At 43.7% G+C, this 70930-nt stretch overlaps 5 protein-coding genes across 7 annotated transcripts in view; 2 read left to right on the top strand and 3 right to left on the bottom strand.

Moving 5' to 3' along the window:
- The window catches only part of LOC115173415 (FERM and PDZ domain-containing protein 1), a gene marked incomplete in the record, with an annotated part of 37757 nt that extends 29098 nt beyond the window's left edge, over positions 1 to 8659 (bottom strand). The window contains 2 exon segments of the mRNA XM_029731466.1: positions 871 to 1015; positions 8318 to 8659.
- Positions 8660 to 8960: 301 nt separating this feature from the next.
- On the top strand, positions 8961 to 10310 carry LOC115173408 (mitochondrial import receptor subunit TOM5 homolog). The gene is made up of 2 exons (XM_029731453.1): positions 8961 to 9229; positions 9882 to 10310. The coding sequence occupies exons 1-2, from the start codon at positions 9109 to 9111 to the stop codon at positions 9914 to 9916; spliced, it is 156 nt and encodes a 51-aa protein (XP_029587313.1). The 5' UTR covers positions 8961 to 9108; the 3' UTR covers positions 9917 to 10310.
- An 11104-nt stretch (positions 10311 to 21414) lies between these two features.
- LOC115173400 (glyoxylate reductase/hydroxypyruvate reductase-like) lies at positions 21415 to 25565 on the bottom strand. Its single transcript, XM_029731440.1, has 9 exons — positions 25326 to 25565; positions 23908 to 24038; positions 23670 to 23742; positions 23472 to 23588; positions 23185 to 23273; positions 22918 to 23019; positions 22677 to 22812; positions 22435 to 22565; positions 21415 to 22202 (listed from the first exon to the last, which is right to left on the bottom strand). Exons 1-9 carry the CDS (start codon positions 25409 to 25411, stop codon positions 22081 to 22083), a joined length of 987 nt encoding a protein of 328 aa, XP_029587300.1. The 5' UTR covers positions 25412 to 25565; the 3' UTR covers positions 21415 to 22080.
- A 5190-nt stretch (positions 25566 to 30755) lies between these two features.
- On the top strand, positions 30756 to 56332 carry si:ch211-203d1.3 (protein phosphatase Slingshot homolog 3). Of its 2 annotated transcripts, none has more exons than XM_029731412.1 (17): positions 30756 to 30936; positions 31534 to 31619; positions 37438 to 37475; positions 38858 to 39047; positions 40632 to 40747; positions 42051 to 42119; positions 50084 to 50149; positions 50441 to 50623; positions 50705 to 50798; positions 51167 to 51295; positions 51933 to 51979; positions 52106 to 52252; positions 52445 to 52645; positions 52724 to 52910; positions 53016 to 53126; positions 53253 to 53351; positions 53441 to 56332. In XM_029731412.1, exons 2-17 carry the CDS (start codon positions 31572 to 31574, stop codon positions 53633 to 53635), a joined length of 1920 nt encoding a protein of 639 aa, XP_029587272.1. In that variant the 5' UTR covers positions 30756 to 30936; positions 31534 to 31571; the 3' UTR covers positions 53636 to 56332. The 2 variants fall into 2 exon arrangements, with proteins under 2 accessions (XP_029587272.1, XP_029587263.1); XM_029731403.1 differs by having other exon boundaries at positions 30757 to 30936; positions 31451 to 31619.
- A 7-nt stretch (positions 56333 to 56339) lies between these two features.
- Positions 56340 to 61897, bottom strand: mrpl18 (mitochondrial ribosomal protein L18). Of its 2 annotated transcripts, none has more exons than XM_029731430.1 (4): positions 61627 to 61897; positions 61313 to 61481; positions 58592 to 58878; positions 56340 to 56536 (listed from the first exon to the last, which is right to left on the bottom strand). In XM_029731430.1, exons 1-3 carry the CDS (start codon positions 61727 to 61729, stop codon positions 58620 to 58622), a joined length of 531 nt encoding a protein of 176 aa, XP_029587290.1. In that variant the 5' UTR covers positions 61730 to 61897; the 3' UTR covers positions 56340 to 56536; positions 58592 to 58619. The 2 variants fall into 2 exon arrangements, with proteins under 2 accessions (XP_029587290.1, XP_029587283.1); XM_029731423.1 differs by having other exon boundaries at positions 58644 to 58878.
- Positions 61898 to 70930: the final 9033 nt, after the last annotated feature.

Genomic DNA, 70930 nt, shown 5'->3' with positions numbered 1-70930 from the left:
CCGATTTAAACTGGTTACTACTCTTGCCCAGAAACGAGAATATGCATATAATTAGTAGATTTGGATAGAAAACACTCTAAAGTTTCTAAAACTGTTTGAATGGTGTCTGTGAGTATAACAGAACTCATATGGCAGGCCAAAACCTGAGAAGATTCCATACAGGAAGTGCCCTGTCTGACAATTTGTTGTCCTTCAGTTGCATCTCTATCGAAAATACAGCATCTCTGCTGTAACGTGACCTTTTTTAAGGCTTCCATTGGCTCTCAGAAGGCGCCAGAAAGTGTAATGGGGTGTCTGCTGTCTCTGGGCGAAGAACAGCATTAGAATTTGTGAGTGGTCAGCCTGGGAACAGTGACAGTGGAGATGCGCGTTCATGAGAATTCTCCATTTTTTTCTTTCAGCCTTTGAATGAATACAACGTTGCCCGGTTGGAATATTATCGCTATTTTACGAGAAAAATAGCATAAAAATTGATTTTAAACAGCGTTTGACATGCTTCGATGTACGGTAATGGAATATTTTGAATTTTTTTGTCACGAAATGCGCTCGCGCGTCACCCTTTGGATAGTGACCTGAACGCACGAACAAAACAGAGCTATTTGGTATTTGTATTTCGCGCCACGCGATTCCACTGGCTGTTGACTAGGTGGGACGCTTGCCCAGGGAAGTTAAAGGAGAGAGATGAAGAAGCCATCTCAAAGTATTGAAACATTTAGTGAAGATGCTATGACCAGATACCCAGCATTCTGACTAAAGGCTCTGTCTGTCTGTCTGTCTGTCTGTCTGTCTGTCTGTCTGTCTGTCTGTCTGTCTGTCTGTCTGTCTGTCTGTCTGTCTGTCTGTCTGTCTGTCTGTCTGTCTGTCACTCACCGTGGTATGGATTGTCTCTTCTGGATTCCCGAACAGGAAAACCCTTGCCTTCTGTGACATCAGCTCCGGAGCCCCATCGGGATTAGCCGAGAAGAGGTGGAGGAGGGCCCTTGTGATCATCAGAACCAATCAGAATTTTTAATACCTGTGCAGAATGGAACAACAAATCAATCAGTTACACTGTCACTGCCTTTCGATTCCTTTCGCAAAACAATGACCTTTTCTGGGAAAAGTGATATGATGCAAAAGTGCTTTGTCATCGTAACGTCTTTGTCATAATAAGATCACTGAACAAGCAAACATTTAGTCTTTATCCTCCTGTTAGAACCAGTATAAGCAGAATTGTGTTTTTTATTAGAGGCCATTACTGTTTTTCCCACCCCCAGGCCTCCGTGCTGCAATCAAAGCAGTGTAGCCTGAAAAGCACATCATGGTGTGATGGAGAAAAGGCACTCTAGCTTTGTCTGGTTGTGTGAATTAAAATTTCATATCAACCCAGTTCAGAGACGGACCAACTAGCCCCTTTTAGAAACTGCTAGAGGAAAGAGTGTGAATTCCACTGCGGTTGAAAGAAGCTGTGCCCAAGGATCTCGGACAAACAAAGCTCCAGCAATAATAAAAGGAGGACAACTCTTTTATACAAACGTCAACTGTGAATAGCTGAAGTGAGCAAAATATGCTCAAACCCTGCTTTGTGCACTTCTACAAAGGCAAATGTAATATAGTGGCGCTCTGAGTCTGAATAAATGTTCGCCTTATCGAATAAAGACACATGATTAAACACTCCTTTAGTGCCTCTCTATTCGCTAATTTCAGGGGCTCCTGTTCCCGGAATGGCCCTGACACGCAGCTCCATCACCAGGCCCTGTGTCCCAAACACAGTGCTCTTTCACCAGGCCTGGTCCCCAGTGCGCAGCTCGGAAAAGACCCAGACCCACATAGAATGCAGAGCAGATTAATAATGCATAGAGCTAATGCAGCTAGCTAGGACTCCTACCTCCTCCAGCCTCCTCTGCCAACACATGCACCAAAAGAGGAGCGACGGGAGGAGGAGAGGAAATGGAGAGAGAGAGAGGGGTGCAGGGGGTGAAGAGGTGAAGAAGGGGTGGACTGTGGAGAGTGAAAGGAGAGCAGAGGGAGCAGGGGCCCAAGAGAAGGGGAAGGCGGTAGAGAAAGAGTGAAAGCGAATTGGCCAAGGGGGAGAAAGAGAAATGGACAGGATATTGGAGGGGGTTGTAGTGAGGGGGGAAGAGGGAGGAATTTTAAAGAGGGTTTTATTGGAGGGCGCAGCAGCACAGGAGACGAGATGTCGATGTGGAGTTAAGAGAAAATAACAGCTAGCTGTTTTATTGAGAGGGAAAGGCTGATCGCTGTAGCATTTCTCCACAATACAGTACAAACAAAGGCCAGCAGCGGACATTGATGTACGGTCAATCGTTAAATCATTTTTTAATAAAAATTACATTCAGCATTGTTAACATTTTCCTGCATTGTGATAGATAAAGCATGTTTGTTTTTTAAAAGTTGTTTGTGAGGTTTTATAGTGTAAAAAAAGTGTACATTCAAAACAGGATACTAAAATGTATTTGCAAAAAAAAAATCTTACCTTTATTTAACCAGGTAGGCAGTTGAGAACAAGTTCTCATTTACAACTGCGACCTGGCCAAGATAAAGCAAAGCAGTGCGACAAAAACAACAACACAGAGTTACACATGGGATAAACAAACGTACAGTCAATAACACAATAGAAAAATCTATATACAGTGTGTGCAAATGTCGTAAGATTAGGGCGGTATGGCAATAAATAGGCCATAGTCGCAAAATAATTACAATTTAGCATTAACACTGGAATAATAGATGTGCAGATGATGATGTGCAAGTAGAGATACTGGGGTGCAAAAGAGCAAAAATAAATAACAATATGGGGATGAGGTAGTTGGGTGGGCTATTTACAGATGGGCTGTGAACAGGTGCAGTGATCGGTAAACTGCTCAGATAGCTGAAGCTTAAAGTTAGTGAGGGAGATTATAAGTCTCCAGCCTCAGTGATTCAAATGCACACTAACCTATAAAAACAAACAAAGACATCATGTGGAAATCCAGGGGTTGCTTTTTAAGTGAAGTAAATGCATCGTAATAACGTGAGATCATTACTTAAAATCATGGTTGGGATTTCCCTGCCTGTCTGTCTGTCTGTGGATCGTAATAAGACTGCTCCTAATCTGGCTCTGAATCAATAGTAATCATGACTGCTGTGTTTACAGCAAATGTCCCGCAAGCTGTCCACAGACTTCATCAGTACCGCTTGTGTCCTGTCTTGGCTTTCTTTCTCTCTTTCTCTCTCGTTCTCTGCCACTTTCTCCATCTCGACCGTTATTAGCATAGCTTGCAGCCTGTCTTAGCTTTCTTTCCTTCTCTCTCCCTTCCACTTTCTCTCGTTCTCTCTCTGGCACTTTCACCATCTTGGACTCTCGCTCTTTCTCTCACTCAATATCACTCTCCTCTCACTCTCAACCGTGGAAGAATCACTTTTGATAAGGTTTTCTGTTTGGAAACCCACACAGCATCTCTAGCTCAACCCTTTCAACTTTTAACGAACAAACACGCATACATAGAGACACTAAGTCTCTGTTCATCTTCCCTGAATTCTCTCTCTCTCTCTCTCTCTCTCTCTCTCTCTTTCTTTCTTTCTCTGAGAGGTATATTGAATGGGAGGCGCTGCCAGCTGGACAGGAAACAGCATCTAGTTGAAATCCAATTAGGCATGCTAAGACAAGGCAGGACAAGATTGGACCGGGGCGGGGCCACACTGGGTCAAAACCACAACAGACAGTACAGGAGAAATCGATCTACAGAAAGGCCTGACATGGAGCTCATCCACAGGCCCTGCCACCTTCCTCTGGGGGTCCCCCTCGTGGAGGTCTCCTACCTGGCCCTGTCACCTTCCTCTGAGGGTCCCACACAAGCCCTGTCTCATTGACTGATATGGTGGAAACTGACAGGAAGGCCTAAACACCTGCTTGATGTTCTCAGCAGTAAAGGATTTAGCAATGAACTTGACACAGACCCCTGTTATTCATCTTGTACACATGAAGAGGTAAGCCCAGAGACAACCCTTTTGTGTTTTGTGGACTGCAATTATTATTTATTTTTAATCTTGCAACAATCCAGGCTTTGTTTACACAGGCAGCACAATTATGATATTTTTGGTCTTTTGACCAATCACATCAGATCTTTTCCCCAAAAAATCTGAGCTGATCTGATTGGTCAAAAAAACAATTAGTAAATAAAAAAAAAAGATCAGAATTGGGCAGCCTAAGTGTCCTTTTTTTTTTACATGTATGTAACTAGGCAAGTCAGTTACGAACAAATTCTTATTTTACAAAGACGGCCTACCCCGGCCAAACCCTCCCCTAACCCGGATGACCTCTTTGAGGAGGTCACCAAACTTCAGTCAAAGGCGATACACACACACACGCACGCACCCACACACCCACCCTAAATGCAGTATTTAATCACTAAAAGTGGAGAAGTCCCAATCCTTAAAAACCTTGATTAACATATCTATCCTTGTCCCTATCCTTAACCTTTAATGAGCTTTTATACGTGGGAGAGTAGCGATATATGTTCCAATACAAACCCTTTCATTGTGTGGCTGCATGTGGCCTTGGCCTATGACTAAAAACACAGGTCTTTTTTGGGATCGACCAGTTGTCTGCTATTGACGTCTGAGGCCTAATTCTGCCTGAGTGGACGACCCTTCCCTCCGCCCATGAGGAGGAGCACAGTGGGAGACAGATCTGTTCAGGACCTCAGTCTGTCACTGAGTTGCACCAGACCAAACCAGACCAAACCAGACCAAACTAGCCCAGAACAGGCGACAGAGCCAGAACAGAATTGGAGACGGGCTGTGCAGAGTACAAACTGATACATCAAAGAAAGCCAGACACTATATGGTTGTGTTATATAATGTAATATAAACTGGGTGGTTCGAGCCCGGAATGCTGATTGGCTGACAGCTGTGGTATATCAGGCCATATACCACGGGTATGACAAAATATTTATTTTTACTACTCTAATTATGTTGGTAACCAGTTTATAATAGCAATAAGGCACCTCAAGAGTTTTTGGTATATGGCCAATATACCACAGCTAAGGGCTGTATCCAGGCACGACGCAAACCCAGACACTATACGGTTGTGTTATATAATATGCCTTTAAAAAGACATATAACTGTGCAAACAACCAAATAAACCAAATGACTGTACATAAAAACATAAATAAAGAGACGATTAATCATTAGGAAACTTCATTAAGGACCGACCACTCCTGTTGTTTATTCACCAGGAGCTCTCTGTTAGATTGTTGTTTGTTCGGTTTGACGATGTTCCGTTTTCTCTGTTCCCTTCCAGACCTAATCAAATCTACCGCCTCGTTCTGCGTTCCACCTGTCAGCTCATTCCATTAGCGTCATTAAGATGGAACCGGCCGTGCACCACTCATTTCATCTCCACTTGCAACGGTGACCAGGGGGAGCTTGAGTTCCCCAATGCACTATTAAATACTAGGCCATTGGAAGATTAATAGTCTGCTGTGTTATTCCAGTTATTTGTCTGGGGGTTTTCATTGGGTCAGAGAGAGGACTCCCTGGATAGGTCACTATCTGTCTGGGAAGAAGAGCTTGGGAAGTAAGTAGGTGAATAGAAATCATACTCCAAATCAACCCCTTGTCCCTAGCCCGGCCTATAGGCATTTCATGTATACAGGTCTGATCTCAAATAATGGTTGTAAACAATATGATACCAGCTCCACCTTGCCCTCTGACTGGCGAGATGGAATTTTCTCTATATTGCTGCCACCTATAGAGCGGTAGGTAGCCTAGCGGTTAGAGAGGTGGCAGGTATTCAGCGGGTTAGAGAGGTGAGCCAGCAACCGGATGGTTGCCAGTTCACATCATGTGTCTGATGGGAAAGATCCAGCAGGAAGTGAGCTGGCAACCGGAGGTTTGCTGGTATCAAATCCTATATGTGATTGCCTGCCGTTGTGCCACTGAGCAAGGTAATTACCCCCCCCACAACAACTGCTCCAGCGTGGAAGCCCCTGCTCAACCTGTATATATGGTTCGGAGGGGTTGGAACAAAGTGGAAGTCAAATTTTGGTTGAACCTTGTGTACAATTGACAAATAAAGTTATCTTAATCTTAAATGATCCAATCATGTAAAAGGGGCTTGGGGTTGATTTGGGATTGGGCATAAATCTGGGATGAGCTTCTCTTATGTCTAAGCCAAACCTTTTTTACATGTTCATAGATCATGGTGCTGTTATGTCTGGAAGGGACTCTAGAGTATACAGTGGATTTATTGTGTACAGTATGTCTCAGTGCTGGTCCATTGGCCAAACCAACCCATTATAACACTTTGAGAAGACAAACAGAAAGACAGCCCAACCATTAAATGGATTTGTGTTCAAATAAAGAATTATTGACAACCCGACAGTCTCTGGCTGCCAAAATGTGACTTGGGCAATAACATGCATCTAATTACTTAATGACCACCATTATTAATTGGTCTGGTGATCGATTGGCTGACTGATCGGTTGGAACAGACACCAGCACACAACTCAAACTGCCCTAGAGACAACAAGGACTAAATATTAAATGACGCCACTGTGGCTTGAGTCAAAAGTAGTGCACTATGTAGGGAATAGGCTGCCATTTGAGATGTGGAGGCTCCAGGGTAAGAGGGAGCCAGCCGTAAGTAGGGCAGAAGAGCACTCAGTGGGGTAGATCCCAGCACAGGCAGGCAGACAGTTAGGCAGTCAGACAAGCAGGCAGACAGACAGACAGACAGACAGACAGGGAGAGAGGCAGATAGGCAGTTAGGTAGACAGGCAGACCGACAGGCAGACCGACAGACCGACAGGCAGACCGACAGGCAGTGAGTCTTTCCTGATGTGAGTGTCATCCCAGTCGCATTTCTCTGCTGGCTGAGTGACCTCAGAGCAACAGTTCCATCACATGTTATATATACCATGCATCCCTGAGTCATCATGCATCCCTGAGTCATCATGCATCCCTGAGTCATCATGCACAAGGCCTGCAGCACTGGCATAGCAGCACTGGCAACACACAGACACACACACATTTGCACGTATACACACGTGTTCACACACTCACAATCACACACACCTACACAGACACACACTCAAGCACCCTCACTGAGCAGTCACGCCCATAGGGCAGCACAAGACCAGGACAACAACCACCCATGTGTGAGATGATGCAGGCTATGTGTGTCAGCATGTGTGAGTGTGTAGGAATGTCGGTACATATGTGAACATGAACTAGTCAGTGATAGCCTAATATTCTGTGATATTAAATACAGCATCTCCTGGGCCGCATGTACATTTTGTGTACAGTAGAGCACATGTCTGGCCTATTTATAATCGGAATCAGTGGTCATATTAAATCATGTCACGCATTAAATAAAAGGACACAGAACGCATTGTTCCGGTCTAGTTGTGATGCGCTCTTCTTGCTTCGCACGGAATGGAAAAGTGCACTGAATGAACGTCGCATTTTCACAAACCTATGGATACGCGGATGAGGAAAAAGGCTTATTCTGTTTCTCTCCGCACCTCGCCAACGGCCCGACGCGCATTGATAACAAGACACATTGGCCATTTCATTGAAAGGCGTTTTACTACACCACTAGAGACACCGGTCACCATCTCTGGATCTACTCTGATTCCATTTGTACTCTCTGACCATTTGCATTAAGTTACACCAATTTCATGCTGCACAGAATTCCACTGGTTGCGTATTGGCCATGCATAATGCATGTGCGAGTATCCTAGATGGATATGAGGAAGATGGTTATGAATCAACGACAAAATAACCACGTCAACACGAAATGCATGGGAGTGCGCTGCTCAGCATGCAATAATAAAACGAAATAGAATTGAATATCAATAGCCCATCGCACAATAGTTTCACCCCCAATTCATTAGCATTTTTGGATAGGTCGAAATAAAATATTGAAAGGTTTTATAACCCAGATATAAACGTGTATTATGTTGCGTTCGTATTGTTCACCCGCAAGGACCAAACTGACCCGAGATATAATCGGTGACAGCAGTCATGCCAGATTAGCCCGGAAACAAAGAGAAAAAAAAGTCAATTTTTAATTGTTTCCTAAAATAATCTTAATCCGATTTAGATCTCTCTATTCCTGCTCTTCGAAACAGGGGCACTGGAAACCGGGACCAGCACGAGGTCCAAATCATTCAGATAGGATTTGATGTATTTTCTCTATGAAAAATATCGCAAGAGATTCTTCCAATCAATGCAAGGTGCAAGCAGAAGCAGACACCCACAGGCTTCTCTACCATTCGTCCACAGTCAGTTTGACAATAAAGAGGAGAATAAAATCACGAAAAAACGAACTCACCTCGTGTTCTACAGAAAGAGACGGACCAGGGTTGTGAACCGGGAGGGCCCAATGAAGTGACTAAAGAGAGAGCAGACAGAAAAGCTTGTCGGAATCGATAGAATACGTGTCCCGGACGGTGTGGTGCGTACTGTCATCGTATTGGGACTGTTCTCTACCGTTTAATCCCCGGCCCTGAGCTCAGATATAACCCACTCCCTCCCTCCCTTCGTTTTCTCCTGCTCTCTCTCGCTCTATCAATTTTTCCTCCCTCTCCTCCACACTCATTATTGTTCGCTCCCTCCCCGTCGGCCTTGAGGACCTCCCTCACAAGGTCAGCTTGATTGAAGGCAAGAAAGATCATGCTTGATATTAACACATTCAATAAAGATGATAATACTATGAGAAAAAACTGTGGCCGTAAACAAGTAAGAATGACAGTATTGTGTAATAAACAATAATAAAAAACAATCACAAAATATGTTTTTTATTTAGTCACCTCTAAAAATATATATTTTAGACAGACTTTTAAATTGATAAATAGGCAAGTCTTGGGTTAGTAGAAATTCCTCATATATACATATTTATTGCTTTGCCTTCCCCCCATTGTAGAGTTTGTACCTCTACGGCCATTGTACTTAAAGTAATCCTTAAACGTAATTTCCGGTTTAAACAGTCACGCATCCGCCAACAAGCACGAGTAGGGCTCCGAGAATAAAGCCAAAGGGCCAGCATAATACTAAGGAAACCTCAGCCATAAAATCACAACCAGGTGAGGGATAACGTATAAAACCTGTACAGACCACGCCGAGATGTTTAAACTCGAGGGGTTAGAGCCGAAAATGGACCCAGAGGAGATGAAGAAAAAGATGCGACAGGATGTAATCTCGTCTGTGCGCAATTTTCTAATCTATATTGCCCTTCTCAGAGCCAGTAAGTATCGGTTTTCACATTGCTCTCGGGTTGCGCACGTTATGCTTGTTCTGCATTGCAGCCAACAGTGTCAGCCACTGCCGACTTACAAAGAACCTTGCATCATAAATAACTACTCATTATTATTTATAGATCAGTCAGTCACAATTTACCCATTATACATTACGGTTTTGAAACACTCGAACACTGCCGTTATCTCACAATACATTGTGTAATATATGGGTCAGTGCTATCCCTAAATCCTAACCATACCATAAACATAACCCTTGCCTAACCATTTAAAATGTCAACTTCAATGGAGTAGGGAGGTCCCAGGGATCCAGGATAGCACAGACTGTAATAAATGTCTCATTCACCTGCTCAGTGTTCAGACAAGAGAATGTACAGAGAATCAATGACATCACTTGACGTGATCCTTTACAAATCATCCATCAGGTTGTGACCCCTAAACATGGTTCCCCTCTTTTGACCTGGGAGCCGGCTTTCTGGTCTTTGCATGAGAATGAATGGTCATTAATCTAGATAATATCCCCAAGGGTTTTGATAGAGATTTTGACCATAAACAGCACCTCAATCAAAAAGGAACATTTATGGATAATTTACTAAGTTATTAAATTTGGTTTGACTACTTCTTTCCTTTGCCTCCACACAGCTCCATATATCTTGAAGAAGTTGGACAGCATTTGAGACCATCTGCCTCCAGTATTCCCACTCAGGCAGTTTAATGCAACAAGGTCTATGGACATCACCATAACAGGGTTAACAATTAACAAAGCGGCGGGCTAAACACCATCATACGGATCCTATATGGGAGACTTCTTTATAGGCTACAGTGGAGACATTACATTGTGTCCCACATTGCACTTGAACATTAAGATGTTGTAATTTGTAGTCATCGACGTGTCATCTGTTATTTTTCATGGTTGCCTTTTATGTTAGTGCTCAATAAGAGAACATCTGATTTTTGTTTTGAGTGTTTTGGCAATCTTTTCCATGGTCCCTCAATGAGAGTGTTGTGTAATTGGACGTTTGAATTTTGTTGGTCATCACATGCAATAAAAGGAAGACATGTTTAAATATTGATTGCATGGTTTTTGTTCGTTATCAGGTATAAATTTATTGAAAAATCTATACCCAGAAGCAAGACCCCTTGAACTGTTTTGATTTGAAGATATTCTGTAGATCCTCAGGTATACAACAAATAGGGTGGTAGAGGGTATTATGCCAAATTTGCTTCCCTCATAGATAACTGCTTGCCCCTTGGACTCCACAGCATCGTGAAGGCAAGGGAGAAGAACTCTCAAGCAGTGCAGTACAGAAACCATCATTACCTGAATATGCCAAATGGGGGGTGTTCTTGTCTTATTTTTGAGGACATCAGCATTCTGACCATGAAGCTGGCGATTTCATTCGAAACTGAATCAGTGTAAACATTCGACAATGCAATTATTTCAAATGCAGGGTTTTTCTTCAGATAAGATTGCAAAATATTCTCATTATTACTTAAGAAGGGACGGGATGCATGCACAAATGAAGTGCAAGCCAGCAAGAAGGCGCAGCCATGGGTGGGACTGGGAGGTCATAGGTTCACCCACTTGGGAGCCAGGCCCAGCCAATCAGAATGAGTTTTTCCCCACAAAAGTTATTACAGACATAAATACAACTGAGCACCCCTTCCTCTGTCTCAGGCGATCCCACATGTGAAAAAGCTGGATGTGGAGGTCCTGGGCTGGCAACACATGGTATGCTGTTGTCAGGCTGGTTGGATGTACTGCCAAATTCTCTACAATGACATCGGAGGCGGTTTATGGTAGAGAAATGAACATTAAATTATCTGGCAACAGCTCTGGTGGACATTCCTGCAGTCAGCATGCCAATTGCATGCTCCCTCAAAACTTGACATCTTTGGTGTTGTGTTGTGTGACAATACTGGACATTTCAGAGTGGCCTTTTATTGCCCCCAGCACAAGGTACACCTGTTTAATGATCATGTTTAATCAGCTTTGTGATATGCCACACCTGTCATGTGGATGGATTATCTTGGCAAATGATAAATGCTCACTAAGAGGGATGTAAACAAATTTGCGCAAAATTTGCGAGAAATAAACTGGAATTTTTGGGGGGGATCTTTTATTTCAGCTCATGAAAAATGGAACCAACACTTTACATGTTGCTTTTATATTTTTGTTCAGTATACATTTCAGTAATTGGCTATCCTAAATGTGGTGGACAGTGGATAAATTGAAGAGTTGAAAATATTTATCTGAAAACGAATTTATAGCCAGTTATTGTAGCCCGTGGTGTAATCACCTCTAACCAGTTGGCTAAGGTAGCCTGAGCCCATGAGCTCCCAAATCTAGTCCAGAATAGTTGTTTATTTGGCGTATTCGATTAGCTAGCTAGTTGGCTAGTGAATGGCCAGTGTGAGCCAGCTTGCTAGCTACATTTTAGTCAGTAGCTGTCCTTATAAATGCGGTGGTCACTGGATAAACTAGCAACGAGTTGAACATATTTGGCTGAAAACGAACTAGTATCCAGTTGTTGTTGCCAATGATGGAATCAAATATAACCCGTGAGTCTAGCTAACGTCGCGAATTAGGATTTCGCTAGCTATCTGAGCTGTTTTATAAGAAAACGACTGATATGAATCAAACACTGTAGCTTGTTAGCAAGCCCTCCTCGGCGACAATGTTATTGTCAGATTTGTATTTTAATTTCATGGTAACTGTCAGTGAAGTGGTTACTACTGGTTTCAGATATGAGGCGATAGAAATTATCCACCTCGTTTTGGTAAGGCTCAAAGTCTAGCACGCACTCAAGAAGACTCAACCAATCACCCGACGTGTTCTATGTAGATAGAGACTCATAAATATCCATAAAATCCCTCCCTTTAAATTCTGTCGATCAATATCACCCAACATACCACTTACAGCCAATCAGAGCTGCTAACTGTCTCTTTCACCGCAGATGAGATCACTGCACTGCCTGATACACCAGAGTGTGCTTTGCGTTTAACTCAGCGGTGAGTTAAACAACATCATGGACTCAGTTATGACGATCGTAAACTTTATCCGATCAACATATAGCCTAACATTGCTTGTTTCGTAGTTTGCTGAGCTCCATGATCTTCTATTACATAATGACTTTCGGTGGCTAAGCAAGGGTAATGCTCTCAAGCAGTGGCGATTTTAGCATGTAAATATTGGTGGGGCAAAAAAGAAAAGTGGGATGCATGCCAGCAAAGCCACTAAACAATACACTAATTGTGCTATAACGGTGTCAAACGGTGCCCACAAACTGTTAGGGCCTACATAAAGCTGTCCCAACAGCAGTCTCAACGTCTTACCACTCACTGGCTTACCACCTGGCTATCAGCAGAGCCTGGTCTGGCAGCGAAACAGTTCATTCAGCCTCATTTACTGCCTTTAAAAAACATAGCTGATATGGCTGACTTGCTTAAACAAATGTGGTTTCTAATGAAAATTGAGATGTACAAACTATGGCATAAGGGGACGAAAAGCGGACAAGAGCAATCAGTAATTTCGATTAAGAAATTAATGAGCGAGCTAGCTTGGATGTAGTAAATATAACTATTTGTTCAGTGACGGGTCGACACTGCTCGGCTATGTGAGTTTAGGGTGTGACATCTTCAATCAGTTGAATGGACTTAATTTGCGACGACATGGGAGGGATAAAACAGTTATTAACATGATTGAAAAACGTACATATTTTCTAAATAAATGTGTTCTTTTGTTCTCTGATTTGAGCCCAAGCAAAACGCTCCATTTCCCTACACTGCTCAACTATATTCAGTCATCAGTATAGATCACTCCCGCGATGTAGGAGTTTTTAGATGAACTGAAAGCTTTGCAACGAGATTTGAGGAGTTTAAGTCCCCGCAGAGGTGGTGCAGTTTGTTATAGGGGCCCATTCTCTTCTGGTGCGGGGGAGAGACTTCTCAGAAAAAGCTAGTCAACTGAGATAAGCCATGGATAAAAGGTTTCCTATGTCTCAATAAAAACAAAAATTCAAGCTATGTATGTAAAACGGACAGGAAAGTAGAAATTAATTAATGTGACGCAAGTCAACTGCATTATAAATACAAATGTGTTCCATTATTTAAACAATTTGAATTTAGCAGCATTTAATCGAATTAAACGTGCTTTATAAGATTATAATTGTCTTTGTGCATTGGTTTTTACACTGGTTTTAGGAAGAGTAGGCCCATGTAGAAAATGTCTGGCCTCCCTGTTAATATCCTTTTTGAAATCTGCCCCCACCCCAAGAATATACAGTAGTTGAATAGCCCTTGGATATGCTATGAATGTCCCGCCCACTTCCTGGTACAAGTCTCTTACTGATTTTGAATGTATGTCAAGCTTATATCATCAAATTCATGAAAATGGGGTTATTTAAGATATATGTAAAATTATATTTGTTTTTGTGGATAAATGTACCTTTACCCACTGCCTTTTATGAAGGTTTTCAAAACAAAACGCAGTTGAAAACCTTCATGAAAGGCATCATCTAGAAGTAAAATTAAACCATGAATACTATAATTTTACATAAATCTTAAATGACCACGTCTTCATGAATTTGATGATTTAACCTAGAAGCCTATTCAAAAACAGTATGGGACTGGCACCAGAAAGTAGGTGGTACTTTCATAGGTTATTCCGGGCATGAGCATCGGGACATTGCACGATAAATCAGTTGTTGTTTTATTCTGTTTTTCATATAATTAGTAACTGATATTTGTAAGGACAGAAGTGGTCTACAGTGTCAGACCTTTAGACCAATCAAATGAGTCCATAGACATTACATTTGCATCATAGTTTTTGTTATTACTAGCATTGCATCTATTGTGACAGAGCTGCCCATTGCTCGTAACCCAAGTTTGTCTGGGTTTAGTGTTTATGAGATCTATCAGGAGTTACATCAGTTCACTGACACTGAGTCTTGTCTCTGCCTGACCATTCAGTTTGACCATTCCTCATGTTCATCCTCAGGCTGAGATGGACTTCCCTGGTCACTTCGAGCACATCTTACAGCAGTTAAAACACCAGCGTGTTAGTGTGCGTAGGGTCCAACACTTCAGGGCCCACCGCTCCATCCTGGCAGCCTGCAGTACACACTTCAGGGCCCTTCTTAATGCAGTGGAGGGGGATGAAGGAGGCGGTGCTGAAGGAGCCAGTGTGATGGAGCTGGACCCAGAGGTGGTGACTCCTGAGGCTTTCTCTGTCCTGCTGGGCATGATCTACACCTCCGCTCTCACTCTGGGGGCATCTAATATAACGGACGTGCTCCTGGCTGCCTCCCACCTGCACCTCAACACTGTGGTCAAGGCCTGCAAGCGCCATCTCACCTCCACCTCACACAATTTCCTCACATCACCCCTGTGTGGTTGGAGGTTACAAGTGCAGCAGCAGTTCAGCCATGCAGTGGACCAGTAGAACCTGAGGCAGTCTCCATCCCAGGCAGCAGCCATGGCTGGGGTCAACTCCAGGCAGCAGAGATTTGTCCTGCTCCAGCAGCTGGGGCTCAGACTGGTCACATCAGCTCTGGAAGGGAGCCTCGACAACAGGGAAACCGGGGCAGAGGCTAGCCCGGCTGGAGGCAGGGATGGAGGGGTTGGAGCAGGTGGAAGCATTGAGCAACATGCTGCTTTCCCCAGACGCCGTCTTCACAAACGCAATAACTCTTCTCACCAAGTGTTTCAGGAGGAGAGGCTGGACAGCAAGCAGAACGGGGGCAGGCTCTCTGAGGAGAGGGTGACGAGGAATAATAAAGTATGAGCCGGGGAGTAGTAATACAAGAAGAGATACAGCTGCCTAGCCAATCAGATAGTAGTGTGGGGGGGATGGGGGAGAGGGTCAAACATAGGGTTCTCTGGTGAATGGAGGGATCAGTTTTAAAGTGAAAGTGGGAGAGGAGGGATAAGGATCAGAAGATGGATATAGTGGTGAAGAGTGAGCAGGTGAACTCCTATCCAGACACACCAGGTGTGTTCAATGATCCTCCATTCCCATCCGAGGACACAGGACGAGCCAGCAAACGAAGAGAAAGACATACTCAGCCCGAAGGGAGAGGATGCAAGCTCATCCAACCCCCAATCTAGCTCTGATCCTCAGACAGAGACATACCCACTCCAAGACAACATGGATGGAGGAGATGGGTCGTCTGACAACAAGGGCCTAGATAGCAAACCAAGACCTGGGCCTTTCCTGCATTCTCAACCCCATAAGTCAGCTTGTCAGTGGGCCTTTAGGAGAGGACAGCCTCCTAAACACCACCATCAGTGAGGCTCAGGCAGAAGGCAATGAGGCTGTTAGGTCACTTCAAAGCTTAGAGGCAACAAACGCCTCCTCTTTCTGCTCTGCGTCCTCTTCCTCCCTTATGTTCTCAATAACCTCTGTCCCCTTCCAGCAGCTCCTCGCCGCCGAGGGCCACAGTTTCAGCAACGGCTTCATCCTCCATGTCCCATGTGCAGTAGCAAACTGTAGTCTGGCTTTTTTATGACGGTTTTGGAGCAGTGGCTTCTTCCTTGTTGAGTGGCCTTTCAGGGTATGTCTATATAGGACTCGTTTTACTGTGGATATAGATACTTTTGTACCTGTTTCCTCCAGCATCTTCACAAGGTCTTTTGCTGTTGTTCTGGGATTGATTTGCACCTTTCGCTCCAAACTACGTTCATCTCTAGGAGACAGAACGCGTCTCCTTCCTGAGCGGTATGATGGCTGCGTGGGCCCATGGTGTTTATACTTGTGTACTATTGTTTGTACAGATGAACGTGGTACCTTCAGGCGTTTGGAAATTGCTCCCAAGGATGAACCAGACTTGTGGAGGTCTACCATTTTTTTTTCTGAGGTCTTGGCTAATTTCTTTAGATTTTTCCCATGATGTCAAGCAAAGAGGCACTGAGTTTGAAGGTAGGCCTTGAAATACATCCACAGGTACACCTCCAATTGACTCAAATGATGTCAATTAGCCCATCAGAAGCTTCTAAAGCCATGACATTTTCTGGAATTTTCCAAGCTGTTTAAAGGCACAGTCAAGTTAGTGTCACGTTCTGACCAGTAAAGGGGTTATTTGTTATTGTAGTTTGGTCAGGATGTGGCAGGGGGGTATTTGTTTTATGTGGTTCGGGATTTGTTAGTATATGTGTTTATGTAAAGGGGTGTTTGGTTAGAGTATTCCGGGGTTTTGGGTTATGTTCTATTGTTTCGTATTCTAGGATCTATCTATGTTGTGTATTTCTTTGTGTTGGCCTGGCATGGCTCTCAATCAGGAACAGCTGTACATCGTTGTTGCTGATTGAGAGTCATACTTAGGTAGCCTGTTTTCACCTGTCCCTTTGTGGGAAGTTGTGGTTGCATAGCTGTGTGTTTAGCCTGCAATCCTGTTCGTTCGGTTTCTTGTTTTGTTTGTGTTCAATAAAAGTCATTATGAGCACTCAACCCGCTGCGCCTTGGTCCACTACGTACGACGACCGTTACAGAACTTCCCACCACCAACGGACCAAGCAGCGGAGGAAGGAGCAGTAGGGGGACTACAAGGAGTACTGGACTTGGGAGGACATCTTGGAAGGAAAAGGATCCTACACATGGGAGGAAATCCAGGTTGGAAGGGATTGCCTCCCATGGAGACAGGTGGAAACAGCAAGGGAGGAACGGCGAAAGTGGAGCGAAGACCGGGACTGTTATATTGGTACACGATTGGCATTTAAGCCTGAGACGCAGCCCCAAGAATTTGTTTTGGGGGGGGCACACAGGTATTTTGGCTGGGCCAGGGTTAAGCCCCAAGCCAACTCCCTGTGCTTATAGGAAGCAGCCTGTTACTGGTCAGGCCCCGTGCTATGGGGTGATGCGCACGGCGTCGAGGCCGAGCATTCACAGGCCGGTGTGCGCGGTGCCAGCTCCCCGCATTTGCCAGGGGGAAGCGGGCATCCAGCCAGTAAGGGTGGTGCCAGTACTGCACTCAAGACTGCCAGTGTGCCTTCACGGCCCAGTGTATCCTGTTCCCGCTCCTCGCACTAAGGTACGTGTTTCCAGTCTGGCACATCCAAAGCCAGCACCAGGCCTCCAGTGCGTCAGCCCAGTCCAACTCATCCTGTTCCTGCTCCTCGCACTAGCCTTGGGGTGCGTGTCTCCGGTCTGGTACCTCCACTACCAGACCCACGCATCAGGCTTTCAGTGCGCAATCCCCGTCCAGAGCTTCCGACGACAGTACATTTACATTTTAGTAGACGCTCTTATCCAGAGCGACTTACAGTAGTGAATGCATACATTTCATACATTTAATTGTTTTTTTTTCTGTGCTGGCCCCCCGTGGGAATCGAACCCACCACCCTGGCGTTGCAAACACCATGCTCTACCAACTGAGCTACAGGGAACCCCGTCCAGAGCTTCCGACGACAGTACCCCGTCCAGAGCTTCCGGCAACAGTGCCCCGTCCAGAGCTTCCGGCAACAGTGCCCCGTCCAGAGCTTCCGGCAACAGTGCCCCGTCCAGAGCTTCCGGCAACAGTGCCCCGTCCAGAGCTTCCGGCAACAGTGCCCCGTCCAGAGCTTCCGGCAACAGTGCCCCGTCCAGAGCTTCCGGCAACAGTGCCCCGTCCAGAGCTTCCGGCAACAGTGCCCCGTCCAGAGCTTCCGGCAACAGTGCCCCGTCCAGAGCTTCCGGCAACAGTGCCCCGTCCAGAGCTTCCGGCAACAGTGCCCCGTCCAGAGCTTCCGGCAACAGTGCCCCGTCCAGAGCTTCCGGCAACAGTGCCCCGTCCAGAGCTTCCGGCAACAGTGCCCCGTCCAGAGCTTCCGGAAACAGTGCCCCGTCCAGAGCTTCCGGAAACAGTGCCCCGTCCAGAGCTTCCGGAAACAGTGCCCCGCCCAGAGCGTCCGACGACAGTGCCCCGTCTAGAGATGGCCCACAGTCCGGAGCCGAGTGAGACGGCCCACAGTCCGGAGCCGAGTGAGACGGCCCACAGTCCGGAGCCGAGTGAGACGGCCCACAGTCCGGAGCCGAGTGAGACGGCCCACAGTCCGGAGCCGAGTGAGACGGCCCACAGTCCGGAATCGGCGCATCTAGAGTCGCCCTACAGTCCGGAGCTCCCAGAATCGTCCTTCTGCCCGAGGTCTACAGCAAAGCGCTTCAGCCCGAGGTCTACAGCGACGTGCCTCAGCCAGAGGTATTCAGCGGGGGTGGACAGGTTAGGTGGGGGACTAAGGCCAGAGCCTGAGCCACCTCCACAGTAGGATGATTGGGGAGGGGGGGTGTAGCATGGGAACCGTCGGTGACGGCAGCCACCCTCCCTTCCCTCCCTTTAGTTTGGGGGGGGGTTATTTTTGTTTATTTTTGTGTGAGGTGCATCCAGGGTCTGCACCTTTGGGGGGGGGGGGGTACTGTCACATTCTGACCAGTAAAGGGGTTATTTGTTATTGTAGTTTGGTCAGGACGTGGCAGGGGGGGATTTGTTTTATGTGGTTCGGGGTTTGTTAGTATATGTTTATGTAGAGGGGTGTTTGGTTAGAGTATTCCGGGGTTTTGGGTTATGTTCTATTGTTTCGTATTCTAGGATCTATCTATGTTGTGTATTTCTTTGTGTTGGCCTGGCATGGCTCTCAATCAGGAACAGCTGTACATCGTTGTTACTGATTGAGAGTCATACTTAGGTAGCCTGTTTTTTTACCTGTCCCTTTGTGGGAAGTTGTGGTTGCATAGCTGTGTGTTTAGCCTGCAATCCTGTTCGTTCGATCGTTTGCTTGTTTTGTTTTGTTTGTGTTAAATAAAAGTCATTATGAGCACTCAACCCGCTGCGCCTTGGTCCACTACGTACGACGACCGTTACAGTTAGTCTATGTAAACTTCTGACACACTGGAATTGTGATACAGCGAAATAATCTGTCTGTAAACAATTGTTGGAAAAATTGTGTCATGCACAAAGTAGATGTCCTAACTGACTTGCCAAAACTATTGTTTGTTAACAAGAAATGTGTGGAGTGGTTGAAAAACGAGTTTTAATGACTCCAACCTAAATGTATGTAAACTTCTGACTTCAACTGTAGTCTCGCTATTGTTATTTTACTGCTGCTCTTTAATTACTTGTTACTTTGATTTCTTATTCATATTTTTTAAACTGCCTTGTTTGTTAAGGGCTTGTAAGTAAGCATTTCACTGTAAGGTCTACACCTGTTGTATTTGGCACGTGACTAATAAAATTTGATTTGACTTTTGCACTGTTTTACATTGGAAAAAAATAAATAATAATGCTAACAGGTTCCCATACACAATTGATGATTTTGGAAAGCACATACAATGCATTTGGAAAGGTTTCAGACCTCTTGACTTTTTCAGCATTGTTATGTTACAGCCTTATTTTATAATTGATTAAATTGCCAACACACAATACCCCATAATGACAAAGCAAAAACAGTTTTTTAGACATTTTTGCATATTTATAAAAAAAAGAAATAAATGAAATATCACTTATTACATAAGTATTCAGACCCTTTACTCAGTACTTTGTTTAAGCACCTTTGGCAGCGATTAAAGCCTTGAGTCTTCTTGGGTATGATGCTACCAGCTTGGCACACCTGTATTTGGGGATTTTCTCCCATTATTCTCTTCAGATTATTTTCTGCAGATCCTGGATGGGGAGCGTCGCTGCACAGCTATTTTCAGCTATTTTCAGGTCTTTACAGAGATGTTCAATTCCGGGCTCTGGCTAGGCTACATTCATAGACTTGTCCCGAAGCCACTCCTGTGTTGTCTTGCCTTTGTGCTTAGGGTCGTTGTCCTGTTGGAAGGTGAACCTTCACCCCAGTCTGAGGTCCTGAGCGCTCTGGAGCAGGTTTTCATCACGGATCTCTCTGTACTTTGCTCCGTTCATCTTTCCTTCGACCCTGACTAGTCTCCCAGTTCCTGCTACTAAAAAACATCCCCACTTCCATCTGGCCATTCTACCATACAGGCCTGATTGGTGGAGTGCTGCAGAGATGGTTGTCTTTCTGGAAGCTTCTCCCATCTCCACAGAGGAACTCTTGAGCTCTATCAGAGTGACCATCAGGTTCTTGGTCACCTCCCTGACCAAGGTCCTTCTCCCCTGATTGCTCAGTTTGGCCGGGCGACCAGCTCTAGGAAGGGTCTTGGTGGTTTCAAACTTCTTCCATTGAAGAATGATGGAGGCCACTGTATTCTGGGGGACCTTCAACGCTGCAGACATTTTTTGGTACCCTTCCCCAGATCTGAGCCTTGACACAATCCTGTCTCGGAGCTCTACGGACAATTCCTTCGACCTCATGGCTTGGTTTTTGTTCTGACATGCCCTGTCAACTGTGGGACCTTATATAGACAGGTGTGTGCCTTTCCAAATCATGTCCAATCAAATTGAATTTACCACAGGTGGACTCCAATCAAGTTGTAGAAACATCTTAAGGATGATCAATGGAAACAGGATGCACCTGAGCTCAATTCCGAGTCTCATAGCAAAGAGTCTGAATACTTATATTTTTCATAAATTGGCAAACATTTAAAAAAAACTGTTTTCGCTTTGTCATTATGGTGTATTGTGTGTAGATTGAGGGGGGAAATGATTTAATACATTTTAGAATAAGGCTGTAACGTAACAAAATGTGGAAAACGCGAAGGGGTATGAATACTTTCCTACTGCACTATATGTACTGTACTGTCTACTCTAGAAGATGACTGTAACATCAAATGCAACGTGTTATCATAGAACATGTGGGGAGAGAATGGAACTCTGAGAGAGAATATTTACCATGCATTACATCACACACTATTTCTAAGTAGGATCACTATTGAAGAGTGATGGAAATAAGCCACATTGATCCCTGACTACTGTCTTTTAATGTTTGTCTTTATTTAACTACGCAAGTCAGTTAAGGATAAATTCTTACTTACAATGACGGCCTACCCCGGCCAAACCCTAACCCGGATGACCCTGGGCCAATAGTGCGCCACCCTATGGGACTCCCAATCACGGCCGGTTGTGATACAGCCTGGAATCAAACCAGGGTCTGTAGTGACGCCTCGGGCACTGAGATCCAGTGCCTTACACCGCTGCGCCACTCGGGAGCCCACATGTTCTATTCTGGTAACTTTATTCATTGTTAATTTACTCAAGGCTCTAGAATTATATTTAATGGGGAAAATAATATGTTCACACATTTCTACTTTGAACATAACACTTTATTAAAAAACAAAGCCAGAATGACAGTGTGTTAGACTACAGACGGAGTGTTTTATCATAGAATTTTAAACAAATTAATTGGAGATGGAGTGTTTATCTTATGCACAACTAGACAACTGAGCTACATCTCAATATGTTAAAACACACATCTCAACTGGAATGAGAACAACGGAACATTACCATCACAACTACTAATTTACTATTTTAGTTAAGTATTTTGTACGATTACATTTGACAGAAAGTGTTTCATAAGAACGAGAAGGCCACTGTAATGAATTAGTAGTGTGTGCACTCATTGTAGTGCTTATCTATGTCTTTCAAAGGAAGCAATGGCTGACCCTTAGGAGCGCTGTTAGAGAGTGCCAAGGCATGTTCTCAAAAACACTAATACTATACACTTCCTCCTTCAAAATTCAAGTCAACATACCACAAATGAGTTATTTCTTATAAACATTGTAAGATCTAAGACCAAGAGGCAAAAGTTGACCTTCATGTTTGGAAAGCATGTTAATACAACTGCAATACTCCAACACAGATTTATTTCCTGGTCACTTAGGGCTCTAACCTTCCTGGTAATGACTACTGATTGGGTGACCAAAATTATTCTAAGGAGGACAGAGGCAGAGTTGAATAGTTGTTGAGCAGCACTAGAATTTGAGTTCGCTGGGCATGTCTGTGCCCTGTAGGCCTGCCAGCAGGTTGTTGGCGGACAGCTCTGCCATGATGCCACGTGTGGAGTAGGTGGCACTGCCAATGTGGGGTAAGACCACTGCAGGTGGAGAGAGGAGGGGAAATGTATTAGCAGGGACATGATCGCACTGCAGAAATTTGGTCGCAAAATAACTGGTTGATTTCAATGAGAAGACATAAGAAAAGAATATGATTGATTAATCTGGAAATATCACAACAACGATCAGAGAGAAACCAATAGACGACACAACAGAGATGCCTCAGTAAACTGCCTTCCTCCCTCCGTTTCTCTCATGACCCTATTAACTCACCACAGTTTTTGAGGGTGAGGAGGGGGTGGTCGGTGGGGAGTGGTTCTGGGGTTGTGACATCCAGCCCAGCGCAAGCTATCTGACCACTGGACAGAGCCTGATACAGATCCTCCTGGTTCACTACTGCACCCCTATCACACACACAGTGGAAGTTAGCTCTATATTTATAGCTTTGAACTGTTCATTTCAAAACCCAGTCCGTGTGGTTGGTTTGGCACCGCTCTACGTGTTTAATGGAGTACCTGCTGGTGTTGATGAAGACAGCAGTGTTCTTCATCTTGCAGAAGAAATCCTTGTTACACAGCCCCTGGGTATCTGGTGTGAGGGCGCAGGACACCACAACAAAATCACTCTCAGACACCAGTGTGTCCAAGGGCACTGCAACAGAGAGGAGGGCAGGAAGAAACAATCAAATAAACATCTCATATGATTCTCACCCTCTTGGACCTTCCTGTTTCCCCAAGCCCATCCACCCCTGCTCACCGTATTCTCCCTCCACTTCAGCAGCATTTGATTTGGCTGTTCTTCCAGAGTACAGGAGCTTCTTCACTCCAAACGGTTTCAGCCTCCTGGCTATGGCCATACCTGAGGGAAAACAGCATTGACTCCAGACAATCAATCAATCAATCAATCAATGAATACACACCCTTTTGTCCTGCCCTTTCAGCTACTATATGGATTGTTTAGACCTCACTAAGGGCAAGAGTCACAGAATCCAGTAAGTCAATCCAGCAATCACCATCACTCTACCTATGCGTCCCAGTCCAATGACACCAACAGTGCTGCCTGACAGACCATAACCACACAACCACAGAGGTTTCCAGGTGCTCCAGCCTCCACTGAGAGAGAGAGAAAGAGAGAGAGAGATTTTTAAAAAGGGAATTGAGGACACATTCTGTTGTATTCATATTCATTTGAGATAGAAGTTTGGTTAGGCAACGGATCCATAAAGTATCACTGTACAACATGTCAGAGTGATCCTCTGGAGCTGGAGTCTAATTGAAGGAAATGTATCCGTGTGTTTATTGGGTTCTGACTTTATAACCTCCACCACGCCCTCTGGTAGCCGCCGAGCTGTAGCCAGGAGCAGGGCGACGGTCAGCTCCGCCGTGGCATCAGTCAGGACGTCTGGAGTATAGCCCACACGCACCCCACTGCACAGAACATGGAGAGGACGGCACAATGAGAGTTGCTGACTTCGATGTGAGGCTAAGGCATTTGATAGTTGGTCTTACCGTTTCTTGATCTCATCCATGGCCATGTGGTCAAATCCGACAGATAAGGTACTTATCACCTTCAGGTTTGGACCTGGACACAAATCCATAGTTACGTGTTAGGAAAAGACAGAATGGGAACTATCATACAACACATATGCTGTATAATACATGTCTAGCAGCCTCGTAAATTCCATATATTGGAAAATACTGAGAGGTGCTGTTTGAGTTCATCTGATCCAGGTTATGTCCAGTGTACCTGCTGCGTCCAGAACTTCAGTGTCGATCTTGTCCGACAGGAGACACAGCAGCCCATGGGCCCCCGCCACGCCCTTCAGAAGCTCCGCCCTTGGAACGGGCTCATCCGAGTCCCACAGTGAAACCTTACATCTGTTTCCATGGAAACGAGGGAGATGGGAGGTGAAAGGGGAGAGACTAGATTAAGATGAGTCAAAGACAATTTGGAACATTTCCTTCATCGTACAGTATTCTCCATGTATTCTGAATGGTCTGTCTGTTTTTTCAAGGTGTCAGTCTCTTTTTCTTCCCCTTATCGATGACCTTACCCTTCGCTTTAATCTTTATTATGCCTCTTTACTTTTATGACATGTTGCATGGATGTTTGTAAGTGTTAGAACACCTTAGGAACCTTATTACAAGTTCAGAGTACCTGCTATAACAGGTGACCAGGAAAAGAGGTCGTAAACAACTGCAGTGAACTTTCACTTTTAGAACACATGGTGTAACAATTACCCTCCACTTCATATGTGTGTGAAAAGGTGTGCGATGCATTTATACAGCAGTAAGTAGACTAGCACTAGAATTAAGTAGCACTACTATGACACAAATCCTTAAGACGTCACACAGACACAGGCATGCGTGATAGATGAAAAGTGACAGTGCACGAAAAACTCATTAGGCTAGTTAGCCAAGTATATCTCAACTCCGTGGAGTTGAGATGTACTTGGCTATATTAGTTGTACTTGGCTATAGGTTACCACACTCTCGTCAGCAGATCTGACCTGCTTGCTTACAGCTGCACTATGGTCGGACAACATTCCGAATTGCCCCATTATCCCAACTGTTACACCAAGAAGACTTAAATAAACTTCCCTAAATAGTCTTTCCTGTGGCTCAGTTGGTAGAGCATGGTGTTTGCAACGCCAGCATGGTGTGTGCAACGCCAAGGTTGTGGGTTTGATTCCCACTGGTGGCCAGTACAAAAAAAAAAAAAACATTAATGAAATGTATGCATTCACTACTGTAAGTCGCTCTGGATAAGAGCATCTGCTAAATGACTCAAATGTAAACTGCCGTTTTCATCCTCTTGTCAACTAGCAGTTGCAGCAGCAGCCATTATGGAATGTCAGGTCGTGTTGAACAACAGATGAGCAGATTGGCTGACACTGCCATTCCAAAATGGCTGCTGCGGCTTCTGCTATGTAGCATGAGGGTGATAAGGACAGTTTCCCAGAAATGTGCAGTCATTCAATCTTCTTGGTGTAACAGTTGGGATAATGGGGCAATTTGGAATTCAAATCATTTCTCATCCCTGGATTGAGATATGTTTTCCGAGCCATATCTTGTGCCATCTCTGCAGTGTCATAATATACACAGGAATGCTGTCCGACTCTAGTGCAGCCGTAAGCGAGCAAGTCGGATCTGCTGGCTACATACACTCCAGCCTGTGACAGAATCTTCAATCCCTCCTGTGGGATGCGTCTTGTTATGAAAACCTTCGTGATCTTCTGAGCAGTGTGCATCCTCTGAAGGACGGGAAACGTCAGAAGAACTGCTTGAAATAACAACCCGAATCTCCCTACAGTTGTTTCTAAGTTTGCTGATTGTTTAGTGTTCACAATGAAATTTCAACGTGCGCATTAAAGGAACACTTCACACAGTGCGCTATGTGGCACCACTTACCAAGTGTAGGGCAAACAACATTGCGCATGTGCAGTACTGCATTCGATTCCTGAGAGAGACTCATTGGGAGAATCTCCTTGCGTCCTGCCTCTTCTCCTCCTTCTCAAAATCCATTGGATGAGAAAGCCAGAGGTTCCGCCCCTCTGACCTTCTCCTCCAATAGTGGCTATTGTAACTATTGGAAACCATTCCCCACTCCTGCGTCATTAGGCAGATGAGGTTCACAGAAATCCCCAAATAAATGTGTAAAGTGATCAAAACAATTAAGTGAGTTGTGCAAGACATTTTTATGAATAAAACAATAAGTAGCATATTGTTTTTAAACGTGTGCATGTTTTTCTCCTCTGACAAAACAAAAGCAGATTTAAAAATTATTATGCGTTAAAAATAGGATTTACATGAGTATCCTCGACGAAAGGTGTCTATTGAGTAGAGGGCACTTCTGTTTGCCTACTAAAGGATGTCCACTAGATAGCACAGCCACAAAGTCAGAATTGGCTATTATCGTACAAATTCATTAAAACATTTTTTTCCTTTTTAGTCTTAATTTAAGTTTAGGGTAAGGCATAAGGTTATCAGTATGGTTAAGGTTAGGGTTAAGGTTAGGTTTAAAATAACATTTTAAGAAGATCAATTGTAGAAATAGGCTGGGCTTATGAGTTTGTGGCTGTAGTAACTAGTGACGACCCAACTAACGAAATGACACGCTCCTTGAACACGGGTCACGGAGGAGAGAGGATGGAGGACGGTCTTTATTTACAAACGAGAATCTCTCTTGGATGCTTTTGCTGCGTTCATATGCCGCATTTACGTGCCAGTCGGAACTAGGAATCTCAGAAATGCCCGACATGCTAACTGGTTGTAGTTATACACGTGTCGCGTTCAATCAGTTAACAGGTCGGAAATGTCAGAGTTTCCAAGTTCCGACTAGCACGTAAAACATAACGTGTGTACAATTAATTGGTTAGAGAGAGGTCTCAAATGCCACTTGAATTTGTATACCCTGTATCTGCATGCTGCGTTCCACTTGAACAGCCCTCCAACTGGCAATTACTAGTGGGAAACTCATCTATCATTCTATTGGTGCTTTCAAGACAACTGGGAAATCCGGGGGGGAAAAAACAGATCAATTCATGACGTCAGTGATCTTCAGGTCAGAAAGTTAGAGCTCAAGAAAGATGCTTGAGTTTTTGACTTGGAATTCCGAGTTGGTTCCTGAGTGGCGCAGCAGTCTAAGGCACTGCATCTCAGTGCTAGAGGTGTCACTACAGACCCTGGTTTGATTCCAGGCTGTATCACAACCGGCCTTGATTGGGAGTCCCATAGGGCGGCTCACAATTGGCCCAGCATGGTTAGGTTTTGGCCAGGGTAGGCCATCATTGTAAATAAGAATTTGTTCTTAACTGACTTGCCTAGTTAAATAAATAAAAGATGACTGTTAACAAAAAATCCTAGTCGGAGCTAGTTTTTTCAGAGTTCCCAGTTATCTTGAATGCACTGAAGTCGGATGTTGGAGATTTCTGAGCTCTGAGTTCCCAGTTCCCAGCAGTTTTGAACGTGACATGAGCTCCCACATGTTGATCTATGACGTCACCTACTAAGGAAATAATCTTGACAACAGAATTTCCGGCAGTTAAATGCAACAACAAAACTGAATTTTTTTAAAGAATTCTACTATTTTTTTTTTAAACCATAAATTGTTAACAAGCATGATAGCTGTACTAATAGTTTATGGTTTATGTAGCTTGATGGCCATTAGCCAGTAAGCGTTTCTCAACAAGTTCAAAGCACGTGAATGCATCCAACTGGTATTTACGACTTCACAACGGGTCAATTCCCTCCTCCCACTTGGTTACGAAAGCAGCATTAGTCCCTACACACTGAGTATACAAAACATTATGAATACCTGCTCTTACCATGATTTAGACTGACCAGGTGAATCCAGGTGAAAGCTATGATCCCTTATTGATGTCACTTGTTCAATCCACTTCAATCAGTGTAGATGAAGGGGAGGAGACAGATTAAAGAAGGATTTTTATGTCTTGAGGCATTGTTTATATGTACCATTCAGAGGGTGAATGGGCAAAACAAAAGATTTAACCTCTACGGGACCGGTGTCCCTATACCGGGGCGGTTGATGCTAACGTGAGCTAACGTTTGCTAATGTGACTAGAATGACGTTGTAAGTAACAGAACACTTTCGGGAACATAGACACGTCTTATATGGGCAGAAAGTTTAAATTCTCGTTAATCTAACTGCACTGTCCAATTTACAGTAGCACTTACAGTAAAAAAAATACCATGCTATTGTTTGAGGAGAGTGCACAACAACAAAAACTTTTATCACGGCAACTGGTTTGATACATTCACCTCTGAAGGTGATTTGTCATCCTGAGGGTCCCAGAGATAAAATGTAGCATAGTTTTGTTTGATAAAATACATTTGTATATTCAAATGCAGGTAGCCTAGTGGTTAGAGCATTGGACTAGTAACCGAAATGTTGCTAAAACAAATCCCCGAGCTGACAAGGTAAAAATCTGTCGTTCTGCCCCTGAACAAGGCAATTAACCCAGTGTTCCTAGGCCGTCATTGTAAATAAGAATTTGTTCCTAACTACCTCATTTGCACACACTGTGTATAGACTTTTTCTATTGTATTATTGACTGTATGTTTGTTTATTCCACGTGTAACTCTGTGTTGTTGTTTGTGACGCACTGCTTTGCTTATCTTGGCCAGGTCGCAATTGTAAATGAGAACTTGTTCTCAACTAGCCTACCTGGTTAAATAAAGGTGACATTTTTTTTTTTTTTAAACTGACTTGCCTAGTTAAATAAAGGTTAAAGAAAAATACAAAAATTAACTGGGTTCTACAGTTTGAACCCCTGCTGTCTCTGGCTCCACACCCACCCCACCCAGCCATCTAGATATGTGAAAGTTAGTGTACTGTATATGTACTGTATAAGCTAATGATCCATCATGAATGACATTCCTGGGAGTGTGTAAACTTACCATATCATGTTTGTATGTTCTCTATAGTTATGTACTTGAAAATGTATCAATTGACCAATTCGGCACATTTGGACAGACTTGATACAAAATACTGTGCAGTACTGCAATGCTTCACTGGATCAATCTAAATTGCGCCTAAACTGCAATATTAAATTATGGCCTTTTTCTTGCATTTCAAAGATGATGGAACAAGGAAAAAAAATAGAAAATGCATGTTTTTGGTTTGTATTATCTTTTACCAGATCTAATGTGTTATGTTCTCCTACATTCATTTCACATTTCCACAAACTTCAAAGTGTTTCCTTTCAAATGGTATCAAGAATATGCATATCCTTGCTTCAGGTCCTGAGCTACAGGACTTGGATATGTCATTTTAGGCAAAAATTGAAAAAAAAGGTTCAATCCTTAAGAGGTTTTAAGTGCCTTTTTAAAATGTATTTTTATTTAACCTTTATTTAACTAGTCAAGTCAGTTAAGAACAAATTCTTATTTACAAAGGCTGCCTAGAAAAGTCAAAAGGCCTCCTGCAGGGATGATGGCTGGGATTAAAAATAAATAAAATGTAAATATAGGACAAAATACACATCACGACAAGAGAGACAACACCACACTACATAAAGAGAGACCTAAGACAACAACATAGCAAGGCAGCAACACATGACAACACAGCATGGTAGCAACACAACATAACAACAACATGGTAGCAACAGAACATGGTAGTAGCACAAAACATGGTACAAACATTATTGGGCACAGACAAAAGCACAAAGGGCAAGAAGGTAGAGACAATAATACATCACACAAAGCAGCCACAACTGTCAGTAAGAGTGTCCATGATTGAGCCTTTGAATGAAGAGATTGAGATAAAACTGGGTATGGTAGTAAGTACCAGGCGCACCGGTTTGTGTCAGGAGCTGCTGGGTTTTTCACGCTCTACAGTTTCCCATGTGTATCAAGAATGGTCCACCACCCAAAGGAAATCCAGCCAACTTGGCACAACTGTGGGAAGCATTGGAGTCAACATTGGCCAGAATTCTGAAGGCATTTACAGAGTCATATTTGACAACAAAATCTTGCTTTGGCTGTACATCCCATATGTGATCTCTCATTTCGGTTAAAGCTATTTCTGTCTGTTGATTTGTTTTTGTTTGTTTTTCTGCTTTCCATAATGCCAGGACAATTCCTTGTCCAATTCCTTGTTGTTGATCTAAAAAAATTATAATAATTGGGTGGGTAAATTTGTCCTATTTCACATGTACAAGTGTGTATTACACGCATATGTGAACAGGGGTGTAAAGTACTTAAGTAAAAATACTTTAAAGTACTACTTAAGTCGTCTTTTCTGGTATCTGTATTTTACTATTTTTATTTTTGACAACTTTTACTTTTACTTCACTATATTCCTAAAGAAAATAATGTACTTTTTACTCCATACATTTTCACTGACACCCAAAAGTACTTGTTATATTTTGAATTCTTAGCAGGACAGGAAAATGGTCCAATTCACACACTTATCAAGAGAACATCCCTGGTCCTGTCTCTGATCTGGTGGACTCACTAAACACAAATGCTTCGTTTGTAAATTATGTCTGAGTGTTGGAGTGTGCCCCTGGCTATCCATAAATTTAAAAAACAAGAAAATCGTGCCATCTGGTTTGCTTCATATAAGGAATTTGAAATTATTTATACTTTTACTTTTACTTTTGATACTTAAGTACATTTTATAAATTACATTTACTTTTAATACTTTTCTATTAAAGTCTCTTTACTTTTACCTAAGTATGAGAATTGGGTACTTTTTCCACCACTGTGTGTGAATTAGAAATATGTTTTTTGCATATCCCAACTCCACTTGAGACACCCTCGAAGAGTGGGATCACGGACCGGGTCTGCCATTATCAATGGCGACCCTGGAGCAATTGGGGTTAAGTACCTTGTTCAAGGGCCCTTCACCAGATTTTCACCTATTCATCCTTTCACTGCCTTTACTGATTTCTGGGCATCCAACGTCCAATGAATGAATAAATAGATACTCATAATAAGATGATCAATATGAAATAAATAAAAGCATCCATCAGTGTTCTTGTTTGTGCAGTAGGAGACAGTAGGAGAATGGCAAGATTTCATCATAATAGAAATCTTGCCATTTCCCCTTTAAGAAAACCAATCCTACAAGCCCCTCCTTGTAGATTGCTTTTCTTTGCCGATGTCTTCCTTGTACTATGAAATAGTAAACTGTCCTTTAATTTGGATATCAGAGTGCCGCATAACTTTTGCCAACGCGAAGGATTAAAGAATACAAATAGCTGCTATCCAAGCTCACTGCATGTGAGGGAGAAGCATCAGAAGGAGGCAGGTAAAAGAGGAACTTTTGCTCTATCTTTAACGTCATCCCTTTCACACTTGTTTTTAGTTAGCTAGCATGGATCAGTTGCCTATCCACTGTACGCGCTAACGAGTTATAGCTAGCTAACAGCTTGTTGGTTTGCAGACGATCAACAGAGCAGATTGTCCACTCAAACTGAGTTGATGCTTTACATGTTTTCCATATGACATCTAGCATATGAATTCACTTCATGCTCTAGATTCTCAAATGTTGCTATTTTCAGAAACGTCTAGTTAGTTAGCCACATTGTTTGTTTCATTGTAGCAACATTCTATTTATGTTGTAAATGTACGCGCGGCCGCAGTGCATCGCGCATTCATTTCAACACCATACGTGGTCGTTGTGAAGGAATGCTTTGCATGCAACTACAATGGCATATCTTCCATCAATGCCTATAACGTTACGTGTCAAATGTCAATTTGTGTCTCCAGATAATGTATCTTTATAAACGGGTATTTAATCATCAGCTCCAACTTCGTTCCAGATTTGTGTGAATACATCCTCTATCCTCCACGCCCACACATTTGAGGGAAACCGCTGATCTCACTCGCCTCTTGTGTTGATCAGTGCGCGTGAAAGACCGACCGACCGAGCGGTGCCTTGCCATGGCTCTTCTGACCCTGCATCGTTCGCCGTCCATCTCCACCGCTCCGGTGAGTTTCCCACGAGCCCCACACATATCTCAATGCAGCTATACTGGCTTTTTATTTTCCATGGCAGCGCCTTCACTTCACGTCATTTAATGCTCTGTTTTACAGTGTGCGATTCGATACACTGGCCAAGCCTGCTTAGCCTATTATCCAGAATCCGTTTGCTATATTTAATGAACAACGGTCTTTGCCTGAGGCTGTCCAATAACCTGCTTTTTGTTATTCATTTGCGATGTCATCATCACAGCATTGTAGATTGTTGATAATGTAAAGGGTATTTGATGCTGTCTGGTAGCCAAGGCAGTGATTTGTATTGACAAGCAGAGATGACATAACTAAGTAGAGGGCAAACATGCCATAAACTGTGTGATATATCACAGAGTATTTGTGGGTGACAACAGTATTAAAATCGACTCCTCCTGCCTAACCCTCACCACCACACTGACAGTGTTTCAAATGATAACCTCACTCACTCACTCACCCCCGTCCTTATCTTGTCTCCTCTCACTCCCTCTGTGTTTTCTTTTTCATTTCTCTTTAAACAGTTAGAGCAACTTTAACAGGCTAATTTAAACTGTGTTACTTCCAAGGCCTCGCTGGTATGTTACGAGTGTGTGGACAGGCAGACATAACGTTGTCTACCTCCGCCCCCCTGCATACTACCGCTCTCATCTCTACTACTGTTAACTCATCTCTTCCTTTCAAACCCTCAACGCTCCTCTCCAGCACATCCTCTACAAAAAAAATGTTATTGTGTCTGTCTGGACATGTCAGTTAAATAACAGGTATTGTGTGATGACTCCTCACAAAACCAGGACAAAAAATACCACGATTTTTGGGGGGGATTTTCCCAAAATTTTATCCATAGAATGGTCCTTTGGAGGAAGGATTGTTGACATATTTGGGCAATTCCACTGTAACAGAATGATGATGACAATGACTTTTCACTTTAAATGTATGACCAACAAAAACCATTGATTCCAAAGTTAAACAAACCATACAACTATGCAGAAGGACTAGTTTAAAAAAAAAAACAATTTCCAGTTCATTTAAAAACATATTTACTCGAAGAACCGATGTAAAGTTTGGTAACAGAATGACACTGAAATCTCCCTCAGTTTTATGTGACCACCTACCAGTCGTAGTTTGGACATCACAGCACAGCAGAGTACAGCACAGTAAAGTATAGTTCAGTACATTACAGTAGAGGACAGTAAATTATACTGTGCTCTAGTAATGTACTGAACTTTACTCTACTGTACTTTTCTTTACTGTACTGGCCTAACTTGTGAAACAGACATCTATGATTGGTTCAGATTTGGACTGACCAAATTTCAACTACTTTTCAACGTTCATGGATGTCCGGTGTGGGCATTTCCATGTAAAAAGCCCCATAAGCAATGTAATCCATAGAATGTTTCTTTTGGATTCTTGACATATATTTGACATTTTATATCTAAAAGCATAGTTGAGAAATAATTAATGGAAGTTGGAATATTTAACATTTTGGCCTTACCCACGCCTCTGTAACCGATGTGAAATGGCAAGTTAGTTAGCGGTGGTGCGCGCTAATAGCGTTTCAATCAGTGACGTCACTCGCTCTGAGACTTGAAGTAGGGTTTCCCCTTGCGTAGCAAGGGCCGTGGCTTTTGTGGCGCGATGGGTAACGATGCTTCGGTGGGTGTCAGTTGTTGATGTGTGCTTCGAGCCCGGGTTGGGGCGAAGAAGGGGACGGAACCTACACTGTTACACCTCCTTTAAGACTCCATAATGTTTCATCTGAATCTGCCACAAAGCGAAAAATTGGTGTCGTATGAAGCTTTACCGCTTGCTCTGTAATATGAGGAGTATTTCGAGTTATGTAACAATTTTATTAAATTAATTCAAATCAAAATCAAATAAAAATGTATTTGTCACATACACCTGGTTAGCAGATGTTAATACGAGTGTAGCAAAAATGCTTGTGCTTCTAGTTCTGACAGTGCAGTAATATCTAACAATCCCCCAACAACTACCTAATACAGACAAGTCTAAAGGGGTGAATGAGAATATGTAAGTATATGGATGACCGATGACCGAGCAGTATAGGCAAGGTGCAATAGATGGTATAAAATACAGTATATACATGTGATATGAGTAATGAAATATGTAAACATTATTAAAGTGGCATTATTTAGTGGCATTGTATAAAGTGACTAGTGATCATCCATTTATTAAAGTGACCAGTGATTGGGTCTCAATGTAGGCAGCAGCCTCTCTGAGTTAGTGATTGCTGTTTAGCAGTCTGATGTCCTTGAGATTGAAAAACAGATTCTGTCTCTCGGTTCCAGCTTTGATGTACCTGTACTGACCTCACCTTCTGGATGATGGCGATGTGAACAGGTAGTAGCTCGGGTGGTTGATGTCCTTGATTAACTTTTTGGCCTTCCTGTGACATCAGGTGCTGTAGGTGTCATGGAGGGCAGGTAGTTTTCCCCCGGTGATGCGTTGTGCAGACCGCACCACCCTCTGGAGAGCCTTGCGGTTGAGGGCGTTGAAGTTGCCGTACCAGGCGGTGATACAGCCTGACAGGATGCTCTCGATTGTGCATCTGTAAAAGTTTGTCAGGGTTTTGGGTGACAAGCCAAATTTCTTCTGCCTCCTGAGGTTGAAGAGGCGCTGTTGCACCTTCTTCAGCACACTGTCTGTGTGGGTGGACCATTTCATTTTGACTGATGTGTACGCTGAGGAACTTAACTTTCCACCTTCTCCACTGCTGTCCCTTGGATGTGGACGACTGATGTGGACGACTGTTGTGTCGTCTGCAAACTTGATGATTGAGTTGGAGGCATGCATGGCCACACAGTCGTGGGTGAACGGAGTACAGGAGGGGGCTGAGCACGCACCCTTGTGGGGCCCCAGTGTTGCGGGTCAGCGAAGTGGAGATGTTGTTTCCTCCCTTCACCACCTGGACCCAGTTGAACAGGGCGGGGTTGAGACCCAAGGCCTGCAGCTTGATGATGAGCTCGGAGGGTACTATGGTGTTGAATGCTGCGCAGTAGTCAATGAACAGCATTCTTACATAGGGTATTCCTTTTGTCCAGATGGGATAGGGCAGTGTGATGGCGATTGTGTCGTATGTGGACCTGTTGGGGCGGTATGCAAACTGAAGTGGGTCTAGGGTGGCCGGTAAGGTGGAGGTCATATGATCCTTCGCTAGCCTCTCAAAGCACTTCATGATGCCAGAAGTGAGTCCTACGGGGCAGTAGTCATTTAGTTATCTTTGCCTTCTTGGGGTACAGTAACAATGGTAGCCATCTTGAAGCATGTGGGGACAACCGACTGAATATGTCCGTAAACACACCAGCCAGCTGGTCTGCGCATGCTCTAAGGACACTGCTAGGGATGCCGCCTGGCCAGCAGCCTTGCGAGGGTTAACATGTTTAAATATTTTACTCACGTCAGCCACGGAGAGGGGGGGGGGGGTGCGCAAGTCCTTGTTAGCGGGACACGACGGTGGCACTGTATTATCCTCAAAGCGGGCAAAGAAGGTGTTTAGTTTGTCTGGAAGCGTGATGTCGGTGTCCTTGACGTGACTGGCTTTCTTTTTGTAGTCTGTGATTTCCTGTAGACCCTGCCACATACATACGTCTCGTGTCTGAGCTGTTGAATTGCGACTCCACCTTGTCCTTGTACTGGCATTTCGCTTGTTTGATTTCCTTGCGGAGGGAATAACTACACTTATACTGTCATATTCCCAGACCTCTTTCCTTGGTTAAATGTGGTGGATCGTGCTTTCAGTTTTGTGCGAATGCTGCCATCTATTCACAGTTTCTGGTTAGGGTAGGTTTTAATAGTCACAGTGGATACAGCATCTCCAATGCACTTCTTTATAAACACACTCACCGAGTTAGCGTATAGGTCGATGTTGTTCTCTGAGGCTGATTGGAACATATTCCAGTCCTCGTGATCAAAACAATCTTGAAGCGTGGCTTCTGATTGGTCGGACCAGCGTTGAATGGTTCTCGTCACTGGTACATCCTGTTTTGAGTTTCTGCCTATAAGACAGTAGGTGCAAGATGGAGTCGCGGACTGATTTTGCCTGAGGGCGGGGAAGGGCTTTGTATGCATCGCGGAAGTTAGAGTAGCAGTGGTCGAGGGTATTGCCCAGGTACATTTCGCAATCAATATGCTGGTAGAATTTAGGTAGCCTTGTTCTCAAATTTGCTTGGATTAAAAATTTGAGTAATCATTAATATAGAAAATATACACATTTTCATTAAGCAAATGTTTCTATATATTGTTGAACATAAGACACTTTACAGCATCAGTGTTCCAGAGTAAGATCTGTTACTTTTTGAGTTATGATCCAATTTATAAGCGTTACCAACAGCCTGAATATAAAATTGGATTCTAAATGGTCACCCTCTGCTGATGATTTGCAGGATGGGCAATGATACAAGTAAAAGGAGGGCTGTGATTGGTTACATTGCCTACTATGCCAATTTCTCTGTTAAAAATGGGCCATAACTTTAAAAGTAGCAGAGATCCCACTCTGGAACCTCGATATGCCCGTAGCGTATATTATGTTAAAAAATCAATTGAAAAATGTAAAGTTGTATATTTTGAATATTCATGTTTATATTTTTCAATGTTAATAAATTCATGTACGAAAATTGTTATGGAAAGCAAAATACTACAGATTTTACAGAGCAAGCGATAAAGCTTCATATGACACCATTTTTTGTTTTGTGGCAGATTCAGATGAAACATTATGGAGTTTTAAAGGAGGCCAAGATGTCATAAATATGCCAACTTTGATTAATTATTTCTCAATGATGCTTTTCGAAATACATGTCAACAATCCTTCCTCCAAAGAAACATTCTATGGAAGACATTTTGAGAAATGGTATTTTCCTGGTTTTGTGAGGAATCACCCTGATGTTACTGTCTCAAGTTTCACTCTCACACCGCTGAACCCTTGATACTGCAGCTACCCCTTCCTCATACATTCTGTTCTCACTTTTCCCTCCGTTTGTCTTTTCTGTTCTTCTTTCTTATTCTTTCTCTCCGTCTCCCTCCTTTCTCTGTGTCCCCCTTGGTCAATGACTTCTGTAGTCTTTTCCTCTTATCGTTGTAAATGCACATTTTACTCTTGATCCTGCTCATTCTTTCAGTACATGAACACTGAAGTACCCACTTCTCGATGCCACATAACTGGTTTTAGAGATTGAATAAATCCCTTATTAAATCTAAAGAGGGTTGTCACTGTAATCAGCGGACTTCAATATGTGACACAAGATGGTAGATTTAATAGATTGTAGATTTAAAAAGTAAATTGTTTATAACCTGGGCCCAGATCTGTTTGTGCTCTTGCGAACTACATTGCTGCCATTGTCAAGTGAAGTTTGGCATGACAATGATTTACAGGGAGTTGGCATGATAGCACAAAAAAAACTGCCGCCAAGGCAGTGGTGGATGTCAAGCTCTCAATATCAAGTTTGCATGGACCCCCTAGTCATTTCATGTTGGGCCCTATAATTTGTACACCGGACATCATTAGTCAATCGCGTTGTTTAACATGAAGAAATGCGATAGACCTCATGCTATTAGACACCTACAAGTGATTTGCATACAAAACATCACAGTTAGTTTTTTTTGGCCACCTGTAAGTGTAAATGTCTTTCCAGTTCATCTGGTCTGTTGACTTTCAGTTGCTCTTCTGATTTACGTTGGGGGTCCACTGATAAATCTAGCACAGGGGCCTGTGACGATGTAGTTACACCACTGGGCTAAGGAGTTTGTTAGTAAATTAATCATCTTTCATATCATTTTTTTAAAGGATGAAAGCATCCCAAGAAGAGGGAGACTTCAGAAAAGGTAGATTAGTGGGGTTTTGGGTGTTGTGAATTTAATTTGTATGTACAGTGCATTCAGAAAGTATTCAGACATTGCAGCCTTATTCTAAAATTGATTTAATTTAAAAAATACCTCATCGATCTACACACGGCCATAATGACAAAGCGAAAACAGGTTTTTAGAAATTTTTGCACATTTATTTAACATAAAAAGCAGATACCTTATTTACATACGTTTTCAGACCCTTTGCAATGAGACTTGAAATTGAGTTCAGGTGCATCCTGTTTCCATTGATCATCCTTGAAATGTTTCTATAAACAGTTGACAGTGCATGTCAGAGCAGAAACCAAGCCATGAGGTCGAAGGAATTGTCCGTAGAGCTCCGAGACAGGATTGTGTCGAGGCACAGATCTGGGGAATGGTACCAAAACATTTCTGCAGTATTAGAGGTCCCCAAGAACACCTTGGCCTCCATCATTCTTAAATGGAAGAAGTTTGGAACCAGCAAGACTCATCCTAGAGCTGGCCGCCCAGCCAAACTGAGCAATCGGGGGAGAAGGACCTTGGCCAGGGAGGTGACCAAGAACCCGATAGTCACTCTGACAGAGCTCCCAGAGTTCCTCTGTGGAGATGGGAGAACCTTCCAGAAGGACAACCATCTCTGCAGCACTCCACCAATCAGGCCTTTGTTAGAATCGCCAGACGGAAGCCACTCCTCACTAAAAGGCCTTGACAGCCCGCTTGGAGTTTGCCAAAGGGCACCTAAAGGACTCTCAGACCATGAGAAACAAGATTCTCTGGTCTGATAAAACCAAGATTGAACTCTTTGGGCTGAATGCCAAGCATCACGTCTGGAGGAAACCAGGCACCATCCCTATGGTGACGCACGGAGGGGGTAGCATCATGCTGTGGCAACGTTTTCAGGGACTGGGAGACTAGTCAGGATCGAGGGAAAGATGAACGGAGAAAAGTACAGACAGATCCTTGATGAAAACCTGCTCCGGACCTCCGACTGGGGCGAAGGTTCACCTTCCAACAGGACAATGACCCTAAGCACACAGCCAAGACAACGCAAGACTGGCTTCGGGACAAGTCTCAATGTCCTTGAGTGGCCCAGCCAGAGTCAAGTGTCTGAAAACATATGTACATTGATATTTCAGTTTTTTTTATATATAATTCTAAAAACCTGTTTTTGCTTTGTCATTATGGGGTATTGTGTGTAGACTGCTGAGGAAAAATAACAATTTGATCCATTTTAGAATAAGGCTGTAACGTAACAAAGTGGAAAAAGTCAAGGGGTTTGAATACTTTCCGAATGCACTGTAGGTTGGATGTGGTCCTATGGAAGTTTGATTGCAAACATCTTTCAAAGTAATAATTCAGTCTTCCATCCTCCAAAACAGAGAGAGCTTTGCTCTGGTCAAAGGGGCCGTCCTTCTCCTGGAAGAGGGAGAGGGGGAGGGGCCACATGAAGAGACGTCGCCCAATCACTCCCCTTCACCCCTGAAGCTGGGGGGCGGAGCTTCAGACACACAGCACAGACAGCTGCACGCCATGGTGTCACTACTAAGACCAGAGGACACTATCAAACTGGTGAGACCTGTCAGCAGTCACATGCCCAGAGGTAGAATGTATAGAATAAGCGTACAATGGAAAGGACAGGCAGTGTGTGAAGAACTGTTTAAACTTGGGTCATCTGCAGTCTGCACACCACAAAGCTGTGTTAGTGCTTAGATAATGCCTGGGCATCAGCAAGTCTTCAGGTCTCAGGCAAGGTTACTCATCACTTTTGTGGTTCACATAACCACCTTTGTTACAATAGCATGACTAGAATAGGCGTGATGCCTGGAGCCCTCCGTCATGTCACATTCATGTAATGCATTTCACTAGGTCTCAAAGTGCCTTTTACATTATAGAAAGTATGGTAACTCACCCTTATACACCTCCAACATGTAAAATCCTAGCCTGGTGGTCCCAAATCTGTTTGTGCTCTTGCCAACTCCATTACTCATTGTCAAACCGAACTTGTTTTCCATGACAAGGTGTTGGCATGATAGCACACCAGACTGGCACTCAGGCTAGTAACATCCATCTACACATATATAGTGAACAAAAAGGACCAACGCATATTGCGTTTTATACATCTTTCTTTCATGAGCTGAAATAAAAGATTCCAGAAATGTTCCATACGCACAAAAACCTTATTTTTCTAATTTTGTGCACAAACTTGTTTACATCCCTGTTAGTGAACATTTCTACTTTGCTGAGATAATCCATCCACCTGACAGGTCTGGCATATCAAGAAACGGATTAAACAGCATGAGCATTACACAGGTGCACCTTGTGCTGGGGACAACAAAGGCCATTAAATGTGCAGTTGTGTCACACAACACAATGCCACAGATGTCTCAAGTGTTGAGGGTGCGTACAATTGGCATGTTGACTGCAGCAATGTCCACCAGAGCTGTTGCCAGAGAATTGAATGTTAATTTCTCTACCGTAAGCTGCCTCCAGCATCGCATCATAACTGACTTCAGTGGGCAAATGCTCACCTTCGATGGCCACTAACACACTGGAGAGAAGTGTGCTCTTATCGGATGAATCCCAGTTTCAACTGTACCGGGTAGATGGCAGACATGTGAGCGAGCGGTTTGCTGATGTCAACGTTGTGAACAGAGTGCCCCATTGTGTGCCCCAGACGTGTCACACGCTGAGCATGTTTGGGATGCTCTGGATTGACGTGTACGACAGCATATTCCAGTTCCCGCCAATATCCAGCAAGTTCGCACAACCATTGAAGAGGAGTGGGACAACATTCCACAGGCGACAATCGACAGCCTGATCAACTCTGTGAAGGAGACGTGTCGCTCTGCATGAGGCAAATGGTGGTCACACCAGATACTGACTGGTTTTCTGATCCAGGCCCCCTACTTTTTTTAAGGTACCTGTGATGAACAGATGCATATCTGTATTCCCAGTCCATGTGAAATCCATAGATTAGGGCCTAATGAATTTACTGATGTCCTTATATGAACTGTAACTCAATAAAATCTTTTAAATTGTTGTTTATTTTTGTTCAGTGTATAAATGCCCTTTACCCCTCTCTAAACCCTACCTGTATATGTCATCCCTTATCCCTCCTTTCTCTCCTCCCCTCTCTCTCACCTCCCCATGCAGGCGGTGAGGTTGGAGTCAGTGAGTCCAGTCAGGGTACGGTATCTGATTATAGTCTCCACCTTCAGTAACAAACAGGAGAGCATTCTACTGGGGATGGACTTCCCCGACACAGACAGGTATGTGCTGTTATCATTCTTTCAGTAGAGAGGTGTACAGGGCTTGCTGTTTTTACCTTAGACTTTTTGCTCGGCGGTATTCCGTATTTTACGATATACCGGTACTGATGCACGGACCGGTTTGGGTTTTTACTTTACCTTCTATAACGGTATTTGAATGTTTTGGTTTGTTAAATGTGATACGCCGTGTTTAACGTCCATTTTTATAGTTTGCTACTTGAGTCCTCTCACTCTCTCAATGCCGCTTTCCACACAGACCTAGCCCTGCCCCCTATCACTCAAGGAGCGCGTTTGTTGTTCCTCAACCACGAGACACTTGCGTTCAGTCTGCATGGTCAATGCAACAATGTTGATGACAAAGATACTGTTTTCACTTTTCTTCATATAAATCCATTAGCGTTCTATAATTACACTTAGTTCGCGTTTCTTACATCTACAAACGGCGTGTTTGTCTTAGCAAGTTTGGCCTTAATCTTGTTTGCCGCTAATCGCTAGTTAGTTAGCTGGCTAGCTAACTAATAAATGTACTAAGCCAGAGCAAATGTAATTAGCTATACAGCCTGATAATACCAGTGATGGTGTAGACCTAAATCAGCATGTTGTTTGTACAACAGTATCTTCTAAATCTGAGGAATATGCAAAGCATGAAAATGTTAGCTACATGAAGTAGCTAAGAGAAAACATTCAATGTAGCCAAAGATTATAGGGTCCCCTAGTGAACACTTATCAACACTTTGGTTCCTACCCTGTCACAATAACTCCTCCCTGGCATTTTTATTCGTTGTCATGTCAAACAACACTGTATTCAAAGTGCCCACTATACTATTCTAACTATAGAATTAGAATAATCATTCTATTTCCATAATTCCAAAAGTTAACCCAAGTGTTTTTGCTCTAAATCGTAAGTGCAATATTTGGTTAAATATAATGTCTAGATTGTTTGCCCATATCTTGCAGCCCTACGTGGAAATGATCTCAAATGGATGCAGAAATTGTTGAAAATTGTTTTTGTTGAATTGAACTGTATAAAACAATCAGTATGGAGAAAGACCCATTTGAAATAACTTAGAATATATGTGTTGTAACCCTAGGGTCAGGCACTACTCAACGCAAATTTAGAACTTTTCAAAAACATAAAATACCATCATACAGTCCAATTTTTAAATACTGTGATATGATATTTTGGCCATATCGCCCGCCCTACCTTAGACCAGTCTAGAGAATGACTTGCGTTGATAGAAAATACGTAAATATTGCCAAATTTAAGAAAAATATATTAAAATGGTCTGTCTCTTTCTTTCAGATGTCTGTGTACTATCGGTCTGGTTGTGCCGGTATGGAGCGACACACAAGTGTATCTGGACGGAGATGGGTAAGAGTTTAAAAACGTGTTGTGAGTGAAAGATAAAGATGGAGGGGTGAACTGAAAGAGTGCAAGAGTCAAATGAGGAAACTAGGAAGTAGCTAGTTAGTGTACTGGGGTATGAGGTAGTTAGGGTGATTTAAGGTAATATGTACCTGTATGTTTGGTTAGGTGATTGATTGAAGTACATGTAGGTAGGAGGAGAGAAATAGAAAGTCCGGGTAGCCATTTAATTAACTGTTCGCAGTCTTATGACTTTGGGGCAGATGTTCAGGAACCTTTAGGTCCCAGACTTGGCGCTCCGGTACCGCTTGCCATGCATTAGAGTGAACGGACTGTGACTTGGGTGTTGGGAGTCTTTGACCCTTTTTTTAGGGCCTTCCTTTGACACCGCCTGGTATAGAGTTCTTGGATGGCAGGGCGCTCGTACTGGGCCGTACGCAAGCAGTTGCCATACCAAGCGGTGATGCAGCCAGTCAACATGCTCTCAATGGTGCAGCTGTAGAACTTTTTGAGGATCTGAGGGCCCATGCCAAATCTTTTCAGCCTCCTGAGGGGGATGAGGTGTTGTCGTGTTCTCTTCATGACTGTATTGGTGTGTTTGGACCATGATAGGTCCTTAGTGATGTGGACACCGAGTTCCCTGTCTGGAACTGCGAGAAGTAACTGCGTAACCTACGTTGCTAGCTACCATGATAAAGACCAAAGCCGGCGGGAGTACCATTGAGGACAGTGATGTGTCTATCACACGTGAAGCATCTTTTAAACTAATAAAAATAGTTATACAAGCAGTTGTTACAACATCAAGAAATGAGCTTCAAGTGTCAATTTGTAAGTCGCTCTGGATAAGAGCGTCTGCTAAATGACTTAAATGTAATGTAAATGTTTTTGTCCAAATACTGGTGGATTCAACTAATAAAATAATGGACAACCTGACCAGAGAGGTCCAGGACCTGAAGAACAGTTTGCAGTTCTCCGGGTCAGCTCAGTGAGTTCAAACAGGAAAATGGCAAGAGCACAGCAATCTAAGTCATTGAGAGAGGACATCCGTTCTGTATGTGAATCCATGATAACAATGACAGATAAATCAGAAATCTCGAGGGACAATCAAGGTGGAACAACATGGTTGTGGACGGAATTGCAGAATCTCCACATGAGACCTGGACGGAGTCTGAGGACAAAGTGATGGAAATTATCTCTGAAAAATTGAAGATGGACCACTGGAAGATTTAGGTGGAGCGCCCCCACAGGACTGGAAAACCCACCAAGTTTGTGAGGTTCAAGGACAAGGTAGCTGTTATGGAAAGAGCCATGAACTTGAGAGGAACGTATATCTTCCTCAACGAGGACTATCCTGAAGCGTTGCGCCAGAAGAGGAAAGAACTTATCCCGGCCAGGAAAGCTGCCAGGGCACGTGGGGACATTTGCTTACATCTGCTATGACAGGCTCATTGTCCACCCTTCTGGAAGGGATGAAAGCCAAGCCTATGGGTGCGTAGCTTCAACCCCACAGCACACACACACACACACCAATTGATTAATGGACTGCTGAATTTGTAGTTTTATCTTGCTTTGTTTGCTCTTTTCATGTCTATCTCTGACAAGCTACCCAGCAAAGGGCTGAAAATAGCCCCTGTTAATATATGTTGCCTTAGAAATAAAGTTCATGAAATCAATAACTTGCTAACATCAGATAACATTCATATATTAGCCATTTCTGAGACTCCCTTAGATAATTAATTTGATGATACGGCAGTAACAATACAAGGCTATAATATCTATAGAAGAGACCGAAATGCTTATGGGGGAGGTGTTGCTGTATATATTCAGAGCCATATCCCTGTAACGCTTAGAGAAGCTCTTATGTCAAGTGTTATTGAAGTGTTGTGGTTGCAGGTTCACTTGGCACATCTAAAGCCTTTTCTTTTGGGGTGTTGCTATAGGCCACCAAGTGCGAACAGTCAGTATCTAAACAATATGTCTGAAATGCCTGATAGTGTATGTGATGTTAACAGAGAGGTCTACTTTCTTGGGGACCTGAAATATTGACTGGTTTTCATCAAGCTGTCCGCTCAAGAGGAAGCTTCTTACTGTAACCAGTGCCTGTAATCTGGTTCAAGTTATTAATCAACCTACCAGGATGTTTACAAACTCTACAGGAACAAGATCATCCACTAGTATCGATCACATTTCTACTAATACTGTAGAACTTTGTTCTTAAGCTGTATCCGTACCCATTGGATGCAGTGATCACAATATAGTAGCTATATCCAGGAAAGCCAAAGTTCCAACAGCTGGGCCTAAAATAGTGTATAAGAGACCATACCAAAGATTTTGCTGTGACTCTTATGTGGATGATGTAAAAAATATTTGTTGGTATGATGTGATTAATAAGGAGCATCCAGACGCTGCAGTTGATGAATTTATGAAATTGCTTCTTCCAATGATTGATAAACATGCACCGGTTAAGAAACTGACTGTTAGAACTGTTAAGGCTCCATGGATTGAGGAATTGAAAAATTGTATGGTTGAAGAGATGGGGCAAAAGGAGTGGCTAATAAGTCTGACTGGCTGACTTACTGAAAATGAAGAAATTGTGTGACTAAACCCAACAAAAATAATACACTGTATTATGAAGCCAAGATCAATGACATAAAGAATGATGGGAAAAAATTGGAGTACTTTAAATGAAATTATGGGTAGAAAGACGTTCAACTCCATCTTTCATCGAATCGGATGGCTTATTCATCACAAAACCATTTGATGTTACCAATTATGTTAATGACTACTTCATTGTCAGTGGGCAAACTTAGGCAGGAAATGCCAACAACGAACAGTGAGCCATCCTATTCATGCATTTAAAAAAAACAAATGATGGAAGAAAAGCATTGCAAGTTTTAATTTTGTAAAGTTAGTGTGACAAACCTCCTGGCATTGACAACTTAGATGGAAAGCTACTGAGGATGGTAGCTGACTCTATAGCCACTTATCTGTCATATCTTTAATCTGAGCCGAGAGGAGTCTTTGTCCTCAGGCCTAGAGGCAAGCCAAAGTAATTCCGCTACCCAAGAGTGGTAAAGCAGCCTTTACTGGTTCAGTAGGCCTATAAGCTTGCTGCCAGCTCTGAGCAAACTGTTGGGAAAAAATAGCGTTTGACCAAATACAATGCTATTTCTCTGTAAACAAATGAACAGACTTTCAGCATGCTTATAGAGAAGGGCACTCACAAATGACTGATGATTGGTTGAAAGAAATTGATAATAAGAAGATTGTGGGAGCTGTACTGTTAGATTTCAGTGCAGCCTTTGACATTATTGACCATAACCTGTTGTTGAAAAAACTTGTGTTATGGCTTTTCAACCTCTGCCATAATGTGGATTCAGTGCTATCTATCTAATAGAACTCAAAGGGTTTTCTTTAATGGAAGCTTCTCTAATGTCAAACATGTAAAGTATGGTGTACTGCAGGGCAGCTCTCTAGGCCCTCTTTTCTATTTTTTACCAATGACCTGCCACTGGCATTAAACAAAGCATGTGTGCCATGTATGCTAATGATTCAACCATATATGCATCAGCAACCACAGCTAATGAAGTCACTGAAACCTTTAACAAATATTTGCAGTCTGTTTTGGAATGGGTGGCCAGTAATAAACTGGTCCTAAACATCTCTAAAGTTAAGAGCATTGCATTTGGTACAAATCAAGTTCTAGACCTCGGCTGAATCTGGTTATGAATGGTGTGGCTGTTGAACAAGTTTGGGAGACTAAATTACTTGGCATTACCTTAGATTGTAAACTGTCACGGTCAAAACATATAGATTCAATGGTTGTAAAGATGGGGAGAGGTCTGTCCGTAATAAAGAGATTCTCTGCTTTTTTGACACCACACTCCAAAAAGAAAGTTCTGCAGGCTCTAGTTTTGTCAAATTTTTGTTATTGTCAAGTCGTGTGGTCCAGTGCTACAAGGAAAGACCTAGTTAAGCTGCAGCTGGCCCAGGACAGTGTCACATCTTGCTCTTCATTGTAATAAGAGGGCTGATATAAATACTATGCATGCCAGTCTCTCTTGGCTAATAGTTGAGGAGAGACTGACTGCATCACTTCTTTTTACAAGAAACAAATTGTTTGCATAGTCAACTTACACACACTTACCACATCAGACATGCCACCAGGAGGCTTTTTAGTCTCCAAATCCAGAACAAATTCAAGAAAGCATACAGTATTATAGAGCCATTATTGCATGGAACTCCATTCCATCTCATATTGCTCAAATAAACAGCAAACCTGATTTTAAAAAAAAAACAGATAAAGCAACACCTCACAACGCCTCTCCCCTATTTGACCAGATAGTTTGTATATGTATTGATATGTAGGCTGTGTGCCTTAAAAAAAAAACATTAATGTAATTCTGTCCTTGAGTTGTTGTCTATTAATGTTCTGTAATGCTTTGTGTGGACCCCAGGAAGAGTAGCTGCTGCTTTTGCAACAGCTAATGGGAAATCCTAATAAAATACCAAACTTGAAGCTCTCGACCGTCTTCACTACAGCCCCGTCAAAGTGAATGGGGGCGTGCTCGGCCCTCTGTTTCCTGTAGTCCACGATCAGCTCCTTTGCCTTGCTAACGTTGAGGGAGAAGTTGTTGTCCTGGCACCACATTGCCAGGTCTTTGACCTCCTCCCTGTAGGATGTCTCATCGTAGTCGGTGATCGGGCCTACAACCGTCGTATCGTCGGCAAACTTAATGATGGTGTTGGAGTCGTGTGGGGGTAGGCAACAACACATCCGCCACGCTGGCCCTCAACACGCACCCCTGAGGGGGTTGAGGATCAGCTTGGCGGATGTGTTACCTACCCCCACCACCTGGGGGCGGCTTGTCAGAAAGTAAAGTATCCAATTGCAGAGGGAGGTGTTTAATCCCAGGGTCCTTAGTGACGAGGTTGGATGGCACTATGGTGTTGAACGCTGAGCTGTAGTCAATGAACAGCATTCTCACGTAGCTGTTCCTTTTGTCCAGGTGGGAAAGGGCACTGTGAAGTGCAATAGAGATTGCATCATCTGTTGGGGCGGTATGCGAATTGGAGTGGGTCTGGGATGATGGTGTTGATGTGAGCCATGACCAGCCTTTCAAAGCATTTTCATGGCTACAGATGTGATTATTACGGGGCGATAGTCATTTAGACAGCTTTACCTTGGGGTTCACTATGGTGGTCTGCTTGAAATGTGATTATTACATACTGGGTCAGGGAGAAGTTGAGAGTACACGTCTGTTTTTCGGAGGGCGTAGCAGGATTTTGTTTATATAAACGTCCGGATTTGTGTTCCGCTACTTAAAAGTGGCAGCTCTAGCCTTTTAGCTCAGTGCGGATGTTGCCTGTAATCCATGGTTTCTGGTTGGTATATGTATGTACGGTCACTGTGGGGACTACGTCATCGATGCACTTATTAATGAAGCCGGTGACTGATGTGGTGAACTCGTCGATGCCATCGGATGAAACCCGGAAAATATTCCAGTCTGTGCTAGCAAAACAATCCTGTAGTTTAGCATCTGCTTCATCTGACCATTTCCGTATTGAGCGCATCACTGGTACTTCCTGTTCTGAGTTTTTACTTGTAAACCGGAATTAAGAGGATGGAGTTATGGTCAGATTTGCCAAATGGAGGGAGAGCTTTGTATGAGTCTCTGTGTAGAGTAGAGGTGATCGAGCCTCTAGTTGCACATGAGACATGCTGGTAGAAATTACACTACCATTCAAAAGTTTGGGGTCACTTAGATGACCTTGTTTTTTAAAGGAAATTGTAGCTGGAAACGGCTGATTTAAAAAAAATAAATAAAAAAAAAAAAATGTAATGGAATATCTACATAGGTGTACAGAGGCCCATTATCAGCAACCATCACTCCTGTGTTCCAATGGCACGTTGTGTTAGCTAATCCAAGTTTTATCATTTTAAAAGGCTAATTGATCATTAGAAAACCCTTTTGCAATTATGTTAGCACAGCTGAAAACTGAAAACTGCTGATTTTAAAGAAGCAATAAAACTGGCCTCCTTTTAGACTAGTTTGAGTATCTGGATCATCAGCATTTGTGGGTTCGATTACAGGCTCAAAATGGCCAGAAACAAAGACCTTTCTTCTGAACCATCATCAGTCTATTCTTGTTCTGAGAAATGAAGGCTATTCCATGCGAGAGATTTGCCAAGAAACTGAAGATCTGGTACAACACTGTGTACTACTCCCTTCACAAAACAGCACAAACTGGCTCTAACCAGAATAAAAAGAGGAGTGGGAGGCCCCGGTGCACAACTGAGCAAGAGGACAATACATTAGTGTGTCTAGATTGAGAAACAGACGCCTCACAAGTCCTCAACTGGCAGCTTCATTAAATAGTACCTGCAAAACACCAATCTTAACGTCAACAGTGAAGAGGCGACTCCGGGATGCTGGCCTTCTAGGCAGAGTTCCTCTCTCCAGTGTCTGTTGTTTTGCCCATCTTAATCTTTTATTTTTATTGGCCAGTCTGAGATATGGCTTTTTATTTGCAACTCTGCCTAGAAGGCCAGCATCCCGGAGTCGAAACACAGGAGTGATGGTTGTTCATAATGGGCCTTTTTACGCCTAGGTAGATATTCCATAAAAAATGAGCCGTTTCCAGCTACAATAGTCATTTACAACATTAACAATGTCTACACTGTATTTCTGATCAATCAATTTGATGTTATTTTAATGGACAAAAAATGTGCTTTTCTTTCAAAAACAAGGACATTTCTAAGTGACCCTGAACTTTTGAACGGTAGTGTAGGTAAAATGGATTTGCAGTAAAATCCCTGGCCACTAGGAGCGCTGCATTTGGGTGAGCATTTTCTTCTTTGCATATGGCCAAATATAGCTTGTTGAGTGAGGTCTTAGTGCCAGCATCAGTTTGTGGTGGTAAATGGACAGCTATGAAAAATATAGATGACAACTCTTTTGGTAAATAGTGTGGTCTACAGCTTATCATGAGGCAATCTAACTCCGGCAAGCAGAACCTTCCTTAATATGAGAAATCACCTACCCACCAACTGCTGTTGACCAAGAGACAAACTCCCACTCCTCTCAGATTACCAAACACAGCTGTTCTGTCCTACTGATGTATAGAAAACCAACTAGATTTATATTTTCCATGTCCTTGTTCAGTGGCGACTCAGTGAAACACAGGCTATTACAGTTCTAGAGATCACGTTGATGTTCGCCAATAGAACAGAGGTTAATGGTGACTTATCCACTCGCCGTCGCAGTTTCGTTACATATCCTGCACAGCGACCTCTGTAGCTCCGCCTCCTCCCAGTGACCTGGGCCTAGTCTGGGATGAGCATTATGTCCTTCGCCTCCAATTCGTTGAAATAGAACTCCTCATCCAAGTTGAGGTTAGTAATAGTTGTATTCATGTCCAGAAGCTCTTTTTGGTCATATGAAAAGATGGCCGAAAACATTATGTACAAAAAAAGTTAGGATCAGCGCAAAGAAACACAAAATAGCACAGTTGGTCTGGGGCCCGTAAAACGGCGGCCATCCTCCTCCGGTGCCATTATTTCAATAGTTTTAAGCGTTGACTATAAAGTTTATGTAGAGCTTTTGGCTGTTCTGGTATGTGGTGGGAATGTGTTGCTTCGTTGACCTGGCTGTGCAGCAGTGTCGGCTCAAGGGAGAAGATTCTGTTTACCACAGATCTAGGATCAGATTACTCCAATCTTACCCAGGAATAAGAAACGGCATTAAATTGATGTTGTAGCCCTGTCTTGTTCTGTGTAGAGGTAATAGGGCTCAAATGATGTCTCTGTCACACCATGACTCTCTCACACCCACTGACTGGGTGTCTGCCATTAGCAGGATCATACCTTCACACAGCAATGATCCTCTCTCTTTCACACACGCACACACCATCCATCTGTCTTGCTCTCTCTCTCTCTCAATCTCCCTCCCTTTTTTTCACCTTCTCAGTGGTTTCAGTGTCACATCGGCAGAAAAGACGAGAATCTTCAAGCCTGTTTCCATACAGACTATGTGGTAGGTTTTATTCAACCCTGTTTCCATAGACTATGTGGTAGGTTTTATTCAACCCTGTTTCCATACAGACTATGTGGTAGGTTTTATTCAACCCTTTTTCCATACAGACTATGTGGTCGGTTGAATATTGTCTGATGAATACAGTAAACACACACACGATGCTCCCACTCAGTACTGTAATAGAATGACCTAAAACCTCTACGCTTTCATCCATAATGGCCTTGTCTGAATTTGCGTCTTTTGCCTCTTCCACTGTGTAGACCCTGATGTGTGTGTCTCCGCTGTACCCAGGTCAGTGCTGCAGGCGCTGCATGGCTGCTGCGAGCGGGCAGTGAAGGGGGCAGTGATCCCAGGCTGTGGGCTGGACTGGGCCCAATACTACTACGGTCATGTGGAGTCTGACCGCCTCTGTCTCAACGAGTGGGGAGCCATGACGGGCCTAGAGTCAGTCAGGAGGGACAGCGCCGGGCAGAGGTGTGTGTGTGTGTGTGTCAGCTAGATGTGGAAGGGGATGCAGGTAGTCATACTGTCTCTCTCTGTCTTGTCTGTATGCAGCTCGACAGAGAGGGTGTCTGTGGAGCGGCAGATCAAAGAGGAGCTCAGAGACATCATGAGAACAGAAGACCTAGAGAATATCACCTCTAAACAGGTACCACAGAGGGAGATGGAACATAATACACTTCATGAAGTAAGCCCGATACTTGTGAAGGTCACAGGCGAACGGAATAGTTGCCACAAGTGGCTGAAATGCAACCGAAGTGGAAGTAGATCACTTGATAGAATTGATCATAATTCATCTGGTAATATACAGGGAGTCTACGGTCTATGACCTAAATGACTTGTAGAGTCTGTGTCAGTAACTATGACACCTTACCTCTAACACAAGCCATTTAAACCGGCCAAGTCAGAACCAGAGCTCAATAGCTTAGTTTAACCTCATGGATGGATTGAATGCTCATTGGGAGCAAACATGGCGTCGTGCTGTTGTTCGGTTGGCCATCCTCCTCCTTTCTCCAGGTCCGCAGTGCCCTAGAGACCAGGATAGGCATGGACATGAAGAACTACAAGGAATACATCGACAACGAGATGATGGTCACCATGGCGCAGATGGACAAGCCCTCCAAAATATTTGACTACTTGTTCCTGGTGAGTCCCATCTGACCCTTTTAATAATGTCACCTTTGACCTATGCCACACAGCAGTAGCCCCTAACCACAGATCTGATCAGCTTACCCGATCCCAAATCCCTAACCTTGATCACGAGGAGCGGTAAAAGGTACTGTACCTCCATTCATTTCAAAGGGTTGCTTTAGACTAGTCTCGTGACACTTGTGGGGGTCGTAGAGTGGTCATATTGTAGGCCAAACTGTTGGAAATGCTGCAGATGTTTTTGTTGAGAAGACGTGATTTTCAGGGTTTTTCCCTGGTCTGATAAACAGCGTTGTAGCTCTGCCACTTTCCACCACAGATGCGGAAGGACGACATGGGGCGGATGCAGTGGATTGAGACGCAACCCATGTAAAAATAAAACAAAATATCTCTAATTTAAACTGACAGATTCTGTTGGGGATTTTTTTTATTATGTTACTTAGATTGACGCATCAATGGACTCGAGGGGATTTAAGTTGCGAAATCTCCTCAGGGATGATCATCACAGGAAGTGTGCTGTAGCCAAGAGTCGGTCACATGACTCGAGCCTAGTGTTTACAGCTGGTAAATAGAAAGCTCTGACCCTCTCCTCTCCAGGCTGGTGAATTAGGCTGTGTGTGTCTCTGTCTTTTAGGGCTCTGAGTGGAATGCTGCCAACTTTGAGGAGTTACAGAAAAACAAGTAAACCTTTAAATTACTGTGTGTGTGTGTACCTTTGCTATTGACTTGTATAAGGTGCGTAAGAAAACGAGCAAGCCAATGTGTTGTTGTTGCTGGGTAACTAAGTGTCTGCCAATGACATTGCAGCGTGGGCTACATCCTGAACGTGACGCGGGAGATTGACAACTTCTTCCCAGAATCCTTCAGCTACATGAATATCAGAGTGTACGACGTGGAGGCTACAGACCTGCTGTCACACTGGAAAGACACATACACCTTCATGAACACAGCCAGGTAGTCCCACCCTCCTCTCACTCCTAGACCTTCTCCCTGCATTGCACTGTAATGATATGGATTTTAAGTCGATCAGTCTATTCTAGAACATTGTGCCACCCTGAATAAGCAACTGAAAGTCTCAACTATGGCACTGTTCATTTTAGTCACACAATAACACATCCCCATTCTGCCCCCCCCCCCCCCCAATAGGCAGAGTGGCCAGGCGGTGCTAGTGCACTGTAAGATGGGCGTGTCTCGCTCTGGTTCCACGGTGGTGGCCTACGCCATGAAGCAGCAGCGCTGGCCCCTGGAGGTGGCTCTGTCCTACGTCAGGGAACGCAGGCCCATTGTCCAGCCCAACGACGGCTTCATGAAGCAGCTCCACACCTACAGCGGCATCCTCAACGCCAGGTTAATTAACGTGTGTGTGTGTGTGTGTGTGTGTGTGACCTAACATCGCCTGTATGTTTACTGTACCCTCCATTCCAGTCAGCAGCGACACAGCGCTCTCTGGAGGTGGAAGTCACGGGCAGAGAAGGAGCAGCGAAAGATTGAGAGAGCGCAGTCTGCTGCTTCACACAGCAATGAGGAGGAGGAAGAGGAGGAGAGCGAGGAGGAAGAGGAAGAAGAGTTGGAGAGTCCAGATGAAGTTGATGAGGCAGATATAGAGATGAAGGTTAGGATGATATTGTCAAGCTCCAGATGAATTTTATTTTGTGGCAATTTTATTATATTTTAATTAATTGAAGCAATCATAAATCTCTGTCCCTCTCTTGACCAGCTATTTGAAGAGCCTGCCCACAAGTCTGAGACTGACCCAGAAGCTCCACCCACAGAACCGGCTGCTCCACCCACGGAACCGTCTGTACCCAATCCCTTCATCACTGTACAGGTGGGCGACCTCTCTCACAAGTGTAGTGACATGACAATACCTTCTCTAACATTTATATTACACTGAATCAATGTCAAAAGCAACCTGTTTATCCATCTCTAATACCCTCCCTCCCATCCTCTCTAGGTGGCTTCTCACAGCCCCAGTCGCAGTGGCAGGATGAACCTCTTCTCTCTCATGCAGTCCATCAACGAACTGGAAGACGAGGACCTAAGGAATGAACAGGTAAGAGAGGTAAAAGGCGGGGAAGGAGTGAAAGGGTAGAGAAGAAAGAGCAACAGTTTTTCTTAACCTTTTATCATTTGCTGGCGTAGATTGCCAACAGTCACCGGAGGTCTCCAGGGCAACGGAGGCGGAGTTATAGACGGAAAGGCCTCATGCATCAGAGGGCCCATGTGGACGTTTCACCTGAGCCAAGCCGCCTATCAGGACTCAGAAAACTGGAAGGGGCGGGGCCAAGCAAACTTGAGACCGGGGAAGGAGATGCCAAGACAACGGAGGTGCGGTAAAGAGGAACAGAAGACGAGGCGGCGGGAGGGGGGATGGAGAATGAGAAGCCTAGAGGAGACACTAATAGGAAGAGATGACATGTTCTGCCCACTTTCAAGCTATAAACATGAAAGAATTACCCTAATATAGTTATATACATCAGCCCTTAAGACTCCAACTATCATCATTATATTATAGATTATTTAACAGTCATGCCTTTTGCACAATATTTCCTGTTTGGTTCTTTCAATGTAGTGGTCACCAACCGATCGATCACGATTGACTGGTTGATCTCCAAGCCATTCTAGTCGATCACCAAACACTGTACAAAAAGGTGCACTTGATTCAGCAGCCCTAGTGCCAGGAAGGTAAAGCGTTGACATTTTTAACCATTTCATGTGTCTGAAGGTAGAACTCTACTTACTCGGCAGGCCCAGAGAGAAAATCAAGTGCAGCTATAGGCCTACCGCTGGCCAATCGTATAGCTCAGATCACCGTGTCTGCAGTTTCCTCGCGCCATAGACTGTAAAAAGAAGCCATCGAACCCACAGCAAAGTTGATAATGTTGAGATTTAAAAACTTTTCAAACCATGACTAGAGAGACTCAACGAATACAGCAAAGAGCTGCTGTTTGAATGAGTATGGGCTCATTGTAATAGAATAAATGGAATGGTATCAAACACATGGAAAACAAATGTTTGACTCTGTTCCAATTATTCCATTCCAGCCATTACAATGAGCTCATACTCCTATAGCTCCTCCCACCAGCCTCCACTGCTGTCAGCACTTTGTTCAACCGTTTTATAAGACATAAAAATGCGTGTTTCGATAAGCTTGCGTTATTTTCTGCTTGTCCTTTTTAATATAGAGGAATATTTCACTTTCTCTGGTCAACATGAATTGGTGCTTGAGGCTGAAATAATGCAGTACGACTTAAATTTCCCATCAGATGGATTAAGACTGTCCCTTTTTCTCAGCGGAGAGGGTCCGCTGCTCCCTTCCTCCCCTCAGACTAACCATCAGAAACAGGCCAGTAAAAACAAAATGCTCACTTAGCTGTGCCTCACAAGTAATACAACAAATTATATATTACCAGTGTGATCATATACCTACAATGTTGAAATATAATTTTTTTAAATGGTCTGAGAAGAACAACATTGGCTGGGCAATTCAAGGGTAGGCAATATACAGTGATAATGTTTTGGGCCTATAGCCTACTGCACAAACCTCATTGCTACAGAACTGTGTTTAATTGGTTGTTGCATAGGCTTCTTTTTTTAGTTTTTATCTGAGCGGTAGCTCTCGGCTTGCATTTTGACTCGAAGGTTGGTGACCTGTGTTTATGTATCACTGTTCACCAAACCATTTACACGCAATTGGTAGTGATGGCTCATTGTTTTAATGTCACTGCAGTATTATGACAAAAACGTTGTATTTCTGGTTAGACTTACCTATGGTCCATAGAAGTTGGAATGTATGTACATTTATCTTCTGCATTTCGGTACGTATCATAACACATGCGGAGTTTGCCCGCCCTCTCTCTCAGGGCATATCTATGCAATGATTCCTTAAATTCAGAGAAGACAGACGTTAGAGGCTGTATGCTGCCAGTTGGGATTATTGTATGCATTAAGTGCCATTCTCTATTCCTTTATTAGATTTTTAATTACGCACATACCATATTTTTTTTATAGTTTATGAAGATTGCATGGTAACACATACGGGCTCAATTATCAATTTTCTCTAGATGTTTCAAAATAGCGGGTCATTCAAAAGTACTAACAACTGGGAGATATAATATCGAGTGACTGTTTTAAACTGTTATTCTGGACTAATCCAAGGGCACCAAACTCTATGCCAATGTGTTCCTCTGTGCCAATCAACTTTGTCCTTGAGTTAATGTCAAGACGACATATTTAATGAGGATCTTTAGAAAACTTCTACCATTTTTTTGTTTAAAATCTCGGGGGTTCAATTTATTTCATATGTTTATTTCTTTGTCACACTGTCATTCCATAAATAGCCTTGCTGTATGAGTGCCTTGGACGTGGGACCAAAATAACCAAGTTCTTTCCTGAAAGACCCTAATTGAAAGTATTTATAATATCTACAGTATATTGCTATCTGAGGTGGTGGCATTTGGCATTATTTCATATTGATTAAATGCATTTAGTCTTGTTCCTTGCTTGACTGGGATGATGTCATTGTGTAGTATGTAGCTACTTGCATTGAATTTGTTCCTGTGTGTATGCTCTGGCTTTGCTTATTATGACTGGGGGGGGGGGTGGTGTGTTAAGGGTAGTTTTGTTTTTTTGAATGAGTGTTTGTCTATTTGGGACTTTTTGAGAGGATCAAGGTAGATTCAGCATTATGGTGTTTCTGAACTTTCCGGCAGTTGACTAGATGGACCTTCTGTTCTTTATGCTGGCTTCTGTATCGATCCAATGATTATTTTTTGTTGTATGTATTCAGCTGGCCTTGATTTGTATATTCACCAATGATGTTTACACATTTTTAGGTTGAGCACCATCTTTCTTTCTATACTCACAATTAAACCATTATAAAACAGGTTTCCACCACCACATGCCATTAACACTGCCTGAGCCAACCTCTGCTGTTCTAAGATCAAAAAGATAAATGACCTGTATCAGTCGTCTATGGCTGCGTTTTACAGCTATACTGTTTGAGTGAATTAATAAATGATTATACTGAAACCATGTCATGTTAATTTGTCTGCCTTTTTTTATTGAATCACACAATGTAAATAAAATTGACACAAATGGCCCATTTTCAACACAAACAGGGAGAATATTTTGTTTATAGGCTATTAGGAACCTTTGCAGTTAGTTCCCGATGAATTTCTGCCGCGGTTCACTGAGGGTGACTCCTCCCTTCTTCATTGCTGTCCGGAAGGACTGAACCTGAAAAAGAGGAACACTTTATTTCATTAAGCAAGTCAGTTAACACGTTCTTATGACAGACGACGCTGGGCCAATTGCGCGCCAACCTATTGGACGCCTAATCATGGCCGGTTGTGATACAGCCTGGATTTGAACCAGGGTGTCTGTAGTGACTCCTAGCACTAAGATGCAGTGCCTTAGACGGCTGTGCCACTCGGGAGCCCTGAGGGGTATACTACAAATCAAGTTAGATCTACTCAGGCTTTTCTGAAATTAGCTAGGTTCAGTTAGTGCCACATTCCATCTCGGGCTTCATCCATGTTACGAATGTAGATATTGATCGTACACCCGCCAGCTTACTCAAGCTGGACTTGTAACTGTGTTCATGTTGCACATGGCTACTCGAATGCCACTCTTCATTGTGACAATGCTGAAACATCAACCCATGGGCCAGTTAGTGCCACGTTTTCATTTGTACCGAAATCAAAATGAAAAAGGTTAACCTGCAAATTCAGCATGCTATGGTGTGAAATGGGCTATTGAAAGTGTCTTTGGTGTGCTTATCAATGCACAAGTCCCCTTTTCCCCACTATCGATAAAACAATTTTATTAAGTAATACTAAAGTGTAACTACGTGAAGTTTCAAATGCATCTTCATTACTCCCGAGTGGCACAGCAGTCTAGGCACTACAGACCCTGGTTCAATTCCAGGCTGTATCACAACCGGCCATGATTGGGAGTCCCATAGGGCGGCGCACAATTGGCCCAGCGTCGTCGGTTACGCTTCATTCACACCGACATTGCATTTTGGTACACCAGAATTACATTCGAAGCGTTAGGGTTTGGCCGTCATTGTAAATAAGAATTTGTTCTTAACTGACTTGTCTAGTTAAATAAAATGACAATGTTGTGTAATATGTATTTGAATATTACTCTTAAACATTTTATTAATAAAATATTTAAAGCTGTAATATGTAACCCCACCAAATTCACAGATCTGTCATTCTCATTGAAAGCAAGTCTAAAAAGCGGTAGAGCCACAGAACAATGATACATATTTCACTGGAAGTATAAATGTGAAGCATCCGCTTGGTATTTCCACTCACTACCAAATATGGTAGAATTGCGATATTGCACAATCGCACTTCACAGAGTAGACGTGGTAGCAGCACAAAACACGGTACAAACATTATTAGGCACAGACAACAGCACAACGGGAAATACGGTAGAGAGAACAACACATCACGCAAAGCAGCCACAACTGTCAGTAAGAGTGTCCATGACTTAGACTTTGAATGAAGAGATTGAGATAACTGTCCAGTTTTAGTGTTTGTTGCAGCTCCCATGTCACAGGACCTATACACAAGTCCTGGAAGCTGAAAATGTCTCAGTTCTTCCATGGCCTGCATACTCACCAGACATTTCACCCATTGTGCATGTTTGGGATGCTCTAGATCGACGTGTATGACAGCGTGTTCCAGTTCCCGCCAATATCCAGAAACTTCACACAGCTATTGTTGAGGAGTGGGACAATTATCCACAGGCCACAATCAACAGCCTGATCAACTCTATGAGAAGGAGATGTGTCACAGTGCATGAGGCAAATGGTGGTCACACCAGATACTGACTGGTTTTCTGATCCACTCCCCAACTTTTTTTAAGGTATCTAACCAACCATCTTTATACCAGTCATGTGAAATCCATAGATTAGGGCCTAATGCATTTATTTCAATTGATTGAGTTACAGTTCATATAAGGAAATCAATCTTTGAAATTGTTGCGTTCATATTTTTGTTCAGTATTCTTTGATTGGTCCTCAACTCACAGCTCAAACGCTTCACTCAGGATAAGTTAAGTGGAGTTAGCAGGTTAGCTACGAAGAATTCATTGCCGTAGAAATTGACCTGGCTAAAAGGTGGACCTAAGTTACCTCGGCTAACTCCTCAAACCAGATTCATAGTATAGGGCTCTGGATCTTCATAAACTTGGCTGTATCCAACTACTCAGCAAACACTGAACAACATGAAGCCCGTTTCTCTCACACACACACACACACACACACACCTCTGTACTCACAGCATTCTACCAGTACTGTCAAGGGATGTCACAACCCCCCACCCGTACTTACAGCATCAGAGCGATACTGCCAGGGGATGTGTCTGTACACCATCCTTGTGATGCCAGCTTGATGACACCTCTGTGCTAGCACCTCACCCACAGCCTGGCTGGCTGCCACACAACGGGTAGAACCCAGCTCACGCTTCAGGGCCCACTCTTTGGTGGAACACGACAGCACAGGGACTGCATCACCGTTGGCAAACACCTCAGCTGTTACATAGTGCTGGGAGCGAGAGAAAACCAACCTGAAGGAGGAGAGAAGAGTGGGGGAATCGGTGGAGAAGCAAGGGGTAAGGGCATGAAGAGAGATGGCAGAGAAGAGTAGGGGAAAGACAAAAGGGGTTATAAAAGGAGTGTCAATCTGTATGTCTGCCTATCTAGTGTCAATTAGAGGTCGGCCGATTAATTAGGGCCGATTTCAAGTTTTCATAACAATTGTAAATCGGTATTTTTGGACGCCGATTTGTCCGAATTATTATTATTTTTTTTATATTGTAATTTTTTTTTTTTACACCTTTATTTAACTAGGTAAGTCAGATAAGAACACATTCTTATTTTCAATGACGGCCTAGGAACGGTGGGTTAACTGCCTTGTTCAGGGGCAGAACGACAGATTTTTACCTTGTCAGCTTGGGGATTCAATCTTGCAACCTTACGGTTAACTAGTCCAACGCTCTAACCACCTGCTTTACATTGCACTCCACGAGGAGCCTGGCTGTTACACGAATGCAGTAAGAAGCCAAGGTAAGTTGCTAGCTAGCATTAAACTTATCTTATAAAAAAAACAATCAATCAATCATAATCACTAGTTAACTACACATGGTTGATGATATTACTAGTTTATCTAGCCTGTCCTGCGTTGCATATAATCACTTAGGTACACGTTGCTCCAACGTGCAACTAACCATAAACATCAATGCCTTTATTAAAATCAATACACAAGTATATATTTTTAAACCTGCATGTTTAGTTAATATTGCCTGCTAACATGAATTTATTTTAACTAGGGAAAATGTGTCACTTCTCTTGCAACAGAGTCAGGGTATATGCAGCAGTTTGGGCCGCCTGGCTCGTTGCGAACTGTGTGAAGACTATTTCTTCCTAACAAAGACAGCCGACTTCGCCAAACGGGGGATGATTTAACAAAAGCACATTTGTGAAAAAAGCACAATCGTTGCACGACTGTACCTAACCATAAACATCAATGCCTTTCTTAAAATCAATACACAGAAGTATATATTTTTAAACCTGCATATTTAGCTAAAAGAAATCCAGGTTAGCAGGCAATATTAACCAGGTGAAATTGTGTCACTTCTCTTGCGTTCATTGCACGCAGAGTCGGGGTATATGCAACAGCTTGGGCCGCCTGGCTCGTTGCGAACTGATTTGCCAGAATTCTACGTAATTATGACATAACATTGAAGGTGGTGCAATGTAACAGGAATATTTAGACTTAGGGATGCCACCCGTTAGATAAAATACGGAACGGTTCCGTATTTCACTGAAAGGAAAAACGTTTTGTTTTCGAGATGATAGTTTCCGGATTCGACCATATTAATGACCTAAGGCTCGTATTTCTGTGTTTATTATATTATAATTAAGTCTATGCTTTGATATAGCAGTCTGACTGAGCGTGGTAGGCAGCAGCAGGCTCGTAAGCATTCATTCAAACAGCACTTTTGTGCGTTTTGCCAGCAGCTCTTCGCTCTGCTTCAAGCATTGCGCTGTTTATGACTTCAAGCCTATCAACTCCCAAGATTAGGCTGGTGTAACCGATGTGAAATGGCTAGCTAGTTAGCGGGGTGTGCGCTAACAGCGTTTCAAACATCACTCGCTCTGAGACTTGGAGTAGTTGTTCCCCTTGCTCTGCATGGGTAACGCTGCTTCGAGGGTGGCTGTTGTCGATGTGTTCCTGGTTCGAGCCCAGGTAGGAGCGAGGAGAGGGACGGAGCTATACTGTTACACTGGCAATACTAAAGTGCCTATAAGAACATCCAATAGTCAAAGGTATATGAAATGCAAATCGTATAGAGAGAAATAGTCCTATAATTCCTATAATAACTACAACCTAAAACTTCTTACCTGGGAATATTGAAAACTCATGTTAAAAGGAACCACCAGCTTTCATATGTTCTCATGTTCTGAGCAAGGAACTTAAACGTTAGTTTTCTTACATGGCACATGTTGCACTTTTACTTTCTTCTCCAACACTTTGTTTTTGCATTATTTAAACCAAATTGAACATGTTTCATTATTTATTTGAGGCTAAATTGATTTTATTGATGTATTATATTAAGTTAAAATAAGTGTTCATTCAGTATTGTTGTAATTGTCATTATTACAAATAAATACAATGTAAATAAAAATCGGCCGATTAATCGGTATCGGCTTTTTTTGGTCCTCCAATAATCGGTATCGGCGTCGAAAAATCATACTCGGTCGACCTCTAGTGTCAATCTCTTCATCCAAAGTATGAACACACAGATCCTTACTTAGATGTGTGTATTGTTGTGAAATTGTTAGATATTACTGCACTGTTGGAACTAGAAACACAAGCATTTCACTACACCCACAATAACATCTGCTAAACACGTGTATGTGACCAATACAATTTATTTAGATTTGAGTCACACACACACACACACACACACACACACACACACACACACACATACATACCTGTGGTAGAACTTTTGGGACGGCCAGGTTGTTCTCCAGCCCCTGTCCTTCACCGCTAGAGCCATCTGCTCCAGGTTCCGCGGGTTTCTGTTCACAAATGTCGGGTTCACGGCTTCATTATCATCTACAGTGGGCTGAAGCTTGGGCGCCGCCAGGCTCATACAACGGACTGGAGAGAGAGAAGGGGGATCAAGAGAAGAGCATGGCGGTGTATAAAGCAGCATTAGGAACATGCTAACCCAATAGATATTTTCCTAAACATGATAATTTACACATAACACATTTGGCATCAACGAGGAGCAGTGTTCTCTTACCTGATTTCTGATATTGGTTGATTGCTGACCCACTCTGCCCGCACCTTTGAATTTGACCTAGTAATAACCGCACGGTTCGACATAAATCACCCAAAACTGCCATCCTCTCGTTCCTTATGTGGTCATATATGAGTAATAAAGTGCAGTCTATACTTGATTATTCACTTTAGCGACTCATACCATAGAGAAAACAGTATAATTGTGTATATTATTTAAGCAGCATTCGCCTTGACATGTGTGCCGCCATCTTTGACACTTTGCATGGACCATTTCCTTCTTCGTCATCTTTGACAACATCCGGTTCTTCCTCGTAAGAGAGAGAGACGCTGTTGCGCTCTACAAATAACACTATCCATAATTTAAACATTGATGGTGTTATTACAAATGACCAAAAATGTATCGCTAACTACTGTAGCAATTTTTACCGGAAATTGTATAGCTCTACGTGCTCTCAGGAATCCACATATGTTTTTTGACTTACTGAATAATGTTCACACTATCAGTGATATAGAATCTAAACAGTGTGGTGAACACATCATAGTTGAAGATATTATCGACTCTATCAAACATCTAAAAAACAATAAATCCCCAGACATTGATACGGCAGAAGTTATTTTCTGAACAAGTAGCACCTTTCCTACTTAGTCTTTTTAGAGAGTATTAAAAACAATGTTCCCCCTCCTACAATGACTCAGGGGTTAATAACACTGATATCTAAGCCTAAAAAACAAGTGCTGATCATCTATAACTGGCGTCCAGTTTGTCTTCATAATAATGACTATAAGCCTTACTAATTGCAAAAATAATTAAATAAGTCCTGGATGCAATAATTGATGAAACACAGTCTGGCTTTATGAGGGACAGATATTACTAACAATATCAGTCTAGTATTAAACATACTCGACTACTCAGACCTAATAACCGAGGATAGCTTCATATTATTTTTGGATTTTTATAAAGCATTTGACACAGTGGAGCATCAGTCCTTCTTCCACTCCCTTGAGAAATTTGGCTTTGGGGATTTTTCTGTAACCGAGGTAAAGACAGATTCAGGCTGGTTATTCGACGGATATTCGCCTGTAGTTTTCCTTATGTCCACCAACATCAGTTAGGGACCGTCAACATAGTGACATATCAAATTTTTCACATTTCAATAGCTCTTTAACCATTACTCCTAAAACTTTCAAAACTGGTTATAGCTAACTCGATAGCATAGACACACATTGCATTGAAATTCAATAGCGCCTTGGTCATGTGACCCACACACCTCAAACAAGATTCATAATGTACACTCAGTGAACCTATACATTGCACACCCTTTTGTTTGTCCATTTGCATCTCATGAGATTTTACAATAATGTTTAAACAATTCAAATTTCAATAGCTCCTTGGGACCTACAACCCTCAAACTACTTTCAGAATATCCACTGAGTAGCCGTATATGTAGCACAACCTTTTGTTAATCCATTTTCATCTCACATGATTTTACATTAATTTGCAATGTTTTTCGAATTTCAATAGCTCTCTGGTCATGTGACCTACAACCCTCAAACTGCTGTCATAATGTCCACTGACAAGCCTTATACTGTATATTACACACCCTTTAGTTTGCTCATTTTCATCTAACACGTTTTTACATACATTTTTAAAACGCTCGAATTTCAATAGCTCCTTGGTCACGTGACCTACTTGAGGTTCAGAATGTCCACTGACTACCCTTCTATATTGCACACCCTTTGGCTTGTCCAGTTTCATCTCACACATTTTTACATACATTTTTCAAAGTTTCTATTTTCAATAGCTCCTTGGTCATGTGACCTACTGGACTCAAACAAGGTTCAGAAAGTACAATCAGTGGGCCTACACATTGCACACCCTTTGCCTACACATTGCACACCCTCTGCATCCTTTGATTTTCTCTGTCCCCTATCCTCCAGGCCGGCTCGGTCCTCCCCTCCTGCTCCGTGGCTCGACGACTCACTGCGAGCTCACAGAACAGGGCTCCGGGCAGCCGAGCGGAAATGGAGGAAAACTCGCCTCCCTGCGGACCTCGCATCCTTTCACTCCCTCCTCTCTACATTTTCCTCTTCTGTCTCTGCTGCTAAAGCCACTTTCTACCACTCTAAATTCCAAGCATCTGCCTCTAACCCTAGGAAGCTTTTTGCTACCTTCTCCTCCCTCCTGAATCCTCCTCCCCCTCCCCCCCCCCTCCTCCCTCACTGCGGATGACTTCGTCAACCATTTTGAAAAGAAGGTTGACGACATCCGATCCTCGTTTGCTAAGTCAAGCGACACCGCTGGTCCTGCTCACACTGCCCTACCCTGTGCTTTGACCTCTTTCTCCCCTCTCTCTCCAGATGAAATCTCGCGTCTTGTGACGGCCGGCCGCCCAACAACCTGCCCACTTGACCCTATCCCCTCCTCTCTTCTCCAGACCATTTCCGGAGACCTTCTCCCCTACCTCACCTCGCTCATCAACTCATCCTTGACCGCTGGCTACGTCCCTTCCGTCTTCAAGAGAGCGAGAGTTGCACCCCTTCTGAAAAAACCTACACTCGATCCCTCCGATGTCAACAACTACAGACCAGTATCCCTTCTTTCTTTTCTCTCCAAAACTCTTGAACGTGCCGTCCTTGGCCAGCTCTCCTGCTATCTCTCTCAGAACGACCTTCTTGATCCTAATCAGTCAGGTTTCAAGACTGGGCATTCAACTGAGACTGCTCTTCTCTGTGTTACGGAGGCTCTCCGCACTGCTAAAGCTAACTCTCTCTCCTCTGCTCTCATCCTTCTAGACCTATCTGCTGCCTTTGATACTGTGAACCATCAGATCCTCCTCTCCACCCTCTCCGAGCTGGGCATCTCCGGCGCGGCCCACGCTTGGATTGCGTCCTACCTGACAGGTCGCTCCTACCAGGTGGCGTGGCGAGAAGCTGTCTCCGCACCACGTGCTCTCACCACTGGTGTCCCCCAGGGCTCTGTTCTAGGCCCTCTCCTATTCTCGCTATACACCAAGTCACTTGGCTCTGTCATATCCTCACACGGTCTCTCCTATCATTGCTATGCAGACGACACACAATTAATCTTCTCCTTTCCCCCTTCTGACAACCAGGTGGCGAATCGCATCTCTGCATGTCTGGCAGACATATCAGTGTGGATGACGGATCACCACCTCAAGCTGAACCTCGGCAAGACGGAGCTGCTCTTCCTCCCGGGGAAGGACTGCCCGTTCCATGATCTCGCCATCACGGTTGACAACTCCCTTGTGTCCTCCTCCCAGAGTGCTAAGAACCTTGGCGTGATCCTGGACAACACCCTGTCGTTCTCCACTAACATCAAGGCGGTGACCCGATCCTGTAGGTTCATGCTCTACAACATTCGCAGAGTACGACCCTGCCTCACACAGGAAGCGGCGCAGGTCCTAATCCAGGCACTTGTCATCTCCCGTCTGGATTACTTCAACTCGCTGTTGGCTGGGCTCCCTGCCTGTGCCATCAAACCCCTACAACTCATCCAGAACGCCGCAGCCCGTCTGGTGTTCAACCTTCCCAAGTTCTCTCACGTCACCCCGCTCCTCCGCTCTCTCCACTGGCTTCCAGTTGAAGCTCGCATCCGCTACAAGACCATGGTGCTTGCCTACGGAGCTGTGAGGGGAACGGCACCTCCGTACCTTCAGGCTCTGATCAGGCCCTACACCCAAACAAGGGCACTGCGTTCATCCACCTCTGGCCTGCTCGCCTCCCTACCTCTGAGGAAGCACAGTTCCCGCTCAGCCCAGTCAAAACTGTTCGCCGCTCTGGCACCCCAATGGTGGAACAATCTCCCTCACGATGCCAGGACAGCGGAGTCAATCACCACCTTCCGGAGACACCTGAAACCCCACCTCTTTAAGGAATACCTGGGATAGGATAAAGTAATCCTTCTAACCCCCCCCCCCTTTAAAGGATTTAGATGCACTATTGTAAAGTGTTTGTTCTACTGGATATTATAGGTGAATGCACCAATTTGTAAGTCGCTCTGGATAAGAGCGTCTGCTAAATGACTTAAATGTAAATGTAAATGTAGTTTGCCCATTTTCATCTCACTCGAATTTTACATTAATTTTTAAAACGTTCTAATTTCAATAGCTCCTTGGTCACGTGACCTACTTGACTGAACCAAGCTTCAGAATTGTCCACTGACTACCCTTCTATATTGCACACCCTTTGGTTTGTCCAATTTCATCTCACACGTTTTTACATGAATTGTTCAAAGTTTCTCATTTCAATAGCTCCTTGGTCATGTGACCTACTCGATTCAAACAAGGTTCAGAATGTCCGCTGACTACCCTTTTATATTGCACACCCTTTGGTTTGTCCATTTTCATCTCACACGATTTTACATACATTTTTCTAAATGTTCAATTTGCCCGAAGAGAGGGGCCCAAGCCCTGGAAAGTGTTGCGGTTCCGGTAGCATCTGGGGAGTTCTAGCTGGCCCTTGAAAATCCCGGGGGAGAGGGTGTAAATCTCGCGCCGGGCGGTACCCATATCCGCAGCAGGTCTCTAAGGTGAACGGCCTCTGGCATGTTAGAACAATGTAGGTAAGGGAAGTCGGCAAGTCAGATCCGTAACTTCGGGATAAGGATTGGCTCTAACATGCTGACCAGACCAGACACGTCACGTGCGCGAGCGTTGCAAAATAAATTCAGAAATCCATGTTATTCAATTATTGCACCCACACTGCTCGTGCGCGCCAACGAGTGTCTGCGTTGCCAAGGGCTAAAATATAAGTCATTCCTATTTCTGACGCAGATTGCGCTGCAAGTCCTGCCTCTCCCATCTCCTCGTTGGTTTATAGAACCAGGTACCCACGTGCCATCTTCTCATTGGTTATACCCACTTGGGTGATTGAAAGACGAACTGTTTTGCCGGTCGTTGTGGTAATACTATGAACGTTTAGATGCCAATCACCATATAAGTTCAAAGATGAAATAGCCTGGAAGGAGGAGAGATCACTAGAAACGATTCGGTTGACCGTTTTATGTGTGGATTAATTGTCGGAGTAGAGGACCTTGTGCATTTCAGGTAAAATAACAGCTCAATGTTTATATCCTAGGACAAATTAGCTAGCAACAGCAAGCTAGCTAAATAGGACAAATTAGCTAGCATATGCAAGCTAGCTAGCTAAATTGCCATACATGTTTAATGCTTTTCGACCTGTCCCCAAATTAATGTAATTGGTTCAGAGTTTGTTTTGATATTTTTAACCTGCGTGTCGTGATCGCATTTGGTGTAGGGGGACAAAATACATTTATGCACGATGGCGCACGATGGCGCACGATGGCACACGCACGCAGCCGGTTTGGGTTCTGGTGTAAGGGCTGGGTCGGTCGGGCTGGGGTGCGAAGTGGGGATCGAGCCGCGGCTGGGGGAGCAGTCGCTCCGTCGACCTCCTCACGACATTGTTAAAAGTTCGTTGTGCGGCTCATCTCGCGGTATATCGTGCGTGGTCTCGCAAGGGGCTGGCTGCGTGCGGGGGTTCGTCGGGGTGGTGTCCGTCAGCAGGCCAAAGGTGGACCGGGTGGGGGGGATCTCCCAGCTACGGCGCTCGCCAGCCCCGTTCACGTTGGGTCTCCAGCGAGTCGCATTGGCCTGCGCCTAGCAGCTGACTTAGAACTGGTGTGGACCTGGGGAATCCGACTGTTTCATTAAAACAAAGCATTGCAAAGGTCCGAGGTGGGTGTTGACGCGATGTGATCTCGCCCAAGTGCTCTGAATGTCAAAGTGAAGAAATTCAATGAAGCGCGGGTAAACGGCGGTAGTAACAATGACTCTCTTAATGAGTCCTTAGCCTTAGTAAGGGAGATAACGAGGTAGCCCTCTAGCAGGGCTCTTCCAATCCCTCGCTGTATATCACCTGTTTTCAGGTGTTGCTAACAATGAAAACCAAACGGGAGTTACCTCGGTACTAGTCCTTACGCAAAGAGAGTCCTGCAGATGGTGACGGCTGTTGATCGTTAAATGGAAGGCGGCAGTCGGTCCTGGAATATGGGGCTTTCGGTCAAGCATGAAAATGTGAGGGAGGTTCCACCAGACTCAATGATTTGCTGCGGGGCTCTTGTAAACGAATCCTGACCTTGACAGGAAGCCAATCAGAGAATGATGACTCGAACGCATCCCTGGCTTTGGCTGGGAGGGGGGAGTTAAGTCCTGGGAGACGGCTGATGAAAGTGTACTGCTGGCATCAGTCTGATCACAGAGCGGCTGTGGTGAAACGTTTAACACGCGTCGCCCGTATACTTCGCTAACTCTAAACCGCGAAGGTTTGAATCGAACGCTGGCTTCGGCTGGACCCGCTAACAGTGGAGCACTAAATGGAGATGGAATGTGCTTAGCGGTTATGGACACTGCCAAGTCTCAGGTCCGCCTGGGAGCGGGACTCTACACATTCTATGTGGGAGCTCTCCTCCACGTTCCTTGGAGCATGTAGTGGAGATTGCATGTGCCTTACCATTAGCTGACACTACCAGGCCTCAATAGACTCGAGGCAGAGACTAAACCCATTGGCCCCGCAGTGATAGGGCATTGCATGGATCTGGATCATGCCCTATAAAGTGGGGAGAGGTATCTCCAGCTTGTCTGGGGAGAGAGGCCTACATCTGATGTAGGTAGTACCATCCACACCCATTGATTTGCTGCAGACCCATAAAACGGACGGATGAAGCCTAGGTTCCCACTGGGCACGGATCACTGAATGTCAACTTGATGAAATTCAAAGAAGCATACACACCTGTCACAGTCACACTCAAATCACCCAAGCACATTTGGTGTATGTGCTTGGCTGAGGAGCCAATGATGCGAAGCTACCATCTGTGGTATTATGACTGAATGCCTCTAAGTCAGAATCCCCCCTAAACGTAATGATACCGTAGCACCACGGATCTTCGGTTGGCCTGGGATAGCCTGCCTCTTTTGGCAGATGAGTACATTTACATTTACATTTAAGTCATTTAGCAGACGCTCTTATCCAGAGCGACTTAGAGCCGTTTGTGACGGGTTGGGGTGCGGCCGGATGACTTGCCGCCCCTCTCCTGATGTGCATCGCATGTTTGTGGGGAACTTGGTGCTAAATCACTTGTAGACGACCTGATTCTTGGTTAGGGCTTCGTACGTAGCAGAGCAGCTCCCTCGCTGCGATCTATTGAAAGTCAGCCCTCAATCCAAGCTTTTGTTGGGGACAGAAGGCGTCTTCCTCCACCATCCTCCTTCTTTACTTACGGGTTACCAGGTGCACGCAGAAGGGTCAGACACAGAGTATGAGAGAGCCCAGACTGGCGGGTAGAAGGCATAAGACATTGACATGGGCTCTGGATAGGTAGAGGGCTAGGTGGTGGTTGCCCACCCACCCAGGCCCGTCCTCTGGTGAGACTGTGAGTCAGGTTGGGACTCGCTGTGGAACTCAAAGGGTCACCAGGTGCACAAGGAGGCCTCCATCAAGGCAGGGGGAACTCAGAGTCCGAGCAGGGGTGGCCTGACTCGGGGGCCATGGAGGTTGGAGTAGGGACTTAGTCTCTGAGTGGAAAAAAGTGGACGGGTCACCAGGTGCACACAGCCTGTTTCGGGTTACCAGGTGCACATGGGAGGGGTTCTTAAGTGTGAGTGCCCCGTTTCGCCTGGTGGGCAATGTTATGGAGATGGCTGAGCCCCGCTGAGCCCTGGCCGGGACGCGGTGATGGATGATGCCCAGTGAGAGGGGTGTTGACTGGGTAGGGCGAGTAGGTGTGGAGGCCTGGAGGTCTGAAGTTCCAGGGAGTAAGCTATACACTCTCAGGCCCAGTGAGAGGGCAGGCAGGCGGGCAGGGAGTGTAGGCCCTAGAGGCCTGGAGTCAGAGGTCACCAGGTCAACGGGGGCCTGCCTGGAGGTCAGGAAGGCCCCAGGGAGAAGGCCCAAGTGAATAGGTGTGTGAGTGACACTGTCCTTCAGGGGAACAAAGCAGGCAATTCATGTAAAATCGTGTGAGATGAAAATGGACAAACAAAAGGGTGTGCCATGTATAACTCTAGTCAGTGGATATTCTGAAAGTAGTTTGAGGGTTGTAGGTCACATGACCAAGGAGCTATTGAAATTAGAAAGTTTGAAAAATATATGTAAAATCGAGTGAGATGGAAATGGACAAACCAAATGGTGTGCAATATGTAGTCCCACTGAGTGGACATTCTGAACATTGGTTGAGTCCAATAGGTCACATGACCAAGGAGCTATTGAAATTAAAAAGTTTGAACAATTCATGTAAAAACGTGTGAGATGAAAATGAACAAACCAAAGGGTGTGCAATATAGAAGGGTAGTCAGTGGACATTCTGAACCTTGTTTCAGTAAAGTAGGTCACATGACCAAGGAGCTATTGAAATTATAAAGTTTGAAAAAGTCATGTATAAACGTGTGAGATGATAATGGACAAACTAAAGGGTGTGCAATGTGTAGGCTCACTGAGTGTACATTCTGAACCTTGTTTGAAGTCAGTAGGTCACATGACCAAGGAGCTATTGAAATTAGAATGTAAAAAAAGTTTGTACTTTGTTTATACTCCCTAACTAATTCAACTATGAATACAAAATGCTGCTCACATCTCCATGTTTATTAGCTTTGGAAAACGAATTAATGTCCAAATCATGAAAATAAGACCTGTGCAGTGTTGTGCGCAATTTTTCGAACATCATCACACTTATTTGAAGTCTGTGGCTCAAGTGGTTTGAAAGCTATTGAGGTTTGAAAGCGCAAATATCCGTTGAATATCGAACTTGAAACTGTCTTTACCTCGGTTTTTCAGTAAGGCTATTAAGACTCTCTATACAAATGGTAACAGCTCTATCAAACTGAAACCTGGCACCTCACCTAGATTTGAGTTAAAGAGAGGAATTAGGCAAGGTTGTCTTATCTCACTGTATTTATTTTTATTAAATCACTCAACTTCTTTCAAATTCCTTAAATAATAGTCCTGTACAAGGTATTTCATAGCTGGTAAAGAAATTATTATAACCAGCTGACTGATGATACTACTCTGAAAGACACTAGTCAGATTCCCATATCGATCAATGCGATATAATCCTTTTCCAAAGCATCTGGCCTATATCTTAATATTAATAAATGGGAAAGATTGTGTGACACCCTCATATTATGGCATTCCAGTGAAAGAAGAACTTACATATTTAGGCATAAACATTACTAAAGATCAGAAGTCTAGAGGCTTACTAAATTTTAACCCTCACATTAAAAAAACCCAGAAGAAGCTAAATCAATGGCTACAGAGGGACTTATCTTTAAAAG

This window comes from Salmo trutta, chromosome 3 (genome assembly GCF_901001165.1).
Source record: "Salmo trutta chromosome 3, fSalTru1.1, whole genome shotgun sequence".
NCBI classification, from domain to species: Eukaryota; Metazoa; Chordata; class Actinopteri; order Salmoniformes; family Salmonidae; genus Salmo; species Salmo trutta.
This window is presented reverse-complemented; position numbering and strand designations above follow the sequence as displayed.

Excerpts from the sequence above, each read along its gene's own strand:
- mrpl18 (XM_029731423.1), bottom strand. The coding sequence starts at position 61,729 with ATGGCAGTTTTGGGTGATTTATGTCGAACCGTGCGGTTATTACTAGGT. Across the intron at positions 61,482-61,626 it reads CAACCAATATCAGAAATCAG|TCCGTTGTATGAGCCTGGCG; the intron begins GTAAGAGAACAC and ends CTCTCTCTCCAG. Across the intron at positions 56,537-58,643 it reads GGCAGTATCGCTCTGATGCT|GTTCAGTCCTTCCGGACAGC; the intron begins GTAAGTACGGGT and ends CCTCTTTTTCAG.
- si:ch211-203d1.3 (XM_029731412.1), top strand. The coding sequence starts at position 31,572 with ATGGCTCTTCTGACCCTGCATCGTTCGCCGTCCATCTCCACCGCTCCG. Across the intron at positions 42,120-50,083 it reads GTGTATCTGGACGGAGATGG|TGGTTTCAGTGTCACATCGG; the intron begins GTAAGAGTTTAA and ends TCACCTTCTCAG. Across the intron at positions 50,150-50,440 it reads GTTTCCATACAGACTATGTG|GTCAGTGCTGCAGGCGCTGC; the intron begins GTAGGTTTTATT and ends CGCTGTACCCAG.
- LOC115173408 (XM_029731453.1), top strand. The coding sequence starts at position 9,109 with ATGTTTAAACTCGAGGGGTTAGAGCCGAAAATGGACCCAGAGGAGATG. Across the intron at positions 9,230-9,881 it reads TATTGCCCTTCTCAGAGCCA|CTCCATATATCTTGAAGAAG; the intron begins GTAAGTATCGGT and ends GCCTCCACACAG.
- LOC115173400 (XM_029731440.1), bottom strand. The coding sequence starts at position 25,411 with ATGCACACTGCTCAGAAGATCACGAAGGTTTTCATAACAAGACGCATC. Across the intron at positions 23,589-23,669 it reads ATGGATGAGATCAAGAAACG|TGGGGTGCGTGTGGGCTATA; the intron begins GTAAGACCAACT and ends TGTTCTGTGCAG. Across the intron at positions 23,020-23,184 it reads CATTGGACTGGGACGCATAG|GTATGGCCATAGCCAGGAGG; the intron begins GTAGAGTGATGG and ends GTTTTCCCTCAG.